We start from the raw sequence: 72,089 nt of genomic DNA, 5'->3' as shown, positions 1-72,089 counted from the left end.
TCTGTCCTCCTCTTAATGAGCGCACCACTCACATTATTCTCTCTTGAATATTGCTCTCAGGCTGCATGACCTGTGCAAAATAACGCCGCGCCGTCTCACAGAGAGACGGTAATGAGCACATTTAATCACAGCTCTCGGCCCTCTCGCAAAAAAACAAGTGATGTAAATTTTTAAATGAGCCGTAGCCACAGCCTTGGAGGAGGCACGAGGACTGTAAGTGGAATACCACCGAACTCAAGTAAACACAAATCATGTTCCGATGGCCGCCGGATTCCCAGGGTTCCTCAGTGTTTGTAAGCATGACTTCAACAACTCGCCCAGAGCCAGAAAATAAAACAACAACAAAAAAATGTAGAGACAAATCTTTGAGATGTGTCAGGCTGAAGTACAGTCTGGAGCTGATCAGTAAAGAATTAATACACATTTATAAATATTTAAAAGCGAATGTACATGTAACCCCTCGTTCCTGAAGGGTGATAAGACAGATTCTATCATCTGTTTTCTACCTGGTTTCCTGAGGGCGGGTGGCGGTGGTGGACGTCCCCTCTTCCCAGCAACGTTTTCCAGCCTCTCCTTATGGGATCCTGAAATCTCTCCGGTGTATTCTGGGTCTGAACCCGAACCACCTCACCCGGCTTCTTTGGGCGGCTCTGCTCCGAGCTCACCTCCGGACATCAGAGCTCCTCAGCCTCTCTCTAAGACTGAGAGTGTGGGAGCGACAGATTCCCCTTTGGAAAATCACCAACGCTGGGAGACAGAATAAAGGCCGTTGCACTCCGATCCCGAGAAGCACCAAGAGCAGGGAGAAGTTCACCTGCTGACACGTGACTCCTTTCAAGGTGTGGCCTTCTTCAGGAAGTCAGTGGTACAGTTTGAGTCACTGCTAACAATACTGGAACAACACACTGAGAAGAAGAGCCCCCGGTTGGTCCTGCACAGCAGCTGGCGGTATGTCGACAGTAGGCACACACACACACACACAAATATCATTAGTTTAATAGTCAATCTGAATCGTGCCATCAGAAACGAGTGCGCTGGGTGATCGGGGAGAAAACGCTGTGCAACATACAAGTTCATGGTCGACAGCTGAGCCGCCTCGTTCATTTACTGTGGCACCAACTCATCAGCTTCCCCGATGACTTTTCTTTTGTGTTTGCATGTACGGTGGCTCCCGGTGGTCAAACAACTCTCACTGCACGGATGCAACAAAACACGGAGAATCAGAGGAAGTAAAACTGACATGAATGGACATCCTACACATCTGGAGTAATTCCAGTTTATTTGTCTTATTTTCAAATTATCATTACTATGAAATAGTTTTTTACATGATCATGAGATCCTTTTTCATTCATGACTTAAATATTAGATACATGTTAAAATCAGGAGATAGAGAAGTTGTAATGATAAGATGAGGTCTCATGCGGTGAGCAGCCATATTGTCTGCACCATGATGAAACAGTAAAAGTCCTATGGAGCCTGAAGTCGATGCCTCATCGGTGCACAGAGTTATAAACAAGGAACTGTGGTGCTTTTCTGTTGATTGGACCTTAAATCAAAGGCCTTACAGTGAGTAAAGCTACATATCTAGAGGGTGGATAAGTGAAATGATTCAACGGCCAACGATAAATAGACGCTGTAAAAGTGGCAGGAACCCGCGCGGCTTTAGCTGATTTGAATGATGGGAGTAACATGAGAACAGGGAGTCTCTGAGCGAGCCGCCGCAGCTCACACTTATTTTGCTTTGCGTGTTGTATTTCAAGATAATTTCCACCTCTCTCTCTCTCTCTGCTCAGCTCATCAGCACATTTGCACATCCCATTGCAAAAGTTTGGCAGCCACTGACAGCCTCCTAATTCTGTTGTGAAACATCGCCGTCTGAATCAAATGTGTGTTTTCTCCGTGCTGAGCCCTGGCACAACGCGCAGCAAGTGGGAGACCGACTCTTACATCACCAAATAACACTGCTATTGACTCATATTCAGAGCGATCAGAACCAGTCAAGCGCTCTGAAGATGTAAAACAGAATGAAGAAGTGGTACAGTGTGAGAGTGGTCAATAAATGAGCTTGTTCTCATTAAGAGAGTAGATTAGAAAGAAGAGGCTGCACTTTCAGTTCCGACACCTGAAAAGTACAACCCACTAAATTCAGTACCATTGTTAAAAGGTGCTATTCGTCATATTTTATTGGCTCTCTTCCTGCAAGTGCTGCTAATTAAGCGTTTCTGATGACCTCAAATTACCTCAGATTTAAAACCTAAACAGGCGGAGCTGGCTCGGCCTTTTTTTGAGGGGGGGGTGGCCCACACTCTCAGGTTCCCTGAAGCACTCACTGTTACTTCATTACTGTTACTCCAAGCTGAATGCCCCTGCCTTTAGATATGACCCATAGCAACATGCTGGACTTTTGTCGTCATGGTAACCACAACAAGGATGCAGTTAATGAACGGTCACGGTTTGGTGAGGCACATGGTACGCACTCTACCAGGTGAGCTACCGGCTACACTGAGCTAACAGTATTCACATAAGCTAGTTAGCTAACGTTTGCTGTGTTTGCCAGTATTTGACTGTGCTGTGAGATGAATTAAACGTACAGACAGACACACAGATGAAACCTTCTACGCTAACACGCTACTTTTAGCCTTTATGCTGAGCTCAAGCGTCATCCTGTGTCGGGTGGAGACGTTAGATAGACGTTACAAATACAGATGCACAGAGCGAGTTTAATTAGTATGAAAATAAAATGAATCATATGTTGCAGTACGGCCACCGGATCGCTACAGTGTCTTAGAGCTCACCACGCTGCAACTTCAAAGTGTGTTACGAATGTTTTATGTCCTCTGGTGTCACAGAAGCTCACGAAGCAATATGAGCATTATTTCATTATTTGTCCAGACTGCTCCTCCACCTCTGTACAGTGTCATGAACAGTGATGAACACACACTGCAACAGGGCAAATAACATCAACCGGTTTGCCCCAGGATATTGCAGGAGGATTGTTACCGTGCGGTCGCTATGGTGATAACAAATGAACCACAACTTTTTGTTATTTTCTTTAAAGGAAGTCTGGATCAGTTTTAATCTTAAATCTTATCAAATAATCAAGGGAAGAAAACATCCTCATCACTTTTAGGTACAAAATCCAAGTTTCTGGGGGAAACTAAAAGCTGATTAACTGTATGTACTGTGTCATTTTAAGCAATTTCATGCCCCTGAGGGATTATTAAAGTTTCCACAATTGAATTCAACAAATCGATGGTCTGCATTGCATCATTTACATTTCAATGCCTGCGGATAATCGCGGTCTACTGTTGTGCATCTGATCTGCATTGGAAGAAACAATGAAGTATGTTTTTTTTTTTTAATTCTTTGTGTGGAGCGTATTGACATATTTTCGCAGCTGATCTGGTGAGGACTTGTATAGGATGCTGCCTGTCTGCTGTGTTGACTAATTATGTAAATGGGATTTTTAGTTTGTCAGAAGTTCACAGAGGGTTGGCAGGAAGAGGAAGAGATCATTTGAGAAATCATTCATTTTATCAGTATATTTGCATTTCATTTAAGGTCTCCAGCATGACCCGTTCACTTCCCCGTGACTGGGATAAATCATGATTCATTCATGACTCCGGGATTAATTCCCCTGTTGTCAGATCAGCCTCATATCCATTCATTTTCTCATTTTGTTGAACTTTGGTTTGTCGATTACTATATCACAGACGTTTTGTTGCGAAAATAAATCTACATCTGCCGCCGTGTATGTACGCTGAACTGACAGTGAGTGAATAATCATATTTAACAGTTTACTCTTACACTGATTCTGCATTTTTCTCACCTTCACAATCCAGAACCGGCACCAGCACCAAGATACATGCAGCACATATATGTGTTCCATACTGTTTACAGTATATCATCATCTAGGGAGATATTGATGTTTGGCCATAACTGGGATTGATCGACCCAAAGAGTAACGGCGTCACTCACAGTGGACGACATGTTTATCGTTGCTTTGTTTTAGGGGGAGTCCAGAGAGTCACATTTCACGTATAAAGTACATGTCTGCACCGTGTCAGCTGACTCTAGAGTTGGGTTCAACACGTCTGTGTAATTTAAACAAATGGTAAAAGGCGCCATCAATTGAGCATCAAGGGGGGCTTGAAAAGTCATGATTTAGTCCAATATTTCACTTCTGTGCTGCACTCAGTCACCTCTCTCCCACCCTCACTCACAGAGCTGCGGGAGAAAGAGTAAGTGAGGAAATTGAAGGCAAAGGCTGTTATATGTAAGAATCCCCACACCACACTTCCTGATTTATTTTGTTTGCTCTCCCCCGACTCTTTTCCCTCGCTTACCTCTCCGTTCCCGCTCACTCATTCTCCCTCTCTCGATGTCTTTCTCGCTCTCCCTTCACAATTATCTCTTATAGCCTGTGAGGTGATTAATGGGTTTCATTTGACGTCCTCTCCTACCCTTCGCCAAGCACCAACAAATAAAACCAGGGCCCAACACACAAATTGTCCCTCAGAAGAGCCGTAAAACTGGGGGGAAATACGGGGGCTGCAAAGACAATGAAGCAGAGAGATCTGGCCTTTGGAAAGAAAAACATTTGCCGAGGAGCGGCCTGGAACGATTTCCTCTGTAGCCTCCCTCCCCAGAGAAATCCCCCTACTGCTAATCTACAGTTATTGCTACTGCCGACGGCAGTCTCCAAATTAAAGAAGGAAGGGAGATAAAAAACACTTAGACCTTATCGTCTCTCCTCTACTTGTTGTTATAAACACTTTTCGTTTCCTGTTGGTTTTTTTTTTTGGAGAGACCTTGCAGGTGGCGTTTTTTTTTTGGCGAGTCATTGGTTGAAATTTTCTGAATTAGAAAAAGCAGACCTCATTGACTCAGATTTAGAGTTGGAATTTGTTTGTTTTTTGGAATAACAGTTTAAAGTTTGTTAAACCTCAGTCGTTTCCACGGATACAACCTACAATCTAAGACTTTGACCCAGTAATCCATCTCATGTGGTTTTAAATAGTTCGACATATCGACATAATAGAAACATGAAACATGAAAATTAACTTCAGGTTAGTTTATTAACTTTTTTCTAGGCGCTTTCAACCCACCTCACAGTCTTCATCGGCAGATCATGCTCATCGCTGTACATGGGTTTAGAAGGGTTATAGTTTTATACCCTGTACGCCAGCACATGCACGGTCCCCAGAGAAAGAAACCTCTAGCGCCACCTGCAGATCAAAGTTTTCACTAATCCTTTCACATATTTCAACATCTACGTCCTCTCCAGACGTTCACGGTCCCCAGAGAAACAAATCCTCACAACGGTGCGAGCATCAGGTTCATGACTTTGAGTGAAATGGATTGCCGTGAGATTTGGTCGGCCGACACTCATTCATGTCTGGATGAGTTTAAAATCTTCTGACTTTTTTTTGATCAAGTACCTGAAAAACAAATGACTTTCCCGTCAGTCTTAGCTGCGCTTTATTTTTTTAATGCTAACTAGCATGCTAACAGGTTAAACTAAGATGGCGGACATGCCAAACATTAAATCTGTTTAATCACGTTAGTTAGCATTGTCATTCTGAGCATGTTAGCATGCTAACGTTAGCATCTAGCTAAAAGATGATGAATTTTCATGCAGAACTTTCTGGTTGTTGGTAGCACTGTTAGCACTGTCACAGTCAGAGTTGTGAATAGCAGGAGAACTTCTATGGCTGAGAAATTTACTTCAGCTCTCAAGGTGCATTCAGGTAACGACCATCCTCTCGACAAAATTACAACCTCTGTCAGTGGAGCTGAAACACAAAACATAATGTGAAGTTTACATCAGTTCTCTTGTGGCTTCTGTTTCCAGCAGCTTTGGCACCATGTTTTGTTAACGGCCGTGAAGCATTTTAAATTCCCGACCTCTCTGACTGGCTTCTTCACAGCGGTGGCGTTTGAGGCTCATGGGTATTGCAGTATTTCGAATAACTGACCATGACTAACAAAACGTGATTTCTGAAATAATTAAAGCTGGTGACCATGACCATCTTGGGGATATTGTTTTAAAAAAAACAGAAGAGGAAGATTGAAATATAAACGGAGAAAAACATTCGCAGCTCCCTATGAATTGTGGGTGATTTTTCAGACAAAATGTGGTGAAAATCCATGAGGCGCTCTCCCGGACTTGATTAATTGTGGATTCGTAGGCACTTGGCCCCCTGGACTTTAGAGATGCAGGTGCGAGACGAGACTCGGACATTTGGATTCAGCTGTGCTCGGATAAACAAACCGGCACCAAGAACATAATTCCACTGAAGCCTGAAAGCAACGATGCTTCAATACCAAGCATCACTTCAGTCCTTTCTTATCCAACAGCTTTATTGCATGAGGAGTGCCTCGTGAATTAATATCAATTCCAAGCATTTCTCTCCCTGTGTACAGTTAGACTGAGGTGAGCATTTCCTTCTTGCTCTAGGCCATTTACAGCAGGCTTATCCACGAGGCATTGTGGGAAATGCCAGCCAATGACATTCAGCCCAGTAAAGGGTACATCAGTCCATCTGCTTTGCGGTTCACAGCTGTCTGACCACTTACCGAACGCTGTGTGGGCATCATTACGTTATGTTCGCCGTCCTTCTGACAAGCGGGACCCTATGTGAGACAGATGCAAAGGGAGCCCTGAGGTCATCCAGGAGTGGAAGTACGAGAGAGGAAAAGGACAAAACTATCCTGTCACGTCGCTGCAACGCGCCCGCTGCTGCCCGAGAAAGAGTCCCGACTCGCCGTAACCGCATCAGCACATACATGCAGCGTGACATTTAAGTCATACCCAGTGTCTTTTCATCCGTGTCTTTTTGTTTCCCTGAACGGATGATCAAGTGCCGTTATCATGCAAACAGGAAACCAGCAGTGATGCAACCTCCTTAAAGTTTGCAGATATTTAGTTCCCAATTAGCAAATGGTAAAAAAAAAAAAAAAAAAAACCCTCACTCGCAGCCGCAGCAAAGGTATTCAGCAGGAGTGGATCTCCAATCAGCAAAGTGCCGGAGTACACCACAGTGTTTTACATTAACAAGGAAACTGAAGCAATGTGTAAGTAAAGACAGAAATAAATCATTCAAACCACCCGTCTCGAAACCTCGAAGGAATTTATCACAGAGTGTGGAGTGGGACGGCGATGTCTGAGGGAGCTTTACAAGCCTTTCAATAAACATGTGAATAATTTTGAGAGCGTCGTTAGGAGCGGCCCGCACTCTTGATCTCAAATCGATGGATTGAGGATAAATTAAAAGCCGCAGAGAGGGGCAGGAGTGAGTGGAGGAAGAGGGAACTGGACTGAGGCAATATTACAAGGTGATTAAAACAGTGTCTCTGTGAATTGCTACACTGGGAGGCTGGAGCACCACGAGGAACATACAAGAAAAAGGCGGGAGGCCAACTTTTAGTCTTGATTTGTTGAGGAAGAAAACACTTTCTTTTTTTTTCCAGAACGTGCAGATTTCAGCTTTTACATTTTAGTGTTGTTAAAAATATATATATTAAATTCATATATCTCTATATACATTTTTTTTTTAACGCTAAAATATATTTCTCCAATAAAAGTGAAAGTCATTCACTCAAATATAGAACAGAAAAACGGCAACAACTACAAGGCGTCTGTTAAAAGTTTCCTCGACACTTTCTCAAGTCGGGTGGCCAATTTCTTTTTGGTTTGGTGAGTTTGTTCGTGGTAAACACAGAAAACATTTAAAAAACAAAAGGAATCTTTCTTTTTCTCTAAAATTTCAAACATAGACTAAAGATATGGTCTTGCATTTTTCAAAATATAAGAAAATCCATTCCTCTGACTAAAAGCGCTGCTTCAAAGTAACAAATACTTCATAGAACTGTAGTGGAGTAAAAATCATAAGTTTCCAAAGAAAAAAAATACTCAAGTAAAGTACATATACTTGAAAAACATACTTAAGCACTCAAGTAAATGTCCCTAATTACTGTCCACCTCTGTGGGACACTCACTAGTTCATAATATTCTCGCACTTTTTAGGTGTTTATCCACATTTTCCAGCCTCTTGACAAACAGCACACAGTGATAACCACTTTCAACCTATGTGTACTGTGAATACACAGTCTTTACAGGCTGTTTCTGACGTGTTGAGAGGAAGCACATTTGGCTTCCCTCTTTCCACTGGATTAGATTAATCTGATTTGAGCCCCGCGATGAATCTTATTGGATTTTTGACCCTCGTTTTCATTTACGGTGGTGTAACACGACAGACGAGGACTGAATGGGAAAATAGGTGCGGAGAGGAGGGGCAAGATGAGATCAAACCGCACAACACAACCTTAAATGCCCGCCTGGAAATCCAGAACGACTGAATGTGTGCTAAATCTGCATTTACCCATGAGACATAACGGGGGGCATTAGGACAGAAAAAGCAAATTATTATGTTTGTACAGCGAAATCCTTTGAATTGCAGATGAAAGCAAGTAAAACCTATTAACTGCCTCATAATACGCTGGTGGCACACAAGCTCTTATCAAAACACACTATTATTCAGCCCCCGGCAGACAATAGCAGTGGTATGGTATGGCCGGGTATGTTACAAGGATGATTGCGGCTTTTGCTTCAAGGGTCCTGTTCTTTCCAAATGTCATATTTGCGTAGCGTGAGAGGAGAAAAAGAAAAGTTCATTGCCGGAGTGTCTATTTAATCCATGTGCTGACATTTTTTTTTTTTTTTTATTGCTCAGCAGCAAAGTGATTTACACCGTCCCAGTGGTGCAGCCCGAGGAGTAATACCATCAGTTTGCCCTAATTCAGTTTCAGTGTGACAAACCTCTCACGCTGGGTAAACCCATTCCCTCTGATCACCTCGCTGCTTAAGTGGCCAGCATTAAGGAGGGAGGTGTGCGGCACGAAGCCCACTGTCCCGAAGTGTCGTCGCGACAGAAATTTCTCAAGTCAGATTACTGTCAGGAGCTGAACTGTTCCAACAGCAAGAAGGTCAGACTCACAGTGGCTTCAGTTGATACGAACACACAGTCTCTTAATTTGATGTCACTAGAACTGAGTGCGGTCCATGTCGTCTTCAAGGGGAACGACACGTCAAAGTCAGTTCACACTTCTTGGGGAAAAAGCTGCATAAGAGAGAGCGGCATGAACCAATCGACCGATCGATTCGACAAAATTAATGAGAAGTCCTTAAAGGAGCTTTTTGTTAGGTCATGGTTTTACTGTTTTATTTTGTGTCTCTCACATGTCCTCTCGTTGCAGATCCATTACATTCTGCCCCTGCTACTGTGATTATCTGCCCCACCCTGATTGGCTTCCCCTTCCTCTGTGGAGTGCGGTGTTGATGATTTGCTCGCCTCCTGGACCTAGATTTTGCGGACTGCTTATCAGTTTTGGTCGAACCCTTTTTGTCAAGTAAAGAGATTTGAACCCATGAAGTTTTTTCTGCCACAGACGTGGTTTCTTGCCAGGAGCAGGTGGTGGTGCTTGTCACTTCACAAGAGGTTATAATACGTCCTCTGAGCAGCGCTACGTCTTCAGGGCAGATCGGAGGCTACAGTGAGTCGCTATGGGGAAGTGACGAGGCTCGCTAGTTAGCATGCTAACTTCAGTAGAAGGAAAGACGAGTAAAGGTGAGTAAAGGAATGAAGTTTGATGTTTCTTCTAGGTAAGTAAAGAGCTGCTAATGCTAATGTTAGCTATGTAGCGATAGCAAAACTTACAAATAACTTCTTTAAAAACTAAAAATTTTCCAATTCCAGGAAAACTGGGGACGACTGCATCTGCTGATGAAGACTGTGTCATGTGATCGAAAGATGCCGCTACTAAATGGAAATTTCTATTCAAATGTATCTCGCCTTTATCATAGACACACCCTCACCCAGAACCAGATGTGATGTCTCAGACTGCTGCTCCCCCCCCCCGGGACGTCGAACAAATACATTTTTTAGAACAAATGCCTTGTTCTTAATGTTGGTAATATCTCCTCATCGTCTGGACCTTTTTTCTGTGAGTTAAAGCCGGTCCTTTATCGGCTTTCCTTCCAGATTGCCAACAACTCATACTCTGCGGTCTGCACACTTATGCCCCCCCCCCCCATAGATATCTCATCCTACTTAATACCAAAGCCAACCATGTGTGATATTGGCTGTGCCGGCTGTCCAATGGCCACAGTCCACCCACTGCACTCCAGCAGTATTTTTGCTTCACCAATAGTCAGGAAGCCGTGGTTATTCTGGCTCAAATTTTCTTACAAGAGGACGGCGCTTTTTCTGGCTGACAGGCGCACAGAAGTGACTCGAAATAAATCAAATTACCCTCGTGGTCATGCTGGTCATCATGCTCTGTTTCTCAAGATGGAGGGGAGGAGTGTGTTTTCTCTGACTTCATCCCAAGTCTCTAGAAAGAAAAGAAAAAGAAACATGCCTGTGGATCCTGCTGTACTCTGTTTAGTCTTTGTCAACAAGGTGCGATGAGGAATTGAAGTTTAAGCTCCCGGTAAAGGCTGATGTTACTTGCGTGGAAGTGTTTTTATGTTCCTCCTGGTAACATAACATGGTCGATCAAACAAGAAAAACCCTCCTGCCAGAGGTGAATTTGCTGCAGACATCCAGACCTCACCTTGAAGCTACTGTATAGATTATGCTTCTCCCTTCAGGCTTTTATCCATTGTCCCTGCACAGCGGTGTTACCATTTATTACAACAGCCCTTTTTTTCCCGCCTAGATACGGGGGGGAAAAATGTGCAACTCTTGTGACCTGGGAAAACGGAACAAGGGTATTTCTCTGCACTTCCGTCAGCGCTATCGACCGATCAATTAGAGCGCTCTTTCCCTCAGCGGCACAGTTTCTGCTTTAAGTTATGCCCCCCCCCAAGTATGCCTCTTCTCTGTTCGTGTTATGCTTGTTTCCATAGCAATGACTCCCATGCTCCCACACTCTCGACTTCCAGGTAGGCACTGCCGGGGTGACGATGCTTCAACGAAGAATTTCTCATCATTACTGCTCCTCTGCTAGGCTAAAGAGAAATATTCTAGCAGTAGGTCAGTTGTCCTTGAGTGTGCTCCAATAAATTTCCATTGATATCTTGTCGAGAGGCTCAGGCATTAATATTTGACATAGCAGAGGGGCGTCATCCTCATGTCTCTGTGTTGAGCTGAGTAAAAAGGGTCCAAGCAGAGGAAACAGACTTGGCAGCATCACATTTCCACACAAGGCGATGCTTTGGCTTTTTTTTATTTATTTCGTTGTCTAACTACTGGATATTTTTTTGCATCCTCTGGGCTCAGACAACACGCTGCTTAACCAGAATTAAGCTCCCACCGCTAACACAAATTGAACATTTCTTCAAGGTCAGCTCCCCACATTTCACATCACTGCACCCCCCACCCCCTCTCCCCCTGTCCCCTCCCTCCCTCCCTCCCTCCCTCTCCTCGCGCCTCCCTCCCTCCCCCCTTGGGTCGCTCATGTCTCCGCTGACGTTTGCTCGCAAATTCTAACTGATTTATCTGGCTGCCTTTGTATGATTCAACAAAATGACACAATATCAGAAGCGGCAGAGAGCCAGAGGAGGAGAAAAAGGAGCAGCCTTTAAAGCTGTGCATTAAAACAATAAGCTATCGCAGGGTCTGTGTGATGTTTATACAACGTGCCTCTTTTCTTTTTGGGACAAATCATTTCCCCTTGTGCATGGAGAACGCTTGCAGCCAGAATGCACAGGAATAAGGGTCTTGCAGCGAGTCAATTAGCAAATCGAGCTTGATTTAATGCTCCTGCCACCATCTAATCATGTAAAACACTCGAGCGCTGTGGTGATTTATCACGTGCCAATCTTTCCTACTTCTGGCGAACACCGCACAGAGTGTGAAATGGATTGAGTCACTTTCTTGTTTTTGTTTTTTGTTTTTTTTTGTTTTTTCCCACTTATTCCAGGCATATGTCTGTGGCCACATGTCGGTGCCAAATAAAAGAACCCCAGTCTGTTTTCTTAGGGAAACATATGCTGGTGGTTCAAAGGCAACAATTGTTCATGTTTTCAGTTTCACAGTCTTCTCAATCTCAACTTTTCCCTTTCTCTTCCCATTCTTGCCTCTTTTTGTTTTGTTTTTTGTTTTTTGTTTTTTTTGCACTCATTAAAATTAGTTTAATTCCATCTGAAGAGCAAGAAGTTTCCGGCAGCATCAAAGTTGCAACTCGAGGGTGTCGGTCTGAACTTGTTTCCCCTGTCAGGCGGATATTTGAGCAGCGTGTGTGACTTCACTACAGCTGTGTGAAAAGCAGACGAGAGAGTTGAAAAGTAGTGCATCAAGTAGATACTGGCTGTTACAGACAGGCAGAGCAGGTGAATAGGTACATTTTGTAAGTGTGCAGCTTTTCCCTTCCTCCTTCAACATTCATCTTCAAGCTCTCTGTCAAGACAAAACTGCCATTTCTCTTTCAGACGTCTCCTCCTGCTCCTGAGCTGCACAATATAAACACACTGTGTTTCTCCTCTCCACATCATGTAAACCAAAGTGAATGTGAGAGGAAACATCAACAGAATAATAAAATCTGTGTCTCATCTATGAATTGAGAAGATATGACATCGCCCTGAAAACTGTTGAGAGGCCCTGGCCAGCGGCCCAGTGTGCTGACAGGACACCTTTGTGTGTGTGTGTGTGTGTGTGTGTGTGTGTGTGTGTGTGTGTGTGTGTGTGTGTGTGTGTGTGTGTGTGTGTGTATATCTAAGGGGAGTAATANCTAATGGCAGAAGATGAGTGGAGGCGACTCTTCCACAGATCTCTTCGCTCGTGGACCCTGTCTGTCACCAATAATGTCACAGAATCAATGTCGAGTAGATCCCGAGGAAATTTTGTGAGGTAGATGCACTGAATAACATTTTGAATTAAAGATAATAATAAAAAAATAAATAAGCAGCGCAAACCTGATTTTCATCTTAAAACTTAGTCTGATCTCATTTGAAAATATGACAATTTATAAGAAAATGAGAGGAGGTTATGTTTTCACACGTCAGCAGGATTATGCAAAAAGTACTGAAGCGGTTTGCAGCAAACTCAGTGGAGGGGTGGGGGATGGGGGATGCCTTTCATAACTCCTATACATCATTTACTACATATATATAATAAGTAATTTACCGTGTGTTATCAGGCTACTTATAAGAGCGAGACAGGCGTGTAGGGTTGTAGGGTTGGTGGAGGTGAGTGCCGTTCTAGCTGCGTCTAACTGTGTGAATGGGCTTTAAACTTTATATATGGTGTCCAACTCTAATTGATTACTAATTTTAATTTTGATTTAATGATTTTTACACACTCCGGTCTTTTTTCTGCAAAAACACGACAGATGAAATAATGTGTTGGGATCTGAGGGTTGTTATAGACCCGGGTTACACACACACACACACACACACACACACACTGTGGGTAATTTTCATGAGAATGAATGTGGCACCATCCTGGACGTTTTCATCTTTGTGTTATAAAAGCTCCTCCAGAGTCTCGTAGGACACTTTACAGCTACTTTCAAAAGGCAGAGCAGTTCTCCTCATGACTGGGAAAAATGGATCGTCACTTCTTATCATCAACTTTTCACGGTGAAGCCCGTGTCTTCTCACGTCCTGTCTCTGTTTCCAGACGCTGCTGTACCACACCTGTCCACTGCAGATTCACCTGACTGCACTTGTCGTCAGCCAACTCTCCGCACAGCTGTTCCTCATTTGCTCATTAGCTCCTCAGTAGGTCCAGAGAACAGCGTCTCGCCCGCCTGTTTATGCTGTGTAACTGATGTCGTGTTTGAGCTTTTCTTGTTTGTCATATCAGACTCGCTGCCTGTGGATCATCCTGACTCAACTCCCCCATTAAAAGCCATGTCAGCCCAGCAAGTACAGAGCCTGTTACCTAACTCGACCCGCTCTGTCCGTCCACCACCAGCATTAAATGGCCTCAAAGCAAACACAGCCGCAGCTGGTAGTTCATTTATATTTAACCAAGTTCAGACGACAACATGCAGACACACTGTATCTCAGCACAATACCTGTCTATTTCCTTCTATTGAGGCTGAGAGAGTCGTACTGCACAACCTCTGAATGAATGAGCCACTGTAATCAACATACAGTACATCGTGCAATATAGGAGGCTGCGTTGCTGAAATTATGTCTGATTCACCCAGCAGGCAGCAACATTATACACAGTTGAACCAGAAAAGACATGGTCATGACTTACATTTTTTTTTTAATTCTCTGTTTATTACATATGGCGTGTTGTACATAATTTTAAATACCCTCCACTAACATGCAATCAAGTAAACAGCTCTCCAGCACAGTGGAATTGTTTAACCCAGTGGTTTTTGTAATTGATTGAATTACACTGTCAGGCCGACATGTGGCTCCCTCCACAGACACTTTACACAGAGAATTACATCATACATTCATGGCATGAACCCCACTGACACCCCATCCATGTTTACGTTGAGCAGCGACACTGAAGTGCCAAAAGCTGCAGTTCCTCTAATGACCACTAGAGTCTGGCTCCAACAGTGAGTCAGTCCCCATAGACTCCCATGTTAAAATGTCCAACTTTACAGCAGAAATAAACATGTTTACAGCCTGGTACAAAAACTGTTTTGGTCTCTAGAGCTAATTTCCTCCTTCATGACACCTGTTTATATAACTCACCTGTTTACATTTTATTAAGGACTAAAGTTATGGAGGATTGGGGGCGTGGCCTCTTTGAATAACAGGTGGGTGAGCGTATGCTTGCCACAATCCGACATGCACCGAAGTCTCAGCTCCACACATGCCCCTCCTCTTAGCTCATTTTTGGATTAACCAGGAGTTAGGAGGCGGAGTCAGGCACTGCCAAGATGGCGACGGCAGGGCAGCTCACTCTGAGCTTCAACCCCTCTTCAGAAACCTGTGGGAGACGTCACGGAGGCTACATCCCTCTTTATTTATAGTCTACAGTTTACTTGCAAGTGCCCGACCCCTACATCGTAATTACGATGTTAGATGTTAGATCGCCTTAAACTTGTGTTTATTGTTGTAACCATGACAACAAAGTTCCTCTAACCTTAAGCGTTTATGTTAACCCAAACCATGATTTTTCTTTACACCTAACCAGATTATTTTTGTGCCTAAACCTAACCAAACCATTACTGCAGCACTGTCACATCATTCAGGGGTTAGTTATTTATTTTTCAACAGTCATTTTTAGCAGTTTATCTCCAGTATATGCAACACATCTATGGGTTTTATCAGAGGGTAGGTTGAAATGACTGTTTAATTCAGGTTGATATAAACAGTGTGTGTTGTATTTCACTTTATTTCACTGTTTGATCTGGTTCAGTTGACGCTTCCAGCTCTTCCATACACAAAGAGTGCAGTGAGTAGGGACACTGGCTCCTGTGTGAAGAAGACAGAAGCGGTTGTAGTTTTAAGTATATTTGATTTGATGGTTTTATCCAAGAGGGAGCTGCCTCTTGAATTGTGCTCTGACAGGACTGCGGAGATAAATGAAAATATATGAATAAATAGGAGCCAAGAGGCAGCGCTTAGAGGGGAGTATGAGAGGAAAAATATTTAACATGAAGTATTCTCCGTGACTAGACTGTCAGCACGCTCCATTTACTCTTTCTTACAGACCAGTGAATGGGCACTAGACAATGCAGGTAATGCCCCCTGTTATTTGAAGTAAAGGTAGAAGGCTTGCTTTCATGTTATTTACCAATTAGCTGTTTTATGTACACAGACAGACAGCTCATTGGATGAAAAAGTTGTGTGCACAGATCCCTCAAGTCCACTCTGTTCAGTTGAATTCCCTCAGTCATTAGCCGAGAGCCAGCCCTGACCCCTCGATGGGCTCAAGCTCTCCACTTTATATTGCTCAAACTCCCCATTAATACCCAAGAGCTGAAGAGCTAAAGGACAATATGATTGCCTCTATAAATACCTCAACCATTTATCTCAGCTTTCACACATTAACGACTCGATGTTAAAGATGGGGCGTGCACAGATCACAGACCTGAGTGGATAGAAAGGACATGTGCTTCAGCCTCTGTTCACTTACTTGAACGTGGCTTTTCTCTACAAATTACATGTGTTGAAAGAAAAAAAAACAAAAAAAAAACAAAAACACATGATCCTTAGAAAGTTAGACTGTTCATCCCAGCTGCCTCTGAAATGTTCATCCAAATGATGTTGCCATAGTAACACATCAGTTTTCTCAGTCTCCTGCTCCACATTTTTGGCTCATGAGATGTAGTGATTATGTCAGATTTCCATGACATGCTGTATGGTTACCATGGTAAGTGGCTGTATCAAGAGTGTAGATGTGACTATAAATGATTAATGTATCAGTTTAGGGACTCATGTAAATTATGGCTGCAGCCCTGCAATCACTGGAGGTGTGTGAAAGTGTGAAAAGTGGCCACCGTCCTACAAAATAACACAGTAAATCAATTGAAATGAAAACCTAGAAAGGTCATCTGTTACATGCACCACCCTTTTTTTTCTCCCCCTGATGTATTTGTTTTCATCAGCACTTTGCAGAAATTGAGTGGTAAGCACAAATTGCTAAGGACTTATACAAGCCAGCCTCCACAAGAAACATAATAACACACAATAGACCTACAAAAAACTTTTTGGCTCACTTCTTTTTACAAGTATTGTACACAAACCCCAGATTGCACCCTTACACAGGGAGCATATGAAGCTTCTGACTTCAGCTCAGCAGTGAATTAGACAAACACTCAAAAGGATCTGTCTGCAGCGTGCATTACCTACAGTTACACCCATTTCATATTACATCACACTGCTGTGGCTCCTGACAGTGAAAGGCGTTTTAGCACAGCAGCCATGCTAACTAGCTGCTAGCTGCCACGTAGGACCACTGAGTAAGTTGATGTCAGGAGCGAAGGGAAAAGTGTCGGTGACGTAGTATGAAGAGAGACAGAGTCCACATTAGGAGGAGGTGGTGGTGGATGGATGGACGAATGTGACACGGGAGAGCGGTGTGTTCGATTCCCGTGTGAAAGTAGCTGTTTACGTTGTAACCATGACAACAAAGACGGCGTAATGTTGAGGGAGTACTTATTTTAAATCACCAAGCTGTGACCGTTATTATAGTAACCATGGTGACAAAGGTTGGTACGCCGCTGTCGGTACAGTCCACCGTGTTTATTGTTGTAACCATGACAACCGAGGACCTATACAGTTCTGGTTGGAGGACTTGTTGCTCCAAACACTAGCTAACATGTTCAGCTACATATTAAAGTACTACATTTACGCTAGGTTGTTAGCGTCATTACTATCGTGTGCATATTGTCCTATAAGGTAAAATAAAACTAATAAATGTTCTACACTCCATGATGCAACTTTGATTTATGGAAACGTTTGGCAAAGTAACTGTGAATCTACCTGAGTGTGATGTTGTTGTGATGTAATAAGTCGCTTGCAGAAATGCAGAGACTCCCATGATAGTAACAACTTCCCCTCACAATATTTTGGGGCTTGAGGGAGACACGTCTGCCAGCCTGTTCTGATTCGCACTATACTTTGCACACCAGTAGCATGAAGAGGAAACTAACAACCGCCCCTATTGCTGCCTTTGCAATATATTTCATCCCTGCTTGTGATTTCAGTTTGAAATTCCCACTAGCAATGACTTTGAAAGTTGGAAACCTGAGAATAAATTCTCTGAGTCAGTGCTTCACCACTTTTGGCAAGAGACCCATCACAGGGATGCGGAATAATTACGGTGTGTTGCAAGGAGGTATTGTGGGATATATTGCAGTGTTTTTTTTTTCTTTCTTGTAAACCATCCAACCTGCTGATGATTAATCAAATAAAAGACTGTGAGATGTGACTGTCTTTTCTTACAGTATGTGGCAGGGACAGGGGTCAGGGGTTAGAGGGATTGCTTTGCTTTGTGAGTCAAAAGTCAAAAAGATTAAGTCCCACTAATCTGTGACTGCTGCAGTTAACAGTGCAGCTGCTTTGGATTTTATATCCAGTATATTTGTAGTTTTTTCTATTTTCTTTCTGTGGTTGTTCAGGAATACAGACTACAGGGATATGGATTCCCCCTCTAAAAGCACAAGCAGCGTACCAAGCGGAATTATCTAAATGACTAACTAAACCGTGTATTAATGGCTGATTAAATGGTTCTTTGCATATACAGTGTAGATATCTCCTGTGTAATCAAGCAAAGGCAAACCTGAAAAGCTGCCAGAACATAATGGAAGCATATGGACAGAATTTTTGTGGTGTTATCATCTGACAAGAATTATCTCACTTACAGTAAATATTTATTTTGTGAGTGCACTCAGTTAACTCGGTGATGTAAGAGACTGTATAGTCTAGCATGAAATGTGAAAAGCTCTTTTGTTATTCCCGTTCATTCTAGGTAAAACCGATCTTACAGTAAACTGGAGTTACCGCCTCACAGTTGCATGCCTCCGCCAACCAGCCAAGTTACAGGAAATACGGTCACAACCTCTCCTTACCTGAGATACAGCACTGAACAATCTCCTGAAGCGTGACTTAAACTGTGTCATAATTAGTGAATGAAACGTGTTTTGTGAGATCACAGTGTGATAGGAGTAATGAAAATTTCCTCCGGGGAGTTCCTTAAATGGTCAACACAAAAGAACGTGAGGTCACCATGTCCATGAACTTTGACCTTTGACTACCAAAATCTAATCAGTTCATCCTTGAGTCCTAGTGAATGTTTGCGCCAAATTTGAAGAAGTTCTGTCAAGAAGTTACTGAAATATTGCGTTCATGACAATGGGACGGACGGACGGACGGACGGAGGGAGGGAACACCCAAAAACAATATGTCGCCGGCGCGGATGCATAAAAATACAAAAACCTAATACAAGTGTGAAAACGTCTCCTGTATCAACAAATGTTAACTTTACCTTTATACTAAACATCCTCTCATATTTCAGTCGCACTTGGACTGTACAATACTGCACATTTACATTATGATAAAACAACACAGTATAATAATGCTGCCGCAGCTTTAGAGCTCCAGCTTAGTAAAATGAGCTGCTGCATGAGTGTAATTACATTTTAAACATTAAGACATCTCTTCATTTATCTGTTAATTATGGAGCTGTTTGGTAAAGTTTCAATAACACTGTAAACTTGCCGTTTGTTCTGTACTGTGTGTTAATATATGTCTATGTGTAATGATAAACACTGTTTCCATTTAGGATGCTGTATTTGTTATCTGTTTGGCAGTCAGCTAGAGAATACATAATTGTGTCTCACTGTTCCCTGAGGTTTTTCTTCTTATTCCTCTTCTTTCATATTGTCATAGACTTGGCAATATTAGATTTAAAGAGAATTACTTCCAACGTCAATAGTAATAAAATCAAGCTGTGTAATTAAATTTGTATTTATTAAAGTTCCTATTGACTAAATAAATAAAAGGTTGTCTTTTAAAAAAAAAGAGCAGTAAGCAGCAGAGATAGCAGTAGCAACAGAAATGTATTGTTTACCAGTGATATCCTATAACTGTAACTTTTTAGCCTCTTATTGCTTCTTGTTTTGATTTTCAGGGCAACAAACTCTGAGGTCATCAATGCTGTTTCCACACGTGGCAGGACACTGATAAACATATGGTGAACATATGGGGCATTTAGCAGCATTTAGCATATAGGGACACAGTGTCTGTTAATTCCTGCTAAAGAGCCTTTAAGACACTGAAGCCCCTGTGACTGCAGTCTGACCCCTGTGATGAAATAAGCACAGTAAAATTAAAGGTTTCATATAGTGTAAAGGTCTCTGTCCATGTGTAGTTTGATTATAGATCAGGTCTAGGATCTATATTAATACTGTGAAAGTATCAAAGCCTCAGTCCACAGAGAAATGCACACAGCCTGTATTCAGAAACTGAGCCTTAAAACCAGCCGTCAGGACTTCTGTAACTTTGTGATGTCACAACAAAGCAGTCACCAAGCCCCGCCCACCTGGACCCACCATCCAAACCTTGCAGGATTTGGTTTCTCTGAGTGTTTACTTGAAATCAGCCAGTCAGCCAATCAGAAGAGAGTCTCAGAGCCTCCTCTCTTCTGATTGGCTCACTGACCTGTTGTTACTAGAGCTCCAGAGAGAAGCCTGAGAGAGGAGATGTAAAACTACACTGAGATGGTTTTTATATCTTCAACACTTCAAATAAAACACAGAAGAAGAAGAAGAAGATGGAGCTTTGAATTCTAAATTAACAGTTAGAAATCAAAATATTACATAATATTGCTAAAGATTATTATTATGAACCTGTTGTTATGAATAAATCTATTATTAGTAGATAAAGAAAAAGTAAATATGTGTGATAATACTGACGCTGCTTTCTCAGTACTTGAGATTGCAGAGCAGAATAAAGCCTCAGGCAGCTGCACCAAACACCTCCAGCTGTTTCCCAGACTCAGATGAGTGGGTTTTTAAAGGATGACAGGAGGGACCAGTTTCATGCCCATTGAAAACCACGTGGAGTCTGTGACCACATCAAGACAACGACCATAACCCCCCCCCCCCCCCCCCCCCCCCCTCTCTGCAGCATCCAGTTCACCCCACACACCTAAACTGTACCCACAACTTGTGTTCAGAGTGACTCAGTCCAGCTTAGCAGATACACAGCAATACTCAAGTCCCTCTTCCTTTTAATTCTCACTCTCGTGGTGGGGTGTTAATGGCTTACACAACAGATGTTTCGCACGCTGCGTTTAGGTCCATGTGAGATGAAGCCACCCGCAGTCTTAGACATGCATGACAACCTGTGACTCTGTCTCTGGGGCGAAAGAAGCCTGTTCACGCTGTATCACACTTACGCTGCTTTCATGAAGCAACAGAAGAAAAAAAAAAAAACCCCCACACATGAGTACGAGTGCATACACAAACACGCAACACAGGAAGATGACATGCAAAACAGCGAGTGTGTGAGAGGGAGTGTGAATGAGAAGGAAAGAGATGGAGGAAGGTGACGGAGAGAAAGTGAGTGATGACAGCTTCCATCTGCTGGGGAGCTAGTGACAGTTTCCTCAGACAGAGGTATCCACTTGGATCAGTATGTATGTATACACCCTAATGCAGTAATGATGGTGTTTGACAGGAGGGTGCTCCATGGCAACAATTAGTGGGGGAGGAAAGTTGCTTCGTCATGTATAGAGCAATCAGTTTTATTATAAACAGCTGCAATTCATCTGATTGGGAGAAGGGGGGGGGGGACTGTGTTCATGACTGCACGCTGATCAACGCCGTCTGAGTCCTGAGGAGAGAGAGAGCTGCATTACCACACCTGGGGCGAGGGGGGGGGGGCTGATTTGTGCAGGTGCAATAAGCATGTTACATTAAACACGTCATTTGAGCTTTAAACTGTTACTATATCTAACAGAAAAATCTTTTATCTTTATTTGTTTGTTGCAAAGTGCAACAAACAAATAAAGATATTAAAATATTTTCAAGATGTTATTTTATATCAGTAGTGCCAGGTTGCCATGGTAACGATACAACTATATAAAGTCCATTATTAGGGGAACAAGGCAGACTGGGCTTGTATCCCCCAGGTGAGTGTGTGAGTGTTAAATGAAGATCTATAGATATTAATATATGAATGTATATCCAGCGTGAGAGAGAAAGAAACTATATTGATTACATTACAGAATGATTATCTATGTGTATTAAATCATTTCCTGTCTTTATATAACTTATAATAGAAATGTTTGATCATGATCAGAGTTAGACTGTTGGCCACATGATTTATTTACTCATTAGTATTTTAAGTTTCCTTTGATTATATTTTCTTTTAGACTGAATAGTTTTATTGAGACCGGACTTCTGTGCAACCAGTCAACTGCCAGCCGTTACCCTCCACGTCGCCTTCTACACATGCAGAGGCCGTAACTGTCATGTTGAAAAAGAGATTTAACAGGGAACATTGCAAACTGGCCTTCAGGAGCAGACAGAGCCCCATTACACAGACTCACAATATGAGAATCAGTGCACAAAACAAGTTGAAATACAGCAAGAAAGAAACAGGAACAGTTGGGGGCCTGTGAATATGTATATATATATATATATATATATATATCTCTTTTTTTTTTTTTCCAGGAAAGGCTAGAGCAGTCGTAAAGGCTAAAACAGGTGTGATGTGGCCATTGGTTTGACACTTTGACCCCGAGGTGTAGAAGAAAGGCCGCCACACTCTCTCTTTTCCTCACGCAAGAGTTGATCTTGTCGTAGGTAATATTTCCACCGATCTCGCTGTGCGGTCACCTCAGCACATTGATTTTAATGTAATAGGATTTTGCCCACCACTGACATCTTGTAGTACAGGTGTGCAAAAAGCCTGCAGGATGACAGTTTAATGCTACTTTCATGTCATATGGGAGAGACGGTAGATATACACGCCGCTCACTAAGTACCTTTCACTTCTTCGGCATTCAGCTGGTAAATATTAAGAGAAAACACGGTTAACCTGCAGCTCAGGGAGTTATCAGTACTCTGAGGCTCAGGCTGATGTGATGGATCCTGATGTCCTGATGTTTTCCTGAATTCTGACATCACGACACATCAATCTATAAATATACTGAGAACTACATCTGCTCTTCCTCTCTAAAAACTGGGCGTGCACAGTTTAATGAAGGTGATGAAAATATGGAAATGACCGTAAAACGCTTTTATTACACCAAACAGGGAAATATGTGATGTTTTAATATCTTACAGGGTCACATGAAATAAATTATCTTTTTTTTCTGTGTCATTTACAGACGAAAAAATGTAGAGAATATTATCCTATGTAGTAATGACATTTATTTTTGTTATTCCTCTGCGCCGGCGACAGTCAGAGCAGCAGCCATATTGTTTTCATGTCGTCCGTCCGTCCGTCTGTCCGTCCCATTATCATTGACACAATATCTCTGTAATGCCTTGATGGCACAAGCGTTCACTGGGACTTAAGGATGAACTGATTAGACTTTGGGGGTCAAAGGTCAAAGGTCAAAGGTCGTGATGACCTCACGAAATGCAGTTTTGGCGTTGTGAACGCAATATCTCAGTAACGACTTGAAGGAACTTCTTCAAATTTAGTACAAACGTTCACCTGGACTCAAGGATGAACTGATTAGATTTTGGTGGCTAAAGGTCAAAGTTCAAAGGTCAAAGGTCAAGGTCAAGGTGACCTCACAAAACAAGATTTTGGCCTTGTGAGCCCAATATTTCAAGACCTCCTCAAAGGAATCCCTTTGAATTTGGGACAAATGTCCACTGGGACTCAAAGATGAACTGATTAAATTTCAGTGGTCAAAGGTCAAAGGTCAGTGTGACCTCACAAAATACTGTTTAGCCATTACTCAAGACATCATTTAGCATACATAAAAAAATGTCACACAAATGGTTCATATTCTATATGACTCTGAATAAACAGGGATGTAACCTGAGACTAGTCTGAATGGCGGAGGGATACGACCACGAGGTTAATTGTGTGTGGCTGTATTTTCTGGTGGGAAGCTGGTGAGGGATCATATCCTGGCTGGACCTGTAGGGATGTGGGATCTGCAGGTAGTATGAACCTCTGCACGTGGTAAAGCCATCACAGTGAACTTCTCTTTGCCGTCCAGTGAAGATAAGCAGCTCCAGGAGGGTTTAGAACTAATAATGAATAATAATAATAATGATAATAATAATAATAATTATTATAATAATAGTTCAGCTGCTCTAAATGACTTTTAGCATCTACTGCATCTATAATATTTGCTGCCAATGCAATGAGATTCTTCTGGCTTAAATCCAATAATATTGCTCCAATAAAAATATATAATACCTTAGTAATAATATATGACTTGAATCCCATAATAGCTTTGTGTACAAGCTGATACAAGTTTGCCAAGTGCAGAAATGTATTTTGTGCAGCATTGCAGAGCATTTGCATAAGCGAGCTACATGGCTGTAGCTCCCTACACGACCACCAGGGGGAGCTAAACAGGAAAACTCAGTGAATATGTTGTGTAGGATTGAGTAGAATATGAAAATGTCTGAAAATGTCAAACTTAACCACCTCACACCGAGATGACTTCACTTTGACTTTCACTGAGAGCAAACAAGGTGTTTTTGCCTGTGGCTACCGGATAACTGATCTGAAATTACCACAGAGACCTCACCATCACAGTTTGTCTGTTATCAGAATAATTTACAACGTCGTTTAATTACTTATTTAAAATATTAACTAATTGTGTCTTTAATTTACAATGTTTCTGTCAGTAATTTCAGTGGATTCTTGTTGTGCATGTTTCCAGTTATTTTTTTGTTTTTTTTTTATTGCTAATGCCACCGGTGCTAGGCTATCTGTCAGCGTCAGTTATAATAACAATTACTATAATAATTAGCCTAAGCTGTTTTCACTTAAACTAATACTCTGCATATTGAAGGTGATCACGGGCTCAGTGGATGAATTTGACCTGAGGTGAAGGGAGAGAACAGATCAAGCCCAAATCGTCAGGAGCCCTAAACAAAAGGTGACATCATATGTTATCAGTCAGCTGATGGCCAGCTGATGTGGATACATGTGTCTGACATCATGCTGCATGTCTCCTCTTCCCAGCACTTTCTATGCAGTGGAGTCTCAGTCCTGTAACACTGAACTGTACCGGACAGTGCTGCCCCCCCCCTTGTCACATCCAAGCTGACACGCGCAGATGACGTGAGACACCCCGGCACATGACATATTTGGCTTTAAAATGACGTCACGGCAGCGCGGGGCTCGGCAGGCAGGTCGTTCGTCAGTCTGAGAGAAGAGGAGCAGCAGGAGGAGACGGACCAGCCTCCTCTCCTCTCTCTCTCTTTCTCTCTCTCTCTCTAATGACGAGCTCTCAATCCTCCTCCTCTCTCTCTTTCTCCTTTTTCTCTCTCTCCAACTCCTCTGAAACAACTCTCAGCCTCCAGGATTCTCCTTCGTCGCTTCCCCCTCTTCCTCTTTTCAGTTGCACCTAATTTTTTTAAAATTTTTTTTTACTTTAACTAAATCCCTCCGCACCCCCACCCCCACCCCCCAACCTCAACACCTCCAGAAATGTGAGTAGATAATGAGGACCCCCTGCCATCGGTGACTTGTCTCCTCCGTGCTCCAGAACATCCTCATCTTCCAACCCCCCCAATTTTTTATTTTCTTATTTTCTTCTTCTTCTTCTTCTTCTTGTGGGGACGATCATCTGCCTTTCAACAATGTAGGAAGGAGAAGGTGCGCTGTCATTTCAGGGAGAGCATGCCAACTACATGTCCTGTGTTTCTGCTCTCCGCTTCTCGCAGCCTTGTCATTCCCGCCCGGAGGAGGTGGGGGGTGGTGGAGGAGGAGGAGGAGAAAAAAAAAAAAAAAAAAATGAAAGATATGCGTGAAGGCAAAGTTTGAGGATACCTCTCTTCTGGTTTTTTCCCGCTCACCTGTCCGCCTGCACGCGCGTGCCCCTCTCCTTTTTTTTTTTTTTTTTTGTAACTGAAAACGAGGAAGATTGTGTCGTCATTAGAACAATTGACAACTTCAAAGAGACCTGACTATTGCTGTGGCATCTTCTTTTTTTTCTAAAGCGGGATCTTTTGCGGCGGCATTGGAGGAATTTGATGTGCGCAACGTTGAAGGATATGGCTTAAATGATGACAGCTGGAGTAAGGTCCGTCACTTGAGTGTTTTTTCTTTCTTTTTTTTTATTTATTATTATCAGCTATTGTCGACTTTGGTGGAAACCCGTCTAAATGGGAGGATACCTGGAAGACTGAGTCGGATTCGGCAGTCGTGAAAAATGTGGATAAAACGGAGTGTTGCGCGCAGGTAAGACACGAACAATTTCATTTCATCTTTACAGCAGTCACAGTGCGATTGTCAAAACGCTTCACGGAAAACGGAGAATGTGACACTGTTTCATGATGTTTCACATTTTTGACGCCGCCGCTCGACAACATGTTGTCCCAGTTTTTTAATGTACGCCACTGCAAGTTGTGAGAGTCTGCAGGAATTGGTGACTGGATTACATGTATCAGTCTGGCTGTGGAGGGGGAAAAAAACACACAACAAACAAACAAAACATGTAGAAATGTAGATGCAGCTGAAGCGAACTTCTTAAAGAATTCACCGACTGTCTCCCGGTGCAGTGTCCGCACTGAGGAGCTTTAAGGCGGCGGCTTCATGTGGAAATGTTTGGTGATGTTTTAAAGGGAAAAGAATGATGGAAAAAATTTCGCGTCCTGTACGCTGGGGGTCGCCAACAGCACGGAGCAAGCGACACACACACACACACACACACACACACACACACACACACACACACACACACACACACACACACACACACACCAGACACGCGCGCTCCCGCTCTCAAAAAACACACGTGTACGGAGGCACGCGCGCGCACAAACACAGGCTCAAGGTTAGGTCTGTCAGCAGAACAAACACATGCACTCGCTCTCACAGACACTCCTGCAAATTAATAAGGTAATTAGATGAAGAAGAAAAAAACAGACATACAAACTACACATAAATATAATAATAATAATAATAATAATAATAATAACAAAGTTTATATGTATAGATCCTTTCATACAAGAAATGTGGCACGAAGAGCTTTACAACATAGAAACGACATGCACCAAGTGCTTCACATGAAAAGACATAAAATGAACATTAAAACATGTTAAGAACATTGATGTGAAATGAGTGTTGGTTTGAAAGTCTACCCCCCCCCTCCCCTCTCTAAAATATGGGAGGTAGTGGGTGTATGTAGTGAATAGTGTTTATCCAAGAGAGAGGACAGGGTGGCATCTAGACAGGCTGGATGGAGAGGGAGGCTTCACCCCGTTCAACAACATCCACTCACTCCTTTTCCCTCTGCTCTGCCTCTACAGTGAAAACTGTTTCAAGAGGACACAGTCATATTCGTACTAAATGAAATCACATCCCCTAAACTGAGGCAGAATGGAGACCTGAGTCCAGCCTCCTGACTTTGACTCGGTCTGGACGTCTGCAAACAAAAAAAGCCGAAAAATTGAGCTCATTCATTTGGCGTAAAATAGGTCTAAAGGGGAATGACACGCTGTGAAATGAGAGTGAAGCTGCCGGCGGTCGAGATCCTCGTGCCACCTGCTGGATCTCATTCCCACCGGTAGCTCTTAATTCCTTGGCCATTTTGTGGTCGGACGTTTATTATGCATGACACACACACACACACACACACACTCACACACACTGTACAACTTTGGGCCGACCTCGCAGTGGAATGTGGCAATGCACGGCGTAGACAAGGCGGTCGTACAGGACGAGAAAATGAAATGCATATACGCCCCCATACCTCCACCTGGATCGGTCAGAGGCACAGAGAAACCAATTTATGTCACTTGCTGACACGATGTGGAAGGTCAGACTGGGATGCGGGATGAACGGCGACTGCTGTCATGAACTGAGTTCACCACGTTTCAGATTGTGTTTGCCACTAAAAGGCTAAAAGCTCGGTATCGTTTGTTATCATCATTTATTAGCAGACATTAACTGGGATAAATTCCTGATCTTCAAGTGTGGGTAGAATCTAGATTTAACATTAATAGTCTTTTTGGAAAAAAAAAACAAATGGGAGTTAATGGGCAGTGAGCGTGAGCAGAGAACGATCCTTGTTCCCAGTGGAACAGACGAAGAACAGAACACCTACAGAACCTGCTCACGTGGGCGTAAATGCAACAGCACTGACTTTAGCAACACAGGAGAGGAGGAGTGATGGATGGACGGGTGGATAACCAAAGAATTTAAAACCAAGGATTTTTGAAAGACGACCGCTGTTGTTCCTCCTCGTGATTTCTGGGTAAAATGTCTCATGGAGACTCTTTAAGGACGAGGGCTGGGTGGTAATTCTGCTCGATTGGTCATTGACTGAGTGGAATGATGATGGTGATGATGATGATGATGATGATGATATCTTGTTTCCACTCCAGGTATTTTTACATTAAAAAACAACAGATTATAAGTGAAGTGTAGTTTCTGATTTGAATCCAGATAACTGAATATCCATATTTTAGCTTCATATGTGATCTTTCATTCCTACTTTATCTATTCTGACCTGCCTATTGGAGAACAAGGGCGAAGCCAACGTGTGCTGTAATGCCAAAAATGTTATAGCGCCGCAATTAAGTTTGAATAATCAATTAATTATTCAGTTTCCAAAATGTCAAAACAACAGTAAAACAATCCCGTCACAACTTCACTGCAACAACAGTCTGCAAAAATATAAAAAGCGGAAAAAAAAGGTGCAAATTGTCACGTTTGCGAAGCTTGACTTTATAAAACGACTTGTGTAAATGGTCAAAATTGTGGCTGGTTCATTTGCTGCAGAATGACTAACTGAAATATTGACTCACGGTTTCAGCACAAAGTCAGATGTTTCATGAGGCGCGACAGTTGGAGCATTTTTGGAGAATAAACTGAGTGAACAGGTGAGACACTGTGTTTTGGCGTTAACCGGCCCAGCTGTGGTGCGATGCTCTTCGCAGTGAGTGAGATTGCCGTAAAACCAGCACGTCCTGTAAAACACGCTGCAACGCCAATTAGATGTGACATTTGTTCAAAGTAACGGGCTTCTCCAGTCTCACGTGTGTGTGTATCTCAATAAAGTAATAAATTTAGTTTTCAGCCTCACTTGAGCGTTAACCAGCAGGGATTCATCTCTCCCGGGCTCGCCGTCTCCAGGCTCAATCATTCATGGACGTCACACAGTCTCAGGTTCCCCGCGGCGAGCTCTCGTACCGCTGAGGCACCGGAGATGCTATCAGGCCTCGGCCCGCTACAGCTGCAAGAAAAAAAAATATTACTGACACAGACACCGGTTGCCTTTCAGAGGGGGCCTTTCATTTGACACTGTTGAGGACAGGCGACTGTTCCTTCTCGTGTCTATGAACTCCTGTGACGACTGGAGACGGGGTTCGGGTGATGTGGTATGTGGAACAGAAATATACTGCTCTGATGAATCGTGAGCTAGAAGAGCTTTGGGGGTTATATTCTCATGGTGCTTTTCCTGGTGATCGTGTTCTTAGTATTCTGTGTGTTATCTCCATGTAGAAAAGAAAACTGACTAATAGTCTAATTCTGATTAATATCACTGGCTTAATGAACCAGGGTTCCTAATTTATCACACTCCACTCTGAGGTGTTTTCCTCCACAGAGACAATCTCTCTCTTGCGTGGCATCATTCGCCTCGAGCTGCTTAGGGTGTATGTGGCCGGTCGTCTTCCTCACAGCTACCTCTCCCAGGAAGTCCATGGTTAGACATGGCTCTGCTGTGTAAGGGGCCATCAGATATTCAGATATTCCTGTGATTTAGGTGCCATCTTAATAGCCTCGATGAGGGTTATTAACTGGGCCTCTCTGGAGCGTGATTAACCTAATTTGCAGTGAAATAGGCTGTGTTGCTTCTCTGAGATCCTATCCTCTGGAGATATGTGTGTGTGTGTGTGTCTGTGCATGTGTGTGCGTGAGTGTGTGTGTGTGTGTGTGTGTGTGTGTGCGTGCATGTCGTAAACACCCTGTGCTCAGCAGTCTGTTAAATCCAGAAGGAGCAGAACAGGTTGTCCCTGTGAAACCGCACAGAAGAGACAAAACAGACTGGGACGCTGGTTCATCTGACCATTCTGGAAAAACCACGAGAGACAAAGAGACAAGAGAAGAAGAGAGACACCGGGGGCGGGGGACTATAAATGACTCGTTGTTGACTGGCGTTGGTAATTAATGGAGAGGAGACATAGGCAGAATTGCATCATAACTGCTTTCGGTTTGTTTTCCCACCATTACAGATAGCTACATGGAGGACGCTTGTAATGAGAGGACTGGAGTTAAACTCATACATCTTTTAGAAAACTAATAATCCTAAAACAAAACTTTAAAAAAAAAATTTTTATTTAAGCTGTGAGCTTTTAAGTGGGCTAACAATGACACCGCTTCCTTCTTAAACTTAAATCCCCCACATTCAGATCTCATGAAATTCAAGTCTCTAGTTCCCGCTGTATATACCGCCAGCAGCCCTCAGCCTGATTGGATTTCATGACAAGCTTGTCCAGTTTTTGGGGGGCTACATGAGAAAGTGTGTGTTTCTGTTGCACTGAAGCACATCCATCCCACAGTGTAAAGGAAATAACAGCACAGAGCTCATACTTGATTCATGTAGTGAGCTTTCGCTGGATCAATACTGCCTCTACAAAGGATCAGATTTATCCGTCATGGCCCCTTCTCACTAACTGGCCTTCTCCAGGCATGGTGGTGGTGGTGGTGGTGGTGGTGGTGGTGGTGGAGGTAGGGCGGGCGGGGGGGGGGCCTCTCCCAGCGGGCCACTTTCCACTAAAAACATTTAATAAATGAACAAAAGAAAGAAAAGTAATTGACGTGGATTGTGGCACGAGGTGAAATGAAAACGTCGACAGTGAAGGGTCAGAGTTGATTGGAGCATTGTCCTGTTCGTCTGATCCATTTCTCACCACATTCCCATGCTCTCTCCAACCCAGCTTATCTTCCTGAGGATGTGGGTCATGCACACTGTGGTGGAGGACATTGTGCAGTAGGAGTAATTAATGGGATGATGCAACACCCTTGGCTGTTTCATCTTGGACCCTTAAACCATCTATGCGCTCCACCCTTTTTCTCTTCTGTTTGTTTTCCTCTAAGAATTATTTTCCGAACCTCAGCAACGCAACAATATTTCTTACATTACAACCGTAGTAGCAGCTGCTGCAGCTCAGCCTTACAGGCATGGCTGGAGTCTGTTTGTGCGTGTGTGTTTGTGTGTGTTTGTGTGCGTTTGTGTGTGTTGCACACGACCAAAACATTTGGAAGATTTCATAGAATATTTGCCTCCCAGAGGCCTGCTGCACAGAAGCAATCCATAAATCTCTGGAACTCTTTGGAGAGCCAGCTGTGGTATTTATCTCCCTAATACTGGATATCTACTGAGGAGAGCTTAACTCCTACACCTCACAGCCTGTATTTTTCAAAGCAACACAACCACATGCAGCTGATATTCTAAAGGGAGAAAAAACAACAACAAAAAAAACAACCAACGTGCAGATATAATTCCAAACAGCTGCATTTTGATTTATGACGAAAAGATGTTTAGAGGTAAAGATGTATTATAGGAACACAGATACTGTACTGCAGCTCACCGGCATCCTCCAAAATAAAAGGTCAAAACAGAATTGTTTATAGATGATTCTCAGCAGCCCCCCCACCCCCCACCCCCCCCCTACCCCACCACCCGTACAAACACAGAGGTAATCAACACCCCACACCTCCACCACCAATGTTTTTGACCTCTGGAAGTCACTTAGAGTTTGTGTGTACCTGACTCCGCCCCTAACTCCTGGCTAACGTGTGTGTAGCTGAGACTTGACTTGGTGAATATACAAGTATACATTCACCCACCACACACCTGTCACTGAAAGAGGCCACGCCCCCAATCCTCCATAACTGTAGTCCTTAATAAAATGTAAACAGGTGAGTTATATAAACAGGTGTCACGAAGGAGGAAATTAGCTCTAGAGACCAAAACAGTTTTTGTACCAGGCTGTAAACATGTTTATTTCTGCTGTAAAGTTGGACATTTTAACATGGGAGTCTATGGGGACTGACTCACTGTTGGAGCCAGACTCTAGTGGCCATTAGAGGAACTGCAGCTTCTGGTTCTTCAGGGTTGAAGCTTCATTTTTAGCCTTGGAGGTTGATTGATTGGTTTGTATGCTCAAAGTATTTTTGGATTATAGCTCTCGTCCTAATAAAGGTTATACTGGGACGACATACTGCTTGTAAATAACTGAGTCACTCAGTGTTTGATGTGTGATAATTTGTCCTGGGAACAGTCATAAATCCTAAATGTTGTATGTTGATTTCTCAGACTCAAAGTGAGAGCTGAAATGTGTAATCACAAAAGGGACATTGCTCAGAGAGGCAGAATATCCAAATGATGGGTCTGTCCTTGGTGCTCTGTTGTTGATGGATGAGAGCGGAGACTGCGAACACCTGGCCAGCTTCGGTGCGTATCACAGTCGGTTGATATCAGCGGCATGTAACGTTGTTGGAGCAGGATCTGGGAGGATTTCAGCATCATAATCAACAAATTAGAAACACAACATAGTGGGAATAAGCGATTTGATTCCTGTGTATCTTGGCAATAGAGCTTGCCACCACAGAGCCATTTGCGTGTGTATATGTGAGTGTGTGTGTGTGTGTGTGAATGTGTGTGAATGTGTATACATGCTGGGTTATATTTGCCCTGTCGCTTAGTCTGAGATCTTGAGCACACAGCCCTCTTCAGCTCCAACAAAGGCATGATTGCTTATTCAAAAGGCTGCAAATAGAGCCTCAGAGGTACCGGCGCCCGTCCTTTTAGTGGACGGAGGATGAACCCCCCTCAGCTATACTCCGTGAAACGCAAACACTTCCACGACTACAGTGCAAACACAAGCAACAACAAGAGGGGGGCATGTACGTGTGACTTAGTGGCTGTAAACAGATCATACTGTGTGCAGCACTTAAATATTGTTTAAGTGAATTTTGTGAGCTCTGGAATTCAGACTAAGTCCTTACAAGCTCAGTAAATATATTACTAAAGTCAAGTGACTAATAATAACCCTTTTAACTATGTTGTGTCAGTTTATAGTCAGTGATTTATTACGAACCAGCAATCTAACTGTCCATAAAAGAAAAGCTGTCAATTATAGTTCTTAAAAAGGAAATCAGAATCGGGACGTCAAGAACGTCAAGAACGTCAAGAAAATTGGAATCAGTGAATCTCTACATTTAGGCTTTTAAAAATATATATAAATATATATATTTGTGATCGATTTGAAAGATTTTAATTTAGGGGGAAGTCTGAAAGTACAGAGACGGACTAACCTACGTTGATAATGATATAATATTATTTATTATGTGTGTGTGACTGGATTTTGATAACCATGTAAAGCATTTTGACTCATATCTTAAACGCTGTTAAAGTAACAGTAACACCTGCTTCTAAACAACATGATGTTCATCAGCTGTGAGGAGTACCACTGCACAATTAACCGAAATCGCAATTTTTTTTTGTTGATAAAGGTAAAATGTGTCACAACATTGGCGTGCATTGTTCGCACCATAAGCATCGTGGTGCTACAGAGACGCCCCCGACCTACAAATCATCATAATTACATTTTTTCCAGTGAAAATGAAAATGCAAAAACCACCATTCCCACTTAAATCGCAATCACAATATCTGTCAAAATAATTGCAATATGATTTCTTTTGCATATCGTGCAGCCGTACGGAGGAGCGATAGTTTATAGTTTCCAGACGTCAGGACCTTAAACTCTGTCATCTGCCACCCTCCCCTTCATTTCTCTCCTCAGATATAAAAAAAAAAAGGCTGCTGGAGCCTCATCCCTGAAAAGTCCTGTGCACAATGGCAGAAGAGAGGGAAGGAGAGAAAGTGCCAAGCAAAAGGAAAGAATGAACAGAACTGGATTAAAAAATAACAATGGAGCATTTTTGCTAATGGTCCATTTTGAGCTGCTGCCACAATATGATACTGTCTGAGAGAATTACGGTGGATAAGGAAGGTGCTGATGTCTCAGGAGAAGTCCTGATGCTTTGCATTCTGCACGGCGCGAGAGACTGTTAGTATTTGATAACAGACGTATGCCGTCTGTCAGGAACGTTACCTCGTTAACACACATTAAGGCCTGCAGACAATTGTGATGAATTAGGCCTCTGCTTTCCTTTTTGGTGAAGAATTTACTTTAGAGTGTGACAGAATGTGAAGCACTACTTCAACAATGTGCTTAAAGTTTGCTTTCATTGTCGTAACAGATTCCATTGTGTGCGGGACTGTGGGCCAGGTGCCAGTTAAAATGAGTTTTAAATGGAATAATGGAAGAAGCCATGTAGCCTCATAATTCATAAATATCCAATATGCAGCACCATTCATCAATGTAGCAGGGAATTCCTTTCAGCATTTTGTATACCGTCTGACATTTTCAATTTGCTTTATCATTAACAGTTTATTGAGTTTATTGAACTGGAAAAGGCAGCCCTGCCATATTTTCATATGAATAACACATTTGTCTGAGGAGTTCAGCCTTTGTAACGGCTGTATATTTTCTTAAATGACAGTTGGGTGTTTCTTTCAAAGAATGTATCTGCATGAGTACACTCCCCTGTGTGGGTTTTATTTCCCCTGTGCAAGTGGAGATTATTCCAGTCCATTTAGGCTTTATCTGAGAAGAGACACCGAGATTACACCGGACTGTGATTCTGATCTTATTGTAAGGTTTCAGTGATCAATGCATCACAGTGTGTCTGTGTGTGTGTGTGTGTGTGTGTGTGTGGGGTGGGGGGGGGGGGGGGGGTGGGGGGTGGGGTAATGAAGTGAGATCAGGACAAATTCATATTGTAATGTAAAGATCCACTACGAATAACAATTACTTGTAGAGTTGTATTGAAGTACTAGTGATCTTTAGCATGAACCAACATTAACGATGTCACCATAACCCAGGAGTTAATGGATAACGACATGAGAGCACATCATTGCATTTGCTTTATGTTAAAGACCCTCTGATGAAAATCCCGTGTTTCACCTAGTTAACAACCACATGATGTTTTTATATAATACAAGACATATGATGAGTGAAATGATCATCAGCACCATGACTGAACTACAGTGAACTAATGACAGTCTCATAAACACACATTCAGGGTTTCATATGTCACAAACCTAAGGAACCAATCCTGTCAACCTGTGGGGACGGGGGACGGGGCTAAATACACCTGAAACCGTGTCAGTACAGAGAGAGAGAGAGAGTTAGCATTAGCACAACCGCTAAAAGGTGTCAGCCACTGCCAGTTGCAAGCTAACAAACAACATAGACAAATAAAAGATGCTAACTGTGCTATGTGTTGTGAAAAGATGCTAACTAGCTAACCATTCTGAAAAAATGCTAACTAAACTACCTGTTCTGAAAAGATGCTAACTAGCTAACGGTTCTGACCCGTCTGCTAGTCTCTGGTTCTGGTCTCCACAGACTCCTCCTCTGAGTCTGGGTCTGACTGAGGCTCAAACATGTGGCTGAGTCTCTCTGATGTTTCCTCCTCTCACCATCTTGATGCTCTCTGCTCTTTCACCTGTCCACCTGGAGCCAGCAGGTGGTGGGCGGGGCTCGAGGTCTGATCCAGGAAGTAAGAGGAGATGAGCTTCAGCTGTTCACTCCATTGCAGAAAAACAGCCTTTGCTCGCACTTGCTCTGTTATCTTGTGTGTAGTATGTGATGGGTTTGACCAGCTCATGGCGCCGGATCAAAGGTCAGATGATCACCACCAGCAGGGTTCGTCCTCTGGGAACCTTTAATGTCTGCACTAGATTTCACCAACCCACCAGTAAACAGTGAGCGCGGTGAAACATCAGATTCAGATTCAGCTTGAGTCTGTGAGCAATGTCAGAACATTTTCTTACAGTATAGGTCTTGGGAGTTTGTGCTATATATAATGCAGTGTGCGTTTTATTTGTGTGCCGGACCACCTGAGAATCAGGTGTATTAAGAGGAGCAGAACGGTCAGGGAGTGTGTTTGAGGAGCTGTTTTTCTGCAGCTGGTTGAATTCCTTCATTCCCCCGGAGATTTTTACACTGAGAGAGAATCGTACAGTATAAGAGCCTCGCTGTCGCTCCATAATCCAAACATCCAAAACTGGAACATATGAGTAGATTCAGCTGGACAGATTTATTGTCATATATATTAAAAAGGCCACCAGTGCATTTCTATATAGTGATAAAACTTGAGCCGTGGTGTCGGTCTAAACAATCACATATTGTCTTGATGCAGTATTTCCCTCTGGTGCAGCTCAAACGTCTGTTCTATGGTTTAAGTTTGTATCATATCAATGATTAGATCATTATAAAGTTGTGTTGCTGTTCAATTCCAGTTACGATGTCCATAGCAACACCTGGCTAACTGTTTTGGCTCTTGAGTGCTGCGTTGTCAGTGAATGTGAGATTGTTTTTCAGACTCACTCCCTGGATTTTTAAAAAAGGTTGAAACTCTTTTACCTCGTATCCCATCGATCTTAGTCACAGGGCTCCACAGATGCATTATGCATAAAGTCAGTCACCATGTCCTGAGATGGTTTGTTACACGCTGACAACTCAGAACTGAGCGTGGTCCGAAACCAGTGTGGACACTCAGCAACAGCACGGCAGAATGAGATTTTAATGATGGGTAGATATTAAAAGATATTTCACAGCATCTCGTGTCAAAGAACTCAGCTGCTGATTCTCAGGTCGGCTGTTGACAGCAGTTGCCTTTGTGAACAGTTTATTTTTGATGCAGTGATGTGATCCTGTAAACGCAGGTGTGAGTATTCCTGGTGTTCAACATCTGTTTACAGGCAGATGATGACGTTAAAACCTCACGCTGCGTCTGCCTCGCTGACAGTGCCTGAAGTTTAACATTAGGGTGAAGGCTGAGGGGGAACGGGGTGGGGATTCGCAGACAGGTTGCAGTGAGACGGGAGGGGTGACACGTAGCAGAGGGCCGTGGGTCGAAGGTGAGCCACCGAGGCGCCGCAGTCCTCGTGATTCCTGAGCAGTGAATCTGTCTCAGTCTCTCTTCCAAACTCTATAGAAAGAAAGGGCTTCGCAGGAAAGATCTGTCGGCGGAAAGTTGATTTACTGAAACTGTGTCTGAAATTTAAATGAACATAAAGAAACGCAGAGTGAAAGCAACAGAATGTTTCCTGACTGAATGACTTTATGTCTAAGTGTCACTTTAACCCCATGTAACGCAGCATCAAAAGTACGGTTCAGGCTGCCTGCATTGACAGTGTGTAGTACCTTTGGTTGCAGCGCTTCTCTTTTACACAGAGAGCTGCAGTTAAGTTCAGTTGTTTAGAGCTTCCCTACTTGAGGCTGTCTCGGCCGTACAGTACATCTCTGCTGACCTCCTCTTGAAAACAGTGATTATTCTGGGTCAGACTCTCTTAAAGCTGCACGCTGGAATTAATGGAACTGGGAAGGGCAGAGAAGGACTGTTATCATGCCCTCATTTTCTCAATATGCTGCAGATGAAAAAAAATCTGTTTTCCCTCACTAATCCCAGAGGGGTCAGAGTCATTTCCATAAGATGTGAATTTATGTTTTCTATAAGGAAGCAAGGCAATTACCAGAACATTAAACGCATTGCCAGTAAGAGAGAGTGATGAAATTATTTTCTGTGCATCAGCGTTGTGGCTCTTTAGTCTCACAGCATCTTCAGCTCCCTGAGACTTTCATGCACTTGTGATTTTACTGTGATGCTAACAAGGCACGAACCCTCCTCTATTATTGAAAGCTTAGGTCTTTTATCACAGTGTGACGGTGCATGATGTCATTTATGTGCTCATGTATTCATCAGTGTCAGCTGACCAAGCAGTGATCTGTGGAGCAGAAGATGCATGAGTTTCCTGGACAGAGGAGAGGTGCACTCACTGCAGACATGGAGAGTTCACTGAGACATGGATATTGTTTTCTGGGATTAGTAATAATATGTCATATGTTGTAAAAGCTTTATGAGCTGTTGATGCAGGATGTAGTCTTATATAAGGCTTTAAAATAAGACATTATCATCAGATAACACTTTTGAATTGTGAAATCACATTATGATACAGTCCAGTTTAATGCTTGCAAGCTAATAAGGTTTTTATTTGAGGTGTGTGACATGTATACCAGTGGAACAAAGGTCGTTGCATCTGACATGAGTTTGATTATAGAGAGTCAAAGTAAAACCAGAACTCCAGGGTTGCATTTTAAAAAACCACATTCAGAGCCACATTAACATTTGTCACGACTGTTGAAATAAATCCTGCTGCAGAACATATTAGTCCACAGTATGTTGTGCTGTTGTTTTGTCTATAATGACAAGTTTACAGCTAAAACAAAACAGTCTGAAAACTGACATGAGTACAGTCATTGTTTAACTCTGTAAAGCTCAGATTTCAACTCCCAGTTGAAAGTGCTGCAGCAGATTATAGATAATGAATCATATTCTACTGCAGCATGTGTAGATGAATATATATATATATATATATATATATATGTGTGTAGTATATATATGTTTCGAAAGTATTCAGACCCCCTCACTTTTTGCAAATTTTGTGATGTTGCAGTCTCATTATAAAACCATTTTAATTAATTCCTCCCCTCATCATTCTGCACTCAAAAAAATAAAAAAATATCATAGAATTATCACACTGACAGAAGTATTCAGACACTTTACTATGACACCTAAATTTAAAATTTAATTCAGGTTCCTACATTTCTCTTGATCCTCTTTGAGATGTTTCTACACCTTATAATAAACAATGACCCGAAGCAACACAGCTGAGACAACACAGGAGAGGCTGTGAGGGGAAACTGTGGCCCGTCCAGAGCCCCGAACCTTGAACCCAATCACACATCTCCTGAAAATGTCGTCCACCCTCAGTCCCTGTCCAACCTGACAGAGCCCGAGAGGATCTGCGGAGAAGAACGGCACAAAATCCCCAAATCCAGGTTTGCAGAGCTTGTTGTGTCACACCCAAGATACTTAAGGCTGTAATCGCTGCCAAAGGTGCTTCAACTAAGTCCAGAGTAAAAGGTCTGAATACCTTAATGTGATATTTCACTTTTTTCTTTTTGCGTGTGTTGTGTGTGTTGCGTGTGTTGTGTATGTTGCGTGTGTTGCGTGTGTTACGTGTCGACTGATGAGGGAAAAAAAATGAATTTAAAAGATTTTGGCATCAGGCTGCAACAAAAAAAAAAAAAACAAAATGAAAAAGGTGAAGGGGTCTGAATACTTTCTGGATGCGCTGTATACATCTATGAAAAACGCTGTAATTTGATGAAGCTGTCAATCGCAGCTTGTTTCGCCAGTGGGGTCCGATGTGCACTCCTGTGTGCACTGCCCTCGCAGTGAGTCATCTGAAAGGAGAAGTGTCCTTGTTCTATGGCCTGGATGTTATCGGAGAGTTTTTACGCCCCAGAGGGGAAAGACTGCCACACAACTCCTTCGCTGTTCTCTCTTTTCTTTCTCCATCTCTGTCGCTCTCTTAGGGTAATGCAAATGCATACTCCATACCCCCCCCCCCCAATCTCTATTTTAAGAGTCCTCTCCCCAGTGTGAACGGGCTGTGCTCAGGGCTGGCAGAATCAGGGAAGGTGGAATGAATGAAAACATTGTGCGAGCTCTCACCAGCGTCCCACTGTCTGTACTGTATCTCTCAATCCATAATAATCCTTTAAAGTTGTTCAGTCTAGCAACAGAGCTATTGGAGCTGCTTGATAGTAGGCCTCAAAGTGTATAGATGATTTGAAAGGAAAATCATCAACTCCCCGCCCCCCCCAGAGGCTTCTGAGAAAAGCAATGACATCGTCGTGTTTTACAGACGACTCGGCTAAAAATAACGTCTCGTACAACAATGATCCACACGGGCGCTGGTCGCCAGGAAGAACGTTTCCAACTGGAGCACGGATCTGATTGTGCAAAGACAAGAAGATCATGTTCTTACAGCTCCTCCCCTGTTAGTGTATATACAGTCTACGGTTCATGTTCAGCTGTAACATCACCATCAGCATCATCATCACAACAGGGCTGGATACGCCGTGTAAGATCATGACCAAGAAGTCTGCTCGGTCCCATATGAAATACATTATTATATAAATGTTAAAATATATTAAAAATAATCTACAATTGTTTGTAGAGCGCGAAAGAATCTTTCTACTTGGTATATTTAACCTATATTATATATGTATATATTTTTACCTGCATCCTTATAGGAGCTAATTGTACGTTTTTGCTTTTGCTACATACGTTAGCATTAACAGCTGTTTATTTATCAGTCTAGAAGAAAGTCGTACAGAAGAAGAAACCCCCCCCCCCCAAAAAAAAAGAAAATATCCAACATGTCCACAGGCAGCTGCAGATAAATACATTACAACTGCTGTATCACTATAACGCACTCACAATGACTGAACTCCTGTCTCTATCCGTGGCAGTGAACAGATTTCAAACTTGTTGGCTCTTTACTATATTTGTGCGTTCCCAAGATCTTCATTCAACCTTTTATTTTATTCTTTTTTTTCCTTTTTTTTTAACAGCAGATTTTTATACAAAATGTATGAGCAGATAACATTTCCACCAGCGCTCTGTTGCAAAATTATTCTTTTCCAAATCCTTCCTGAAAAGTAATAATTCACCTTCTGCAAAAGAGAGGAACAGAGTCGTAGCAAGAGCTCTCATCAATTTCATTCTGTAGCTTCACAGAAATGTGGACGTTTTTACATTTTGCATAATTTTGCCCTGAACGAGATGAAGCAAGTTTTTCTGTGTAAAACGTTTCATCACGACGTCCCGACTGTGTTTCTGTCGCCAGATATTTTACTCGACTTCAGTGTTCGATGTACGTGTTTACGTCCTCGTATCAGCTGATGAACGAATGAGGATGCATGTGCACAGCTGAAGAGCACCTCGGCTCAGTGTTCACAGTGCAGACAGCGTAATAGTGATAAAACAGGTCAGTATCATTTTGTAATAAATTCATTGAATATTTATTGAATTTTGAATTAGAATTTTCTGTCATGAACGGTGCGATGACTCAGACTCGAAGGGAAGCTTATTGATTTCCTCAGATCCCGTCTTTTATTAATGTGGACAAAAAAGGAGCCAGGAGAAGAACGTTGGTCACGGCTGTGGATGATTAAATGACTGTGTTGTTCTTTTATCTTCATCTTTCATCGAGTCAGTTTGAACTTTAGCAGTGATCTGTTGGTTCGGGAACCTCAGCGCTGTTAACAGAAGCAGGCCGGGAAATGTTGTTTAACTTTGCCAGAGGATGGTTGGCACCATCAGAACCACTCAGAGGGCAAAGGTCATTTTGGCAGACCCCCCCCCCATCACCCTCTCCCATGCAGAGCTTTGACTCCTCCTATCAGGAAGGAGGTAAACTTTCAAACAGATTGAGTTTGTCCCGTCAGCTGTTGTGTTTTTAAACAAGTTGTCACTGCAATTATGAAATACTGATGGACTGAAATCTACTGTTATCAGATGTCTCTATTTATTGTATTACTTTATTTATGATGTGTATTGGTTGTGATTGCCCCAGAAAGCTGATGTAAACACTTCGTCTTCCTGGAGTCCGCGCAGCAACAAACAAATGAAATGCAAGTCAGAAAAAGTCAAGTCGGTGAAAACAAGTTTGCTGTGGAGCCGCGGTCCGCCTCTATCTGCTCACAAGGTCTCGTTTTAACCTCTTGCTGCGTGTGTTTGGACCCACCAGAGAAAACCACCCACCACAGCCTCAAACTTCATGAACTGCAGTTGCTGAACCTTTTCCCCAGTGGATCTTTTTCTTTTTTTCTCTCTCTCTCTCTCTTCCAATTGCCGTTTTTAGAAGTGTGTAGGAGAGACACGGACACCATAGTTCAACGTATAAACGCTCTATCAATTGCTAGTGCTACCCTGAATAAAAACACTGGTTATTTTTTGTGCTGTGAAATTGTTAACATGAGGCTGAATAGCAGCACCTTTCATAGGGCAGGAAAAACCCCACTGAGAGGTTAAAAAAAAAGAAAAAGAGCAAACCACTGATTCAGTCTAAATCCTGCCTGGCAGATAGCGTCTGCCATCACATCCAGCTTTTTCAGCAGAGGTGGAGTCACCTTCAGCGAGGCAACCTTTCAATGGCTGTGTTGGCTGGAAATTATGTGTACTCAGTGGCAGGGCAGTCGAGACCATGCTGATAAAATTTCAGTTGATGGCAGCCCGGGGACGCAGGGCGGAGGGGATTGAGGAAGTGCATGCCTTTTTCCACCTCCCTCAGGTGGGAGGGCCCATCTGCTGAGGCTTCACTTCTGCAAACTCCCAACAAGTTCTAATTAAGACCTACTTCGCACAAGTGATCACAGTGTGACGATGACACACGAGAAGTGGGCCAGAGATGCGGCGCACAAGACAATAATTAGGTGCAATATCTGATTAGCCGCAGAGATAATAGTTTTGTCCTACTGGGTCTTTAACATGATGCAAAGGATGAGTTCAAAGAGTCAGATAATCCTCCATTAGCCCGTTGTACTCTCATGACAATCATTTATATACACTATAAGGAAGGAGTTTGTCTCTAAGTTTAGACATTTTTAATAGTCCCTATGTGCAGTGCTGCTCTCGTGTATTCTTAACAGTTTTGTTAAGCCTGGCTGTTATGATTACTGAAACATGGCGGCTCTGTGAAGCATTTTAAAGAGGTTTCAGACGAGCCTTTAAAGTTGGCTGTATCGTGCCCTTCATTTCTCTGCTCCTCTGCGACCCACTGGCACACACGGTTTTTTTGCAAGCGTTGCTGTGCATAACAGCCGACACAGCACTCGACCGCTTTGATGTTCTCCGGGGCGAAGAGCGGCATCGTCGGGAGCCGGGCGTCGCTCGTCTTGACTTGTTGAAAGGCTTAAATAGAGTCTGTGATGAGTTTCCTCTTGTAGGAGACGAGACGGTGACTGTAATTGGCCGACAACATGGTCACACGGCGTCTGATCAGACTGCACATTTGAGACGGTCCTCCCAGCAGGTTATTACCACCCATAGTCAGGTTTTGTTGCTAGGCGACATCTAGTGGTCGTCGTGATGATGACAGGAGCGAAGGGAAAAAGTGTCGGTGACGGAGTCCACGTCAGGAGGAGGTGGCGGTGGATGGATGGATGTGACACAGGAGAGCGGTGTGTTCGATTCCCATGTTGTTTCTATTATCCATGACCACTCGTTGTTATTATTGTAACCATGGCAACAAAAATCGCTTAATATTGAGGAAACTCTGATTTTAACCCAAATCATGACCCTTTTCCCGAACCTAACCAAGTCACGGCCTTTTATTATAGTAACCACGGTGACGAACTTAGGTATGCCGCTCTCAATATACAGTCCGCCTGTTTATTATTGTAGTCATGACAACCAAGCTCAGATACGCCTGCCGCCGTAGGGGGGAGCTACTTCAGGAGACACTCCTATGGGTTGAAAAGAACAACCTGTGTGGTTGTTACTACTAAAAATCTATATTGTACCAAATACAGTCAAAATAATAATAATAATAATAATAATAATAATAATAATAATAATAATAATAATAATAAAATATATATAATATGTGAACACCAGTGAACACTGGTCACAGTATCTACTGGGAGTCAGTGGACTGACGCCACATACTGGTAATATGACGTCTCTGCACTCAGGTCAAGCAATAACACCAGAGTCTGTTTCACTTGTTGAAGAAGACTTGGAGATGTGGTTGAAAGCTGTGGAAAAAGCTATCCTGTGGGCCTTTGAGCGAAGATTATTACGTCCATACTGTTTCCATGCTCACTCACTCGCTCCAATGCAGCATATGGTTTGTTGAATATGAAATCATATTGAAGCTGAGATTAGTGAGATGACAGGAAAAGACTTTGATAATCACTGAGCTGCTTCTCTTTGGCGTAAGTATTATTCAACTAAAACAATAATCAGGGATATTGTGATTTTTTTTCCTGATATTTTATAGATCAAAGGATTCATCAAGAAAATAATCAGCAGATTAAATTGTTAGTTGCAGCCCTAAGTAATATTCGGTATTAGCACAAATGATTCATTAGCACCAGCAATGTATACATACAGTATTTACATTGCTGCTTGTTATTCAGTCCGTGTTTGTTTGGATATAGATCCGTACAGTGAGTGATTCAGCGCTTCCTCTACACGTGTGACTCGCCTTGAATTAGCATTTGCACATATAAAGGTTGGGCTGCTTTGCATCACATCACTGCTGACTTCATACGTGCACATGATGTGAGTCATGCACTGGAGCTAATAGACGCAGCTCTATTAGCACAGAGTGATACACAGAAAACAGTGCCGACTGTAAACTGTGAGGAAGACGATGAGTAAAGGCTGAGCTCATCATGTGATTTTCAGTGTCGTTGATGCAGATAATTCATTCAGCGCGGCACGAGAGGTGAAGCGATATGAAAACTTAATATCACATTTATAGTGAACAAAATGATCACGGTTATCAGTGTCATTGTGAAAATGTGCTGAAAATGTTCAAGAAGTAATAAAACACAAACTGAAACCATTTGACCAAGTGAATGTTCAACTAAACATTAAAATAAAAACACGTATGTGTCACAGATGAGGACAAGGGACCAGGAGCAGTACTGGGTTTACCTGCTGCATGCCCACAACTCTGTGAACAAGGGAATGTACTGTCATTACTATTATTAATATTATTATCAAGTTCGGAGCTATGGCGTCTCTCAGATCACAGACACCCGTCACCTGTCCAGCACGGTGCAGTTAAACCAGAAACACCGCGGCTACACTGCACTCGGAGATGAAGCGAAGTGAAGCAGCAGCCTCCAAATAAGTTTTAAAAACACACGGTCACCGCTCTCTCACTCTCTCTCTCCTGCGTCTGTGTTCTCTGTGGTCGTCATGTGACATCACTCCATACAGAGAGGAAAACTAGTCTACCCGCTAACTTTGGTGTAAAAAAAGAGTTTTAGAAGCTGAAAAATCTCTGTCACTGCCTTCCGCCATGTTCTGACTGACACATTGACAAACCGACGTTGGTAGCCGCATATTCGTCTGGAGGACTGATGCTGGTTGATACAATACAGAACCTAACGTGAGTCTAATTAACCACAGTAATAAACGGTTATAGAGAGACTGGTAATACTGACCGTCTGGTATTTCTACCGTGATATGGCGTCAAACCGGCGACAGTGTAGACGGCCTTTAACTGCCACCGAGGCAACATTAAAATCAGTTTCTACATCCATACGAGCTGATGCTACACATGCCGCAGAGGGAGGGAGATGTAATTATTTCACCCAGAGTGCCTTAGTCACTGAGCTGCAGGGAACAAGAACCCTCAAAACGCTGCTCCGGCTGAATTCACACACAATAGGTGAAAGACAACAGGTCTGAATGCAGCGATGGTGCAGCGGTGTAAACCACAGTAGAGCACTTCACATGTCAACAGTCTGACACGTGGGATGTAGACAGCGTTCCTCTTCTGAAAAGCAACCTAACCCCTATCTTCAAGGCATGAGAGTCTGCATGAATGGCCTTTTTTTTATTTATTTTTTTATTAAACCGCTCTCACCCTTTGCTCGAGCATTTGATTCAGGATTATGCTGCAAATCTTTTTTTTCCACAGACTTCAAAGGCTACTCTTCATTCATTCCCGTCTTTTGATGGCTTTATGTTGGTTGTGTGATGTTTCCAGTTTCAAGGACAGGTAAATGGCATTAAGTACCGTGTGCTATGGATTAGTCAGTCTAATGTTTTCCCTGTTTGCTCAGCAGTGCAATGTGTGTGTGTGTGTGTGTGTTTGTGTGGTGGGGGGGGGTTGAACAGGAAAGTGACAGGAAATAAGGAAAATGTCTGATTGTTGTTCTTCTTTATAAATCTTATTTCAAAAGTTTTTTGAGTTTTGGCATTTGTGGCCATAGGCGTGTTGTAAACGCAGTTATTTATTCATGACTAACTCTAATATGCAATTTAGCTGTATAAATCAGAGCTGGAGTCATCTGCAAAAGGATTTTTTTTTTAAATAAAATGGGAAACCCTAATTATGTGCTGTGGACCGTGGTTCTCGACCCTGAAGCTCAACCATGTTTAATGTGGAGTGGCTGTCAGGGACTAATCCTAACCACCCCGCCCCCCCCTCCACCCTGACAGTGGCATTTGTAGGAAGCTGCAGAATAAGTTGGAAGTAGATTTACTGAATATAGTACAGCTTAAACTGGCACAGAGGAGAGAGAGAGAGAGAGAGAGAGAGAGAGAGAGAGAGAGAGAGAGAGAGAGAGAGAGGGAGAGGAGTCAGGTCTGGTGAACCCTCCTCCTCCAGTGCTTTTTCCAGATTTGGGCTGAGAACCATAATCCAAATATATTGCTCAGAAATATCACATCTTACATGTACTGTTACATCACTGGGCTTCTGTTGAAATTCTGCATTGCTGGAGTTCGATGAGGGACAGCAGAGGTTTGAGATCACACACTCTGTCTGTCTCTCTCTCTATCACAAACACACACACACACACACACACACACAAATGGTCCTGTCCTGCATAATTGAACATATTGCATCCATCACGGTCGCTGGATCAGTTGGTGCAAACAATGACGGATAACAGCAAACATGACATATTCAAAAATGGCAGGTGTGTATATTTTGATGGTAGAGACTCCGGGTGTGTGTGTGTGTGTGCGTGTGTGTGTGTGTGCGTTTGTACAATGCACTTAGATTTTGATTTGTCTGGTGTTTCTGAGCCCGCGCTGCCATCTTTCATCTGCTGTCCATCAACTCCCGGTTAAAATCATCATTCCGGCGAATCTTGACCTTCAAACCTGAATCCTCCAGGCCAAACAGACGCGCTAATTAACGCTGCGCTCCATAACTTCACACAGTCATTTCATTCCCTGTGTGTCTGCCTCTGGAATGGGTTCAGCATACTGAGATCCAGGACTTGAAAGCGCCCCATGTTGGGTCACACCGAATACTGCCTGAGTAATGCTTATAAAAAGGAGCTTACAGTCAACTTTAACTTGTCCCCCAGTCCTCCAGATAAACATATAGGGTTGTGCCCTCCTCCACCATGTTTCCAGTTTTTCAGCTAAATGTGTTTTTTTTCCCATGAAAATCCATCTTCCTGCCCCCCCCCCCAACAGGGACTGCATGTACAATCACAATGCTTCAGGATGATAAAAACGGGAGGGTGGGGGCAGTTTGAGACGTCACAATCTCTCCACTAAAGGGATTTCCCGCCATATTGCCGGGGTTTAACTATATTCTGAAGTTAGTAATGACGGTATGATGGAGCATGTGCTCGTAAAATAGGACACCAGACACACTTTCCCACCAGAAAGCAATCTGGTGCGTTCACGCTGTGAATACTGCACTTTATCTGCCATCTGTGCACTATACTTCCAAATTACACTTCCATTATGTGGGACGTCAACCTGTATTAGAGAGCGGTCCATAAATTATGAAACTCCAGGTCTTAGAAAATATTATGTGTCGTCCGTCTTATCTGTAGCATGTGCCGGGATTACATCAGCTGTCTGTGTGTTTTTACTGATGATCACTGCGCAGACTGGAAAACACGTGTTTCCGTGTCCTGTACTGGATTATTTTACACTTTTAGAAACAATAGCAATCCTTTCATAACTGATAATCAATCATTTACAGATATGTATTAACATCTTGAACAAAAAAAAAAGGATAATTGATGACAGTGACTCAGGGTTTAGCTTCTTAATATTATTCAAAACAGGCTGTTAATAAATTAATAAAGTCATTATACATAATACATTGTTTATTCTTCACACTCATAATTAACTGAGCTCCTGAACAGATGCTGCCACTTGGTCCTTGTATCTTTTGTCGTTCGAGGTCCTTTCAGAAACAGGAATTAAAAAACAAAAAATTAGTAGTTATTTAATTTTTATTTCTATAATACAAACATTTAAATTGAAATACAAGGCACTTTTCCTTATTTTCATTTTCTTTTTCAAACTCAGTACACTGAACACTTATTTTTGTTTGAATATTGGCTAATTAATATCTTAATGTGTAAATGCTGCATTAGATCAGTAGGTTCTGTATTATAGTACGAGGTGAAACGGTGAGAAAACACACCCAAGTCAGAACCAGCTTGGTTTGAGTCGACCATCTGTTTGAAACCGCGATGACAGACCTGAGCGTCAGAGATCACATGTTAAAAAGCGAGGCGCTTCACAAACACGGTCGTTGAACGTTTTAACTGATCGTTTTGCTTCCCGCTCCACATCATATTATTCATGATGAACAACCACTTTTCTTATCAGATATCACATTAATTTGTCCCGGGGAGTTAAAATCGAGTTACCTCGAGTGTGCTGATTGGGGAAGTGCCAGGATCTCAGTCTGAGGTCAGGGACAAAACACTCGCAAGACAAATTATCACCCATATTTTTAACTGTCAATAATACACTGACCTTGTCGCTGCTCTTTCACGACCGCATCAGTCACCATTTATTACTCAATTAAAATGCCATTCTAAATTATTTCTCAGTTAGTGGTGTGCTGGTCGCTGGGACCTCAAAGGAAAGGTGGGGGTGAATGATCAAGTCTAAAGTCCTGTTGTTCTTTTACTATTTAAATTCACATCAGTGATGGATGAGGGTACGAGTCGACGTGTTTGAATTGATCATTTGTCAAATTAAATTATATAATTTGTAGAAGGATGAAGTCCCGACGCCGTCAGAGTCGGTGCAGGAAGAAAAGCCTCATCATCATCAAGTAGCAGAGGTGGAGAAAGTTCCTCCAGGTCAGATATTACTCCAATACAAGTGAATCGTTCTGTCACATTTCTACTTGAGTTAAAGTACTTGAGTACTCCATTTTAAAAAATACTGAAGTATTCAAAAGTACAGTTTTTTTTAATTACTGACTGACTGACTGTAGAACCTTTAGAATAAAAACTCTAGGATATGATAGAAAGCCTGTGCAAACGTCCAGAAGTAGTTTGGCCAGCTGTTGCATTAAAAACAGCAGCTACTACAAGACGTCCGTCTGAAAGTTTATCTGGAATTTAAAAAAAAAAAACATTTCCTCAAGCTGGACGGCGGTGAAGTTTGATCGTGGTTAAACACAGCACACATTTAAAGCAAAAAGGAAATCCGTCTTTATTTCTAAAATTTAAAAACTGTGGACTAAAGATACTGTCCGTCGCATTTTTCAAAATAAAATAAAAATAAATCCGCTGACTAAAAGCTCTGCTTCAGCACAGTATGAGGAAGATCGGTGAAGTGCGACAACGTTCAATAAGACTTGTGGTAAATAAACAAATATTAAAGGTTGCATATACAGTTGTTATGTCTTCCTCATCATGCTAGCTACCAATCAGTAGCTGGGGATTCATCTGATTGGCCAAATGCTGTGACACATGACACATGTAAATAAGATGCGATTTTTGAGTCCTTTGCGATGTTGTTTATTGCACATGTTCATATCGCCATGACGATGAAAACACGATTTGTCGGTCGGCACTTCTTCAGAGTAACAAGTCCTTCACAGAAATGCAGTGAAGTCAAAAGTTCAGTGTTTGTCTTTTAAGTGCAGTGCAGTAAAGGTCAAAGGATTCTTAAATAAATAATCAAGTAAATCAAGTAAAGTCCAGATACTGGAAGAATACACTTAAATAAAGTAACTCAAGTGAATGTACTTTGTTACCGTCCTCCCCTGTCAAGTAGAGCAGTTTGAACGAAAGAGAAATAATATATTATTTGTTTGAGTTCATTCAAATTCAACCCACAAATCCAAAACCTACGGAACTGGAGTCTGCCACTTCACTGAAGTGACAAGATAACATGACCGTCAGGCAGTCGCATTTTATGAACTCCGCAAACAGCCACACCTTTATCTGTATTTATACATCAAACCCGAGGTTTGACTTGAATTGGGACGCACTGAGGTACACGCTGCGCGGCCTGTTGAAAAGATAGATTGACTTCCTGATCAGAATTGACGTCCCCATTAAGTCGAGACGACAGAAAATGATTTCAAATCCACGGCAGAGCCATTGTAATTCATCAGATCTCTTGGTGTGAACTCACTGGGCCTGGTGCAGTCATCCTGCCATTTCCTGAACACTCATATTTGATAAACACTGTGATGTAGATTTGCATGTGAGAAGAATCGCTTATGAGTAAAGATCATAAAAAATACCCCACATCACCGGCGGACGTCCGGTTTTCGTCTCAACAAGAGTCACCGCGGGTCGACGATCTTTGAGAGACTTGTAAAAACATAACTCTGTGATTAGATGATCGACAGACGTCTCGGTGTTGCCTCTGACAGTTGATGAACCCATTCACACTTTTCCATCCATCATCACCTCTGTGACGCCTCCAAAATGAGTCCTCCGTGTGCGGCTTAAATTGGCCAAGGACAGCAGAGATGAGAGATAGCCCCATAATGAGCTTTCTCCCTTAGGAATCAATGCGTAGCTCCGTCCCAGGGGCCACTGAAGGTTGTCTGTAAAAAAAATCAGTCCGCTGCAGGGTCTTAGCCCGAACAGCCAGCCGATCCATCACCTCGCCGTCACGTCGATGAGCAGGAGCGAGCTCCACGCAGCAACAAAAAGGACATTTTGGGACACTCTCTGGTGTTGAATAAATTAACGCCACAGCCGTGTAAGTAGGTGGAGATTGCTACGATATACTTGTCGCGCCGTGTCGTGCGCTTGCGTTTGCGCGTTACATCCCTGATCATTGCGCTGCATAATCAAATTGCCCTTTGGGAATCAGATGACTTTGTGTCTGCGGGAGATAATGCAGAATATGATGATCAGCTAAACCAGCGCTGACCTTGTGTGTCAGTGTAATCATCCCTGGATTGATATGAATCTGTAACATCAAGGAGACGTCCTCACTGCTTCTGACGGCTGAGAGCAAAGAGTGCAAATCCATAATCTTACGCTCACATGTTTTACAACATTTAACTCTGTGTCTGACCTTTAAACTGTAATTCAAGAGGTGTTCTGAGAGGCTAATTATTATTGAAGGTTAATTGAGTAGGAGTTTAAGAAGTTGTGGAGTATAACTTTGCCAAGCGTGCAAATGGAGGGTGAATACAGATGTGAGTCGTTACGTTACGTCTCTCAGCTGACAGAGGGAGACGGGGTGAAGCTGGTTGGTATGATTTAAACGTGTAGCTCTCTGTGTTTGAATCTAAAACAGTTTCTCTCTCCTTCCTCTGCAGTCCGTCTGCTCCGAGGCCAGGCAGCTGTGTGGGGCACCGGGTGTGGATCCTGCTGGCCATGACCCACCTCACCCTGGACTTCTCTGTGTGCAGCCCCCTCGGTCAGGGTCTGGGGATCAAACTCACGCCCAAATCGGTGCCTCGCTCCCGGCCTCGCTTGCAGCACCTCTGGGACACGCCCAACAAGCTCCACTGGAGGACGGCGAGCCCGTTGGCGGCTCGTCGGCTCCTCAACCCCGTCCCTCCGCCCCAAGACAACAGGGCAGGGGTAGGGCTGAAGGTCAAGGGTCAAAAACAGCGGAAGCCGGCGCATAAAGGACAAGCGGCGTGTAAGGAGTGCCGGTTGCGATACTCCCAAATGGAGACAGGCGATCCTTTGGCTGTAATAGCAGAAGCTCCAGCGGCATCGTCCAGCGGGAGCAGAGGAGACACGGTGAGGTTGTTACTCAGAGCCAGGAGGCAGCTCAAGTGGGACAGCTACGACAAGTCTCAGGAGGGCCGGACTACCACGGTGGCCGGATTTATCGACTGGGGGCCCACGGGGACGGACAGCGTGGACGGCGATGACAAACCGGAGCCGAATGTAACGCTGTTCACCAGGGTCTCGACCACCACGGTGGCCACGACCACTAGCACTACAGCCAGGCCCTCCCAAAGGACGTTCACTGTAGTGACCACACCAGAGCCCAAGAGGCCAAGCACCACCAAGGCCCCCATCAGCTCGGAGACTGTCAAACCACAAAAGCCATATGTGGACACACCAGGTAAGACATATTACCCCCCCCCCCCCAATAAACTCATTCATGACATCAGCACTGAAAACGTAAGGGGCCTGCACGGCACAGAAAGGAAGAACGTGGCATCTAGATTGACAGGCGTCAGTTTGTCATGTGGCGATCCGAGGCTAAGCTAAGCTAAGCTAAGCTAACACCTGTGTAGTACCTGTGAAACCTCAACAGATCTGTATGTATAAGGTTGTAAAGTCTCTTTTTACTGATGAAGGTTCAAACTGAGTGAAATGAGCTGAAGTGTCTGAGCAGCAGCCGTGACAGGAGCTGCAGCAGTTCTCTGAACGATGAGGAAAGGAGCTTCAGTGCTTCCTGTCTTATCTCCTTTAGCAGAGGAAACACTGGGGCTTCCTTTACGAAAGGAAAGGAGAAAACGCCGTCCCATGATTCCTCGCCGCAGCAACATTTAAAAAGCGACGCACTGCTGTAGTTTCACCACCCACGTAAATGTAGAAACAACAGAACATCTGTTTAATGTTTGTGACTCGATCCAACACTTATGGAAATCTGGCTGAGCTCCAAATCCATGAATATAGATTTTCTTCTCTTTCAATTCCAACAACAAACATATTGAATTTCTAGTGAACAAAAAACATCGTAACAAAATACCATATACATAAATGTCATTTCACTAAAGCCCCTCCATTGTGTGAAGCACTAAAAATGAATTTTCTTTACTTAACAAACATATAAAAATGTCAAAAGCTCCCACGCCAGGAAACTATAAACTTATGTTTGAATATAATTTATTCCAGCCTCTTGCTCAGTTCCTAACTTTTATTTAATTATCATTTTTATGGCTCGACTTTCTCTATTTGTATTTTCTTTCATATTATCTTAAATCCGACTCTTTCCTTGACCTCATGAGAAGTGGTTAGAAAGGAGATTATTTTGACTGTTCGACCATATGGACCCACAGAGTAACATACACACACTGTGACAATCTCAAAACAAGAAAGACTTGATTAGAAATGTTCACAGTTTTGCCAATTTACACCAAAAAAACCCCTAATGATCAGAAAAGTGTAGATGTAAGAAGAAACGCTGAACAAAATAATTATAGTTTAAAAGGCGTACTGGTCACTCGGCGCCAAAATCCTCACCCACCACCACGACAGAGATCTGCGGTGTGACTGCCAGTAATGCTGCCGACTGGCTTGGTTTGCGTGTTCAAACACAGCTGGCGGGGCGTGTTCACATGTGGGAGGCTGGTGGGGGATCTTTTATCTCATCATTTATTCCAGCAGGTTAAAAAAAATAAAAAATAAAAAATGCATCTGGTAACAGGAAGTGTCACAATAAACTTATACTGGAGTAAATCACTAAGAATTGATAAAACAAACAATAACTAATGAGTAATAATAGTAAGTTATAATAAAAATAATAATAACTATTGGCTGTAGCAGATGACTAATGTGCTCCATGTGCTAATGTAATGAATGTCCTTGACCACGCTGCGGCTCAAACACTGTACATGGACATATGGGGTTTTTATGGACAGTCCCTCAGTGCTGTGGACACGCAGCCAGGGATATTACATTTACCATTTCATTAAGTCCATGAGGAACATGTCTTCCGGAAATGGACTATACAGGTAGTCGTAAAATATAAGTCATGTTAACAACTTCTGAACAAGCACTATGCTAATTGAAGCTTTTCCCATTGGGTGCATTAATATAAATGTCATAAAATTAGGCAGCGAACAGGAAGGGTGATCAAAAGTCCTTGGGCCCCTCCCTCTTCAATTACAGTGAGAAAAGCCTGAAAGCGGCGAGGAGTGAGAAAGAGAGCGTTCAGTGGAAGTCCAGAGAAAATGTCTATTCTAGCCTCATTATGAAGTCAAGACAAATTGACTGCTGCTGTTTTAGGACTTTAGTGTTTTTTTAATCATTTCACTGCAAACACTTGAATTATTCTGTTTTTGTGGAGCTGTTTGTGCTTCATGCAGATATTTTAACTTAATAATGTCCTTTAAACTCACAGTCTGTAACTTCTGCCTCTCAATCAAAACAATAACAACAGACGCCGCTGGGGGACGTCGTGAAATAGCGTCAGTGGTTCAAGAAATCCAACAGACCCGGTGATTAGAAGCGATAAAAACACTGAATTGTGGCAGTTTCACATTAAAAGTCAGTGTTTGACTGACGCTCTTCAGGACAGGACGTCTCCAGAGGCTGGGAGCTGAGCTGTCGAACATTTCCTCAGCTTGTTTCTCTGATAACTTCAGATCCAGACGTCCGACGACTAAAATCCTTCATCTGGTTCAAATAACAAGCTGAAAACCACCAAGGTGTAAAAAGTGTATGTGACTTTAAAACTAGATAAAAGACAATGTTGAGCTTCTGTCAGAACAAACACACTGACAGTGATAATACAGGATATGATGTCATTGACAGGCGACCAATGAAACGGAGCAGTACAATAGTAAAATCACAGATTTCACTGGATTGAGAAATGATGGAAACATTTGAACACAACTTAAAATATATATATATATATATATATATATATATATATATAACAGATCCACTCATTTTCAGACATTTTAATGTGAGAAAGTTACAGATTATAAATTTAATTTCCATAATAACTGTGTAATACTATAATTCCACTATCCATTTAATATATATAGGCAATTTAAGTCCTCTCCATATTGAAACAGAGAAACCCCTCGGATCTCACGCTGCAACAAAAATGCCTACAGATGTAGGTTTTAATATTAGTGGTATAAACATAGAGTGTGTGTTGCGGTGACTGACGGGTACATACTGGAAGTGAAATTAAATGGCAGGATGTAATTGTCTTGTCAGCGTTGTTGTGATCTCTTCATTTTCTCTTGATTGGGAGGTGAGTGTGAGACCACCTGTGAGTCAGAATGACGGCTTGATATTGGATCCTGGAGGAAATCAGTCGCCACTACTAACTGAAAGCTGATTTTTCCAACTGGATGCACATTGTTATATCAATAAGCAGACTGTGTCCCATCAGGGCAGAGGAACAGAATCACTTTTCAAAGCAAAGCCGTGCTGCTTAACTGCTGCAGAAAACTTTCCTTCGCCTTCACAACACATTAACCCGTGTCTGTCTCATATCGGCCCCTAGGCGAGATGCAATTACCACGCCAACGGCACAGCGATGGATTGCTGATGAAATGAAACTATTATTGAAGGAGAGGTGCTTCACTTTGTCTCTGTCTCTTGCTCTCGTCTCTCCCGCTTTGTCTTTGATGATGTTTATAGATAAATTATGTTCAATCTCCATCTGATTAATGCAAACTCAGATTGGGAGAAACTCCTTAAACTGATTATCTTAATCAAAGTGAGGTGATAATCAGAGCTCAAGTCACCTCAAGATTTCTGCTTGTGTCCTGTGATTTATTGCAGATTGTATTCAGTTCAATTAAAAAAATTATAGACTTTGTCCCTGAAGGGGGAATTTAAGAGAAGTGGTTTTACAAACAACTGAGGAAAGAGGTCACAAATCTCATAACACACGTCTGTAGTTTGAGGCCTCATTTTCTATATCACCTGAATCAGTTAAACTTCCTCCAGACATGTTTTAAAATCCTCTGCTATGATTCATATTTAGTTTAACTTGGTTTTCAAACATGAAGTGAAGAAACTGGGTGTGAAGCTCATCTCCTCTTACTTCCTGATTGAGAAATCTGGATCAGACTAGCAGGCGTATCAGAACAGTTAGCTAGTTAGCATCTTTTCAGAATAGTTAGCTAGTTAGCATCTTTTCAGAACAGTTGGCGTAGTTATCATCTTTTATTTGTTCATGTTGTTTGTTAGCTTGTAACTGGCAGTGGCTGACACAGTGTTAGCGGTTGTGGTAATGCTAACTCTCTCTCTCTCTATCTGTACTGACACGGTGTCAGGTGTATTTAGCCCCACCCCCCATCCCCACAAGTTGACAGGATTGGTCCCTTAGATTTGTGATGTATGAAACCCTGAATCTGTCATTGGTTCACTGCAGTTCAAGGTGGAAACACTGAGTCATGGTGTTAACTCATCATGTGTGGCGTGTGACATAAAACTTATCATATGGACGTTAAAAGGTCAAACACTTGATTTTCATCTGAGGGTCTTTAAGAAAACATTGCATCACCAGAGTAACTGCAGAGATGTGGTCTCTCAGTCAGTACGTTTGAACGCTTGTTGGTTGCATTTATTCTTAATTTGTTGTATTGGATCATTGTTCTGATCCACCCACGTAGCATGAAGTGGCTAAGTGTCAGTTGGATTGAAGAGAAGTATTATTTGGTACCTGAGGACGTCACTGTAGCATGTTCGGTCTCAGCAGAGTTGCATATTAAAATTTTAATGAAACCTCCTTTTACAGTTTTAACTGTAGCGGCCAAAGGAGTCGACGTCCAAATTCTACAATAAATTCATAACAAAATATGTCTGAGCTCAACACTGAGGAGCTGCTTTGGCTCTGCTTCTTTTCTTGTTCTTCGCCACCCAAAAGCTGCTGCACATGCACACAATGCCAGGATAATTGAGATGTATTACACTGAAAAATGCATGACCGCTGCAAAGACAGTGTATGCATTATGTATGTCTGTGTTTGTGCGCGCACACACACACACACACACACACACACACGCACGCTCAGTCCTCAGTCTTCAGTGTGTTGTGATATACATTCAGAGCATCTGGCACCCAGCTGTTTGATGGCCTCTTTGTGTGGGCTTTCTTTCCATTGTGGCGTCGTGTCGGCCTCCAGGCTCACGCTCACAAGTTTCAAAAACTCACGAGTTAAAACTGTCACAGGTGAGCCGCGTGAGATCGGCTCCTTTTTATGACAGTGTTGACGTCTTCCGCTTTGAGCAGTCAGACAGAAGCATGACAAACATGCAACCAGAGACGGTAGAGAGAGGAGACGGCGCACGTACAGTCGTTTCCTGTAACTGTGTCACATGGTTTCTCCACCCCCCTCATCCCCTCTTTAGGAGAGTCTGTTCACTGCAATGAGACAAATGAATGTGATCACAGATTATGGCGTATTAAATACTGGATCAGTTTCTCACAAGCCAAATGAACTCTATTGGAAACCTGTCTCTGTCTCAGCAACAAACTCTCTGACACACAGATGTCTCTTCTCTCTGTCGGTTCTGGTTCCGACCCTGACCATGACCCTATATGTGCAACCATGAATTAAAAGTTGAGACTGAAATAGAACTTGTATATCTTTGCATAATAATACTAATATTGTTATTATTGAACTGTTAGATATAAGCTAGCAGATAAAAACTGAGCAGCAAAATCAGGCGTAAATTCAACCTGTACGTAGTGTTGTATTGGATTGTACAAGAAACAAGAAATCAAGGCCACGCCCACTTGGGAGACAGGAAGTCTAATTTTTTTTACCATTGGCGCAGCTTGTTATGCGTCATCTTTTGTTGTAGAGAATCTTCGATGCAACTCCGTGAACCAACGTGTTCTGTGAGTTACATACTAACTTATCATAGTAACCAGCTAACGGACAAATCAGCTGCTGCTGCTGCTGCTGCTGCTGCTGCTGCAGTGTCTCTCTATTTCAATACTGCCAGGAATCAGAGTATCAGTGTGCATCTGTGTCTCGCAGCGTGTTTCTCTGATCCGGTGTCATGTTAGAGTGAACCTCAGGGAGAGACGGACCTCACTGCTAATTGTGAACTCAGAGCGTTGATGTGGAAATGACAGTTGGCTCATAACATGTCTGTGTTAAATACAGACCTGTGGCCGAGATTTATTATTGTCTTTACTGTGGATTCACTTGATGGGCAGAATTATTTTGCCTCTGAACTGTCAAAAAAAGCAAAAAGTGCAAATTCATCTTCTAAAATTGTTCAGTAGCTGATTAATGACTAAATCAATTATCAACTAATAAAATATTCAGCTGTTTGTTTCATCCATCCTGTTCAGGACTGTGAGGAGGCGGCCGGGGGCGTCTGAGCTGAATATGACACATTTGTGCTTCTTCATTCCTCCTAATTAGAATATTTTATACATATTCAAGATTATATTTTAATATTTCTTAAAGAACATTCATTATTTCACATGTGTGTTGTTCCCGCCACTGCGGGTCGGAGTCACGGCTCTCAATAACTGAATGAGATCAGTGTGTGTGTTTTCACTGCATGAACGGACTCACTGTGACTCATGAACACTGGAGGCAACCAGCACACATGCAGGTCATTACTGTACGTAGTCCCAGCCCCATATGGCATGTGCATATCATGACCGTGATCATCTCATGTTCTGTGTGTGTGTGTGTGTGTGTGTGTGTGTGTGCGTCGGACATCAATGTCAAACAAGGATGCTGTTAGTGTCAGGAGGCAGAGAGGATGGAAAGCAAATTTCTCTCTCTCTCGCTCTCTCGCTCTCTCTCACAGACGTAGATAGTGAAGCAGGTTGTGAATCTTCAAGGTTCCAGCTCGACTGTGATCCAGTATTATCATTGATACATCAGACGATGGTCTGTGACGGCCTGTTGCGCCTGTTGCGCCTGTTTCACCGTCTAGATCGAAAAGAAACGTAGAAATGCAAAGCTTCAGAGCACACTTGAAAAGTTGTCAAAGTTCCCAGGCTGCTAAAGTGAAATGTCTCCTCACATTATGTCAGACGCAGTAAACACACACACACACTCAAAAACACACACACTTTATCGTCAGAATCTGATGGTTCAGAGTCTCCTCGTTAAATTACCCATTCACTTATTCATTCATCGTATTCATGATATCACCCTCTGATTGACACCAGCCAGTTTAGAGAAAACAGTTTTGTTGGTCGTCAGGCAGTTTTTCTCGTTGTGGCTGTGATTCAGTGTTTTCACTGTTTCACTGCACATTTATTCGGTCACTTACTTTCTTTTCTTTAACTTATAAACTGCTGCTCTTCCCCTGCAGACATGACGACAGCTGAGCTCAGTTTAAGTGGAAAATCTGACGTGTGATTTGATGATTTTAATCACATTAATGTGACACAGAAGATTTTTATATAAAGCTGTAGTGGACATTAGAGGTTGGACAGTGATCATGTACTTATTTAAACAGAATGGAGATATATGTATGTAAGTAAATGTGTCCTGCAGAACTGATTCGTCCCGTCTCATTAGTTTTTTTTTGTCTTTATGTTTTCCTGTCCGTCCCTTTCTCGTGTACGTCATGTCTCGTGAACGCCTCGGGGGAATCTCTTTAGATTTTGCACAAATGTTCTTTTGAACTCAAGCATGAACTGATTAGAATTTGGTGGTCAAAGGTCAAAGGTCAAAGGCCAAGGTGACCTAAGAAAAAACAACATATTTTTGGCCATAACTTAATTAATACGCTAATTATACAGAATTCCACACTTACGTCTAATAAAATAAAACAATGAAGTGAGAGTCAGTGAGATCGACTACACTGAAAGCATTTATCAGACATGACTGTGAACATGGCTGTGGACTGAGAGTCGATTGGCTGGTGGAGGCGTAGAACGGTGAGGTGGTGATTCTGGTCTCTGTGACACCGGTTTTGTTTTGGTTGGAAACCAGGTACGTAAGTGACACAGAGGAAGTTCATGACAGCTCGCCACCGCGTGTCTGTGTTGTATTTGTTGACTGCAGACTCTTGTGTTTCCCCTCCCACTCACTGTTGACAGTGACAGTGCAGGACAACAAAAGGAGCAGCTCTTTTGGTTATTGTGGAGAATCCGACAGCTTTCCCGCTCTAGAGAAGCTCATGCTGGGTGTTATCAGTTAAAAGGCCTTTAGCAAACATCTGCTTTTTGCCTCACTTAAGTTATTTATTTTATTATTTTATTAAAGTTTGCACAATTTCCATGTCAGTGGAGGCTGGTGCAAGCAACCACAGTGCTGCCATGGTTACCATTAGCTTAACATTCCCTCAGGGCTGCCACCACATGCTAACTGCTGCATTGGCTAATACAAATAGCTAGCTGCTATTTTGCAGTTTGCACATTATAATTTCTTTTTTTAATCTGCTCCTCCTGTATGAATCTGTCACTTTACCACCAGTTCATCAGAACTGTAAATTATCACTGGACCATCTTATTCTGGCTCCTGATTGGTTCAGGAGAACGTCCTCTGTTGAAGCATCCTGTTACGTGTTTTGGTTTAAAGGTTCTGTAAACTGGACCACCATCATCTCAAAACAAATGCTTGGTCGGCCGCACCTCTGATGTCTATCCGGGTACAACCCCCCCCCCCCTCTTCACACTCTCAGTCAGCAAGGTGTTATGAAGTCCAATAAACACTCAGCATGAAGCACAACTGAATACAGTTTCCCTGCGAACACGAGAGCCAACAAAACACAATCCAGCCACAAGCCTTAGCCCACGCTGCTGGTGCTTCCAGAGAAGAGAGAAAAATTATTTTATGCTTTATTCTAACCTATTACTCTTTTATATATTTTGATCTTCCTCGTATTGCTGAACCGAAACCAAAGCAGGAGCCTCCTCCTCCTCCTCCTCCTCCTCCTCCTCCTCCTCCTTCTCCTCGGTCTCTGTGCACCAGCCTCCTCCGTTTCATTAATCTGTGTCAGCTGTTCACACCTAGGTCTCAATTGAAGTTTAATGAGTTGTAGCCAGGGGTGGCTCCGACTCTCTGGCCATAGTTGTAACCATAGACTATCCTCCAGTGGATCATTAAAACGGCTCAAAGGATCACAGCCCCCCCCCCCCGACTCTGGAGGAAATCCATAGAACCCACTGCAGTTGTGAAGCCATAAACATCTGCAGAGACTCAACAGGACGATTCACCCTGAACACATCTCAGTCAGTTTGTGTGGATGACTGTTGATGCTGCTCTCACAGCTCTCTGGTCATCATACAGGAGGTGTCAGAGGAGGAGGAGGAGGAGGAGGAGGAGGTGGTGGGTGGGTGTGGAGTGGGTTATTGCTGTGGTGCCTCCAGATGCTCGCTGATTGTTCCCGGTGATTGTGCAGCTAGTAACTGCAGCCCCACTATACTCGACACAGATGGAGCCGTCAGCTCCATTATGGATATGAGATGATTAAACCCGCAGTGAGTGAAGCCACTGCTGATGACTCGGGTCGTGTCAGACGGTCTGAGGATCGCAGGGTTAAAACGTTACGACGGAGACACGGTACCGAAGACGCGGCGAGGCCTGACAGATGTGTCCCGTGGACGTTAGTGGACGTTCACAATAAAAGATGACACCCAGAGCGGGAGGTCAGCGGGTAGTTAAAACACAGAGATCCATCTGGCAGCAATTCACCTCGCAGCGTCAAGTTTGTTTGAGGGGAGCGGAGGGTTAAATGAATGGAGTAAATAAGTAAGTCTCTACATCCACCGCAGCGCGAAGTGAGCACATGTAAAATGTATGTTAAGTGTCTCAGGAATCTATTTTTAAAGCAGCGAGCTCAGTGAACATTGTAATGCAGCGTTCTGACCTGTGCTGGACCTGTAGAGGCGTTAACAACACAAGCCTCTTCAACGGAGAGAGAGAGACACACACACAGAGACACAGAGAAACCACTTTTCCCCAACGGTTACCATGGCAATCCAATAAATTCGCCATTACTCTCTGTATTGACTCTCAATAAAGTGGGTAAAAATGAATCTCCTTTTCTCGAGCGTTAAATCTGGACTTAAATGCTGATGCCTGGTGACAGGCGTGCAGAGTCAAACCCTCTCTCCCTGATTTACAGAGAACTCAGCCAAGAGGAGATGAAAAGGCCAGAACGAGCAGATGCCGTTTTTACTTTCTGTTTCTCCGCTGCTCAGCTCTTTCTTCATGGCTCGACACATCTGCCTCGAGCAAGAGCAGTGCAGATGTTGACTGAGACACTATTTTGGATACGGGAGATTATTCTGTTAATCAGAAGTGATAGGGCAGAATTTTAATCTGATATGACCCCCCGCCCCCCCCTTCAAACTCACTTCACTTATTTTCAGTTTTACTGTCACGTGACAGGAAAGAGACGGATACGTTTCCTTAATTTCATATTTTAATTTAAGGGCATTAAAAATAAGAAATTGTAAAAATAATTTATAAATGAACGAATAATCCGTCAGTAAATACGTCAGATTAAAAACTGACAACATCTGCTTTTTCCTCTTCCTATTAGCTAATCGATTAGCTTAGTCATTTAGCCTTTTCATTCACACTCTGGGCTTTCGTGTCGATAAAACCCACTGGTTAGGTCTCCAACCAATCAGAGAGCTTCTTACATCCCATGCCCAATTAGGTCGTTTAGCCTGTTTTCATCAGCTGGAAAAAGGAAAATGAAATTAAAGAGTGAATCTGGGGAATGTATTTCCATTTCTTTAAAAATGCCTTTTCAAATTCTATTGTTCAGTCATGAATTAATAAATGTATTTATAAATAGTTTATTTAATGAGAGTTTAATGCTGTTTTTGTAAATACATTTTTCAATCTGAAGTATTTATCAATTCTTTATAAATATTTTTTTAAATTTTTATTGCCTATTAAAATATGAAATTAAGGAAATGCTTTGTAACTCTTCCTGTGACGTCCACATGATGTGATTCAGATTCACCTGCTTCAACTGTTCCGCTCAGCTTTTATTTAGTAAAAGAAAAAAACAGCTTCCTGTCAGCGACACGACAGCGCACGGATTTCAGGACGGTGGATTGAAGCTGCCTTCGTAGTGAAGCCATTTCACACCCACCTGAAAACTGCAGTGGTTTTCATTTGTCTGTTGTTAACAGGAAGAGCTGCTGTTTGTTCCCCACTGTTCCCGCCACAGACAAGTGTCGCCTCCTGGATCCTCCGGCTGACACCTCCTTCTTTTTTTTTGGGCCATTCAGCCATTTGCCATCCAGCCGGACTGAATTATGCAGCGATGACTTTGACATTGAGGGAAAAGGCATGTCGAGTAATTGTCTCTGATCTCTCCCTCTTCAACTTTCCCCTCCTCTCTCGCTCTCTCTCTCTCTCTCTCTCATCACCCTCTTCTTCAATAAGTGTTTTAGATTGCTCGGTGACTCTGTGGAAATCAGCCCAGATTGACACTTTGACACCGGCGTTAATTGGCAATTCCTAACTATCAGCAGGCCGCCTCTGACAGAAGTCTTCCCCCCGACCCGTCCAGCTCAGGTGTCTGGCTGTGTGTGTGTGTGTGTGTGTGTGTGTGTGTGTGTGTGGTAGTGAAGTGGTCAGCTGCGTCTGTTTCAAACAAACAAGCGAGGGGCCTTTTCCACATTTTCAGGAGCTTTTAAACCAACGCTGAGTGGGTGTGGGTGCCATTAGCCCTAAATGGCTCTTTGCAACGGAAATGTGATCGGGCTTCCCACCACGGCCTACGCACACACACACACACACACACACACACACACACACACACACACACACACACACACAAACTAAAGACTTGTGCCACTGACAATAACTGGTGTATGCTTGAAAATGAGTCACTCTCTGTCCTCATCATTCGTCCAGCTTCGCCTCTTTGTGCTTTTGTTTCAGAACACAAACCGCCCGCGGTTTAGATGTCACATGATTCGCCATGTAAATTACAAATAGACAATTCAGGAATTCAACAAGGTCAGAAACTGTAAACACTGTAAATGGATGCGTTTGTCTTTGTCTCATTTGTCATTGTAACATGGGACATATGGTCTCAAGAACAATATGTTTTCATGGTGAAAATCTTCATCTCGTTATTGCAGGATGCCACGACGTCATGACAACTGTGTATTGACAGATATTTCTTCATGTCACAGTAGAGAAAGCACAGGTTGTAAATAATGAAATTAATGATGGCTGAATCCCATTTAGCTGCTTCAGGATCCTGGTATTGAGCATGCTGCCTCACTGTAAGAGCTGTCAATCAAGAGCCTAAATTTAATTATATAAACAAACTGCAAAAAAATGAAAAATTACAAAAATTAATATTCAATTCTGACGTGTGCCCGAGTGACGGATAGTAGTCACACAACCGTCACTTTCATTGATTTGAAAATGCAATGTAGGTCAAGCTGAAATGAGTGAATAATTCAACGAGCGTGTAGTAACGATCGCAGAGAGTTCACAACCCGACTCAGCTGCAGAGAGAGAGAGAGAGAGAGAGACTTACACTCCCACTAAACTCAAAACGCTCCGTCTGAAAAACCCAGTGGCTGGGTGAATTCTGGGAGCTCGAGATAAAAGTTGTCTGCAAGCTACGTCGCTAGCTGCAGTTAGCCTAGCATCCCGACACCAGCACCAATGAGACGGCACATCCTGAAAAACGTCTCTCGTTTGGGTTTGATCCCGCCTCAGACTCTGACAGACGTCTGCGTGATCGAGCAGGTAATAGCACTTTTAATAACATATAATACTAATAACAAAACTAATAATTAGAATAAAGAGACTAATAATGACACGAATAGTAAGAACTGTAGCAGTGGGTGTTGAGCAGGAGAGATGAGAAACTACAGGAGAGAGAAGACGGCGAGTTAGTAACCTGCATTAATGGGATATGAATGAGTGCAGATGGAGAGGGAGAGGAGGAGACGGCAGCTCTGTGCATCATGGGAAGTCCCCCGGCAGTTTAAGCTTATAGCAGCACAACTTGGGAGATGGTTCAAGGTGAGACTGAGACGGGCCTGACTATAAGCTTCATCCAAAGCCTCCTCTTAAACACAGAGCGGACCCGGACTGGAAGATGGTTCCACAGCAGAGGAGCACTGATAGCTGAAGGCTCTGCCTCCCATCGGGGAAACCAGAAGTGAGCCTCCGTTGTGGGAGCGCAGTTTCCTAGTGGGGTAATAAAGTCCTACGAGCTCTGCAAGATATGATGGGGCCCGGCCATTCAGGGCTTTGTAGGTGAGGAGGAGGATTTCATATTGTATTCTGGATTTTACAGGGAAGCCAGTGAAGTGAAACTCACACAGTGGAGATCTGATCTTTTGTTCTTGGTTCCTGTCAGTAGTCGCGCTGCAGCTCTGTGGATCAGCTGGAGAGTCTTGCACAAACAACCCTTCAAAATTAACACCTTTGGTTAAGAGACCTGCAGCCACCTGCATCCTCTTTCTTTTATTTTCATACATTCATATTTTAGTTAAAGCGGTTTGCACATGGCGGCGGCGGCGGCGGCTGCTGCTGATCATTTTAACCACTAAAGGACAAACTGAGTGAAGCAGGTACGGAGATAAATACAGCAACAGTGTAATGTGTTTCACAAACACGGCACTAATTACCACTTGACAGCTCAAGAAATGAGTCGAGCTGCAGATATAATCCACATTTCTCTGACTGTAGTGACGAAGGTTCAGGTTTGAGCTCACAGCTGCAGAAAAGGATTTTCTTTTGCCACTTTGGGGCAGAAACAAAACAAAACGCTGACATTTAATCAACCTGTTAACGTCCAGTATTCACTCTTCTTCTCGTGCTGTCTGTGTGTCCACCGACTGCACACAGTGGGATTATGTGAATGCATATTTTTTTAATGCATTCAGTCTGAAAATACCAAGATAATGTGATGTGACAATTTAAAAAGAAAAAAAACCCACGCTGGGTAATTTTTTAAAAAGGTGATACACACCAGGCTTTACCTGCCACACACACATTTATTGTTTTAAATCTTTTATTAAAAGTAGAAAGAGGAGATTTTATCTAACTGCTCTGCTTTTTTCTGACATGTTCATCAAACTGTCATGGCCAAAAAATCTCATTTATTCCTGGCTGGGAGCGCCGATGGCGGCTCTAATCCTGCCGCCACAGAGGTCACAAGCGAGCCGTCCCCTCCTCCGAATCCCTTTCTATCACTTCCTTCCTTCCGTCTCTTTCTCTCTCTCTCTCTCTCTCTCTCTCTCTCTCTATCTCCCTCCCTCTCAGCCTCTCTTTGTTTGGCAGTGATTTGACCAAACAAAACCCTAACTGTGGTATCTCTAAAGCAAGGTGACTGCCAAAGGTGATTTTTCAACCCGACTGCCAGGATACAATGAGTTTTAGATAGCCAGGCCAAATTTCCCTCCCTCCAACTGGCAGTTGTGGATGAAAATAGAACTGGCCTCTGCTCTCAGATTTGTCACCCATGTCATTATCTGCTCTATTATCCCTGCAACCTTTAATCATACTGCCCTGAAAATGAGGTTATAATGGACTCAGTGTTGGTGTTTGTGTTTCGGGACCTCACGTTCTGGGGTTTTAATTGGTTTCATTAAAAGAGCTGCACCGGGGGAAAGTTTGCATATTTTTTAGCTCTGAAATCTCAGTGAGTGGTTTAGACTTAAACACCATGAAAACATGAAACACGGCGTCAGTGAGCTACACGCGGCGCGCTCGTGTTTCCAGACTGAGCTACTGGATTCCTCTGGTGTCAGACGGGCGCGGCTGTGATTGTGTATTTCTGTTACACAACGTGAACACAAGTTTTTTCATTATATCGGGTGAGAAAGTGACTTCCTGTCAAATAGACATTGAAACAACCGAGAATATATTTTTGAAGTTCAAACAAAGTGTGAAAATGTATACATAGTGTATAACTTAGCATCACAGTATATCCCATTTTAACATTAAATATTTAAGTTGAGTTGATGCAAACATTATAGGTTTTGTTCCTACTCAAAGATTTTAAGTTACACAAACAAAGTAATGAAGCTGTACTCCAAATTTAATGTTGCTTTGACAAATTGTTATTTAAATATGTGTATTAGAAAATAATAAGTTATCACAGAAAATTGTGATAATTTTATGTTAAAACAGCAAAACGTTTTTGTGTTCAGCATAACGCTGCAACTCTTGTTGTAATTACATGTTTTTGTTGTGTAAGGTGAACACAAATTACCATATGGACATAAAAACATTTAGTACATATTTTTGCTTTTATTTTTGTAGTTCATTGAACTATCAAAATATATGCTCAGTGAACCAAAGGATGTGTCGTCAATTGGCCTGGAACTAATTAGGCTAAATCGGCTTCATACGTTTAAGTAAAATAAACTCAAAACTCAAAAACTGTCAACTCAACATAAAAAATGTATGTCAAGCCAACAAGGGATGAGTGTTTGTGTCAGGTGAACATCAAACTTTTATTTTACTTTGCGTTTAAAGCGTGGTGTGTTCACTGACATCACGTTCACTCTGACATTAATGTAAAAAGAAACAATTCTCAGCAGAGACTTCAGCTATTGATCAGGGTCAGGGGGGAGAGCTGCGTTATGCCTGAACTCGGACATGTGTTAATTTGTAACTGAACACCTTCAACTTAACAGCCTTGACGTCAGCTGGAGAACAGGCAGAGAGAGAGAGAGAGAGAGAGAGAGAGGGGGGGGGGATAGGAGAGAAATGCAAATGACTTTCCAGATAAGTTAATGTGCCTTTGCCGTGGTAAGAGGGCTGTGATTGTGCAGGTAAGGTAAGGCTTCCCTGAGCCGGCCGAAGATATCATTAATCCACGGCTGACCCACGGACCGCCTCCTGCGCGGCGCCGACCACAGAAGTTTATTATCCAGGAGGAGGCGCCGGGAGAGACCATGTGCTCCTCCAGAGTGACTGAGCAGCACTTCCTTTTTTTTTTGAGCCTTCCCCAAGACAAATTGTGGTGGATCAGCAGCGAGGCAGCTGGCTGATGAAGAGGTGAGATGTGGAAGGCCCACGTGGGCATTTTCATCATGACGCCTGTTTTTTTTTTTTCCCCCTCCTCCTGCAGCATGTCACCTGCTGCAGTGTGTCATTGTGTCCTAGTCGCTCTCATGCTCTATCACTCACACACACACACACACACACAGACACACACACACACACACCACATTAACCATACGGTGCGGCGCAACAGACTTGCACTAATCCCCAATTTAGACATGTACAGCGCAGTTTTGTTTGTGGATTACTGTCCTCTGGCAAAAAGTGAGAGATCAGCACACACGGGGAGTCTTAAGAGTTTAAATAAGAACAATGCTTTTTGTATTTTAGTCATAGAGAACAGAGGGAGCGGGGAAGAGAACATTTGGTCCACAGTCATATCTGTAATCTGGTTAAGGTGCATTCAGAGTAACTCACTCTTCTGTGGATTAGCAAAGCGAGGCTTTAAACCCTGATACCTGGAGGATGTGACAAAAGTGTGTGGGATTATGAACGCAGAGGAGGAGGAAGGACTTTTCTTTCTCTACTGACTCTTCAGTGTTTATAAAATGTAGAGGATCCAGTCTGCAGGAGGCTTCATCATTTTCTCACTCGGGGTTCCTGTTGTGCTTTTGATAGCGTGATAATTAGGTTTCAATTTCTTCTGATAATAAATCCAATAACGAATCATTTCTGTGAGCGGGCGGACGAGTGCAAGCAGATCTTCAACAGCGTCATTAACATTACCAGTCAGCAGGTATGTGCTGTGGAGAGGCTGCAGCTGGAGGTGTTCACTGTTCACTGTGGTTCACATGTTTAGTTTAGAGTTTTTTGCAATAGCATAGAAATAATGAAATAAATCATTCCAATCTCCAAGGAGAATTTCAGCTTCTTTCGGTTTTCAGGGCCACAAACTTTTATCAGCCTTATTTCCAGACACAGTTAGCAACTAGCAGGTGAACGCAGCGGAGCATTTGGTTGGTGGAGACCAAAAAGGTCCCAAAGAGAGTGAATATTTGACTTCCACTCAGTTGCTGGATGTGTAAACAGGCGACTGTTTTCTGGCGTGTTCGCATGTTCTTTAAAGATGATAATACTAATACATGATATTGTATTTTCAGCTTGTTCCACTGCCCCCAAGTGGCCGAAAACTCACCTAATGCAGCTTTAAATAAGAACCTTAAGATCCTTTGTACTGTTGTAGCATTTAGTTTCCTTGTGTTCAGTTATGTACTATGGGTTTGTCACATTAAGCTTGGGTTAACATAAATGTGATCTTTTTGATTGTCTTATCGTCTACTCACAACACTTCCTGTACCGTGCCTCCCTTTTTTTTTTAAAAGCAGTCTTCTGACTTCCTGTCAGCATCATCTCTTGATCAAGTATTTTATTTGATTCACCACATGAAATAGTTTGCTCTCATTTAATGTTAAAATAAAAGCCTCCGTGCAAAATCTACAGAGACACAATAGAGACCACTGAGGGGAATAAAGTTTATAAAAAAACATACTGGCTCTTAGTGTGTGGGGCTGGTGGAGGAGTCACTCACCAACAGTGAAGGTCTGTTTTAGTTTGGACTCAGTAAACATAGGAATAATACATAAAATACAGCGCATTAATTTGGGTTTATTTCCTTCTTTTAAAGACATAAGAATAACATAATAAAGTTTTATAAAAACTTGGAGAAAACTTGGACTCGGTCATCCATTACAGTTGGCTGTACTGTAATGGAATAATTCATGTCACTCTTCAATTATGAGTGATGATGTCATCAATAGTTACTGAAGAGCAAAATTTGTTCTGCGTGGTCACCCTGAGCTGCCTGCGACGCCGCAGGTGAGTTCCCACAGGAAGGAAGTGCACGACTGGAGTGAAAACATTTCCTTTGCAACCAGATTTTAATCCTCTCTTTCTCTCTCTCTCTCTCTTTCTCTCTCTCTTTCTCTCGTGTAAACACAGGACTTTGTGCAGGTTTGGCAGTTCACCAGATAATTACAATCACTGTGTCTCTCATTATGGTTATCGCAGCCTTGATCACAACACTCGTCCTTAAAAACTGGTAGGAAAGATTCCTTTACTTTGTCACCCATAAAGACGTTCACGTGGCCGCAGGCCGTCAGAGGTACAAGGTATGATTTTATGTTTGTTTCTTGTCTTTGGTGCGTGTTTTTGTAGCTGTGCACAGTCGGGAAATGGTCGCCACAATAGCCATCAGCGCAAGATCCACCAGCAGGAAGAGAGCTGCCAGAACCTGACGGACTTCACCCCGGCCCGGGTGCCCAGCAAGGTGGACATATTCACTGCCTACAACGACAGCCTGCAGTGCTCGCACGAGTGCGTTCGGACGGCTGTGCCCATCTACACCGATGAGATGATTCAGCAGACGCCCGTCTACAAGACGGCTTACAACGGGAACAGGTACGCCGGGGCAGGAGGGTGGATGTCAGCACTGGAAATCCATACCGCTGAGCGCTGTAATGACGCTGCTGCTGTCCACTACAGAGATGATCATAACTGTTATCCTCAAGTTATCGGAGTCTAATGGCCCGAGTGTTATTGAGCAGCGGCGCCTGATCAATTCAGACTTTGTTAAGAAATCAATATCTACTGTTTTTTCTTTGATATATATATATATATATAATGTAAACAGGTGAGAAACACAGTCAGCCTCAGTGTGAGGGTTTGCGTCATCGCTTGTTGTCCATCGGCTCCTTCCTCGTCCGTCCGCCCGACACCTGGAGAGCTGCCTGAACGCCGCACGCTCCGGCTCCCAGGCGCTTTTTGGCTGTTGTGTAATGACTCGGTTTATAGATGCAGGGAAATGGGATGTGAAGTCTTCACACTGCTGATCTCTCTGACGGCATTTCAAATGGCAGACATGAGATATATATATTTATATATATTTATATGCTGCATATATTTTCAAAACTGAACTTACATCATTTCAGTAAATCGTCAGCTGATGCGTTTGCTTTTCACTCTGAGTTTCTGTCTTTTAAACACAGGACAGGTGTGGTTTATAAGGACTCAAGTATATTTTTGTACTTTTGACAACACTACATTTATACGAAGTGCTCTTACTTTGAAGCAGAGCTTTAAGTCAGTGGAATAGATTGTATTTTATTTTTGAAAAAATGTGACAGACCGTACACTGTGTTGATCAGAGGAGAAAAACCAATCACAGCCCACTCCTCCACTGTCAGCCATGTTTGACCCTGTCAATGTCGTGACAATGGAGACGTTAGATAAAGATGAGGCAGAAGATTCTTCAGAGAGACCGTGGTCTGATCTGAAGTCTGTGTTTGAAGGTTTACAATTAAGCTGTTTACTCTACAGGTTCAACAGTCAGTCAGTCAGCAGGTTGTTTCAGACTCATCAGGTTCTGTGTTGGAGTCATATTTGACCTGGAGGATCTAAACTCTGACTCCAGTAATGAAGTTGTGTACTTTGTCCAGCTCTGGGGATAATTCACCAGGTGTAAACAGTTCAGAGTGTCTGGATTTATTGATTTAAAGTCATGGAGCGATGGACCGACCTCCTACGAGAGGCGGAGGTCTCAGTATGTGATTACGTCCCGTCGCCGGCGGTACGGCGCCGACCGCGGCACCGAAAGGCTGACGAGGGAGGAGGACGTTTTAAAGTCCGAGATGAACCTGCATCATATATCCGCCGGCCTCCCGTGCTAACGTCTCGCCTGTTACTCTGTCGCTCCGCAGGCCCTCCCCCACCGAAAGACAACTCATTCCTGTGGCCTTCGTGTCAGAGAAATGGTTCGAGATCTCCTGTTGACGAGCTGAAGGCCTTGTTCACTTCCTGTGGGTGGAGGAGACTCCCTGAAATCACGCTCTGGTGGGTAATGCGCAGCTTTGTCCCCCCTCGCAAAAATCATCATGTGAGCCGTAGCCACCTCCATCCCCGTGGTGACGCTGCCCCACTTTGGGAATAGAGGGGGGAACTTGGCATATGTTTGTTATTTGTGACATGATTAAGCTCCATCTCGTGTGCAGCCATGAGAAAAGGTTTAGAAATCCACGTCAGTGCAGAATCAGAGGTCTGTAGTCCAGATAAGAGACTCATTATGTACGTATCAGTATTAATAAACTACATGCTCACAGTTAATGATTTCACTCTCTCATATCTGAAACACTTTCATTAATATTCATACGGCCCCTCTCATTCTTACACCAACAGCACGTTGTTTTGAACATTTCACAGTATAGAAGCACTTTCACTTGACTCGTGACACGTTTTTATGCACGGCTAATGTATGCCAGAACGGCCTGCATTTGAAATTCAAAGCGTGAAAGTTAAGCACATGCTCCGGTCCCACAGTGTTGCTGGAGGCCCGGGGGGAGGTGTATCGTCTGCTATTGACCCAGATTTTTTAAAAAGGAATAGATCGCCTGCAGGTAGCGCACTGAGAGGACAGCGCCTCTCCGTCGTCTGGACACACATTAGTCTCAGTCAGCTCGGCTCTCCGCGGCGAGCTCCCTGTGCTGTTGTCTTAAGAGACATAAGATTCCTTATTATCTCAACAGACCTAATGTATTTTTCATTCTCACACCGGCGTAACGGCGGCCCTTAGAAATACAGATTCTCAATACAGCCTTTCATCTGGTGTGAGAAAGGCACTGGGTTGCATGATTTTCAGGCCAGAGCCGGATACCAGCCCCCCCCAGCCCCCCCCCCTAAAATCAGTGAAAAGTAGGCTAGCTTTGAAAATCCCATCTGTGTGACAGTGATTGTTTTCCTCTGCGCTGGGCCTCACAATGAGGGATAATTGTGATTTTGTTCTCTGCAGGATCCAGTCGGAAACAAGAAACACACAAAACAGCTTCTTTTGTAAAGTGGTGTGATCACTCTTTGGACACTGGTGAAGATTATTTATTTTTCTAGAGATGACGAGCAGAGCGGCCGCGGCGCTGCCAACAAACGCATTTCCAGGAAACGTACGGTCATTTAGATATAG

At 42.9% G+C, this 72,089-nt stretch overlaps 1 protein-coding gene across 1 annotated transcript; it reads left to right on the top strand.

Moving 5' to 3' along the window:
* The first annotated feature begins 25,748 nt into the window (after positions 1-25,748).
* Positions 25,749-70,909, top strand: ajap1 (adherens junctions associated protein 1). The gene is made up of 5 exons (XM_022765986.1): positions 25,749-25,810; positions 50,814-51,577; positions 69,092-69,179; positions 69,296-69,538; positions 70,837-70,909. Exons 1-5 carry the CDS (start codon positions 25,782-25,784, stop codon positions 70,907-70,909), a joined length of 1,197 nt encoding a protein of 398 aa, XP_022621707.1. The 5' UTR covers positions 25,749-25,781.
* The last annotated feature ends 1,180 nt before the right edge of the window (positions 70,910-72,089 follow it).

This window comes from Seriola dumerili, unplaced genomic scaffold, assembly GCF_002260705.1.
Source record: "Seriola dumerili isolate Sdu_G_001 unplaced genomic scaffold, Sdu_1.0 BDQW01000801.1, whole genome shotgun sequence".
Taxonomy (NCBI): Eukaryota; Metazoa; Chordata; class Actinopteri; order Carangiformes; family Carangidae; genus Seriola; species Seriola dumerili.
This window is presented reverse-complemented; position numbering and strand designations above follow the sequence as displayed.

What these genes read in the sequence shown, in the direction of transcription:
- ajap1 (XM_022765986.1), top strand. Translation starts at nt 25,782, where the DNA reads ATGTGGATAAAACGGAGTGTTGCGCGCAG. An exon ending in AAACGGAGTGTTGCGCGCAG is followed by an intron (nt 25,811 to 50,813) that starts GTAAGACACGAA and finishes CTTCCTCTGCAG; the next exon opens with TCCGTCTGCTCCGAGGCCAG. An exon ending in GCCATATGTGGACACACCAG is followed by an intron (nt 51,578 to 69,091) that starts GTAAGACATATT and finishes GACTTTGTGCAG; the next exon opens with GTTTGGCAGTTCACCAGATA.